Source organism: Lepidochelys kempii, chromosome 5 (assembly GCF_965140265.1).
Source record: "Lepidochelys kempii isolate rLepKem1 chromosome 5, rLepKem1.hap2, whole genome shotgun sequence".
Lineage (NCBI taxonomy): Eukaryota > Metazoa > Chordata > Testudines > Cheloniidae > Lepidochelys > Lepidochelys kempii.
In genome coordinates, this window is record NC_133260.1 from 83668723 (window position 1) to 83740438 (window position 71716).

At 42.7% G+C, this 71716-nt stretch overlaps 3 protein-coding genes across 4 annotated transcripts; 1 reads left to right on the forward strand and 2 right to left on the reverse strand.

Moving 5' to 3' along the window:
* Positions 1 to 12303: 12303 nt before the first annotated feature.
* Positions 12304 to 17688, reverse strand: HINT1 (histidine triad nucleotide binding protein 1). Its single transcript, XM_073344877.1, has 3 exons — positions 17530 to 17688; positions 15475 to 15579; positions 12304 to 12629 (listed from the first exon to the last, which is right to left on the reverse strand). The coding sequence occupies exons 1-3, from the start codon at positions 17638 to 17640 to the stop codon at positions 12465 to 12467; spliced, it is 381 nt and encodes a 126-aa protein (XP_073200978.1). The 5' UTR covers positions 17641 to 17688; the 3' UTR covers positions 12304 to 12464.
* Positions 17689 to 20873: 3185 nt separating this feature from the next.
* On the reverse strand, positions 20874 to 22559 carry LOC140911945 (uncharacterized). The gene is made up of 2 exons (XM_073346107.1): positions 22004 to 22559; positions 20874 to 21415 (listed from the first exon to the last, which is right to left on the reverse strand). The coding sequence occupies exons 1-2, from the start codon at positions 22557 to 22559 to the stop codon at positions 20874 to 20876; spliced, it is 1098 nt and encodes a 365-aa protein (XP_073202208.1).
* Positions 22560 to 34043: 11484 nt separating this feature from the next.
* LYRM7 (LYR motif containing 7) lies at positions 34044 to 59239 on the forward strand. Of its 2 annotated transcripts, XM_073344879.1 has the most exons (6): positions 34044 to 34323; positions 38145 to 38217; positions 41994 to 42064; positions 44690 to 44771; positions 48580 to 48666; positions 58868 to 59239. In XM_073344879.1, the coding sequence occupies exons 1-5, from the start codon at positions 34252 to 34254 to the stop codon at positions 48648 to 48650; spliced, it is 369 nt and encodes a 122-aa protein (XP_073200980.1). In that variant the 5' UTR covers positions 34044 to 34251; the 3' UTR covers positions 48651 to 48666; positions 58868 to 59239. The 2 variants fall into 2 exon arrangements, with proteins under 2 accessions (XP_073200980.1, XP_073200979.1); XM_073344878.1 differs by lacking the exon at positions 58868 to 59239 and having other exon boundaries at positions 34046 to 34323; positions 48580 to 49920.
* Positions 59240 to 71716: the final 12477 nt, after the last annotated feature.

Genomic DNA, 71716 nt, shown 5'->3' on the forward strand with positions numbered 1-71716 from the left:
CCTGGCCACGCTAACTATGCTGAACACTGACATTCTATATTCTGCAAATGAGCATTTCTGCTCCAGGAAAGAAACTATTTAAAAGAAGCAACAACGCTAATTTTTTATTTTATTTTTTTACTTTAATTGTTAAAGCTGACATTCCAATGAAAATGTGAAAACCAACGGACAGCCAACAGTGTATCACAGAATTAAAAATACACGTTAACTACTGTCTTGCTCTGCCCTCATGTGGCAATCCTAGGAAAATGCATTAGGAAAAGTTGCTCAGAAATTAGAACGGCACAAAGAAAATGTTAGAGACAAGGTGGGTCCTATAAAAGATAATACCTCACCACCTTATCTTTCTGATATCCTGGAACTGACACAGCTACAACTACACTGTGTACAGAGAAAATATTGTAAGACAGAGCAAAAAAGAAGCCATTTAACATTAGTACATATTGATCCATAAATATTTGCATTATGGAAGCAGAGGGGTATATTTGTTGGTGATCTGCCTACTAGTTCATGATCATTTAAACATACTAATATGTGTTAATCTATAATACAACTAACAACCTTCATGGTGGGTCATCCTGCCACTGCTTTCCATGGTTTCCCCTTCCTCCTGGATAGAAGCCAGACCCAAAAAGAATAGGGTGCTAATAGCAAGCTTCCTCTTATGGAAACATCCGGCAGAATTTAATAGGGGGTTAATTATGGCAGAAGTGTAATAGAGTTCTATACTTTAAAGTCTTGTAATGGAAAATATCTTTTTGATAGATTTTTGAACCATCCTATATACTTCCCTAACAGGAAGAGAATGTTCTATTTAATTCCAGGGAGCAACTCCAGAAAGTGATACTGACAAGTATATATCCATTGTTCAAACTGGCTGAAGTGCAAAACCTATCATATAGGTTAAATGATGAAAAGTAAATTTTATATATTATATATAGAAAGCAAGTTCAATAAAAACATATTATAATCTACTTAGCTGCCTAAGGTATAGAGCAACAGAACTGTGCTACAAGAGAAGGGATTGCCAATTAGGATATAATGGCTCAAAAATATAATCAAGATTCCTGGACTTTGAGGAGAAAGATAGTGTATTGTATTGTAGGTGATGTACTCCTTCTCCAGGAATTGAAGTATCAAATACACTGAACTGTAGCCTTCTGCTGTCACACAGTAATATTAGCTGCAATTGATTGCCCATCTTCAGAAGTTCAGGGATGTTTAGTCTACATCTCCTAATAAGGAGATGTGAAATTTCACAGATTCCTTTCTGTAATAAAATAGGGCCCAGCCTGCAAATGCTTCATCTGCAGAATGCTCACTGACTACAGTGGCAGTTCTGTGAGTGCTCTCATTGCTGAACTGGGCTCTTACAGGGCATGCATTCAGCATAATCAGGAACTTTTTTTTTTTTAAGAACAATGCAAAAAAACAATGTAATATATAGTTATGGAAAAAAGGATGCAAGGCATGTAGTCTGCAGGGTTTTCTTAACAGTCTAGATCAGGGGTCTCAAACACGCGGCCCGGGGCTATTTCCTGCTGCCCACCAAGCAGCCCGTGCGCCCCCCCCCCCCCCCCCGGCCTACCTCCAGGCCAGGGGTGGGCAAACTACAACCCGTGGGCTGGATCCAGCCCGCGGGATTGCCCCCCGTAGCCCCGTGAGCCCTACGCTGCTCCCTGAAGCGGCTGGCACAAAGTCCCTGCGGCCCGGGGGGAGGGGCAGAGGGCTCCGTGCGTTGCCCTGGCTTCCAGGCACCGCCCCCCGCAGCTCCCATTGGCTGGGAACGGGGAACCGTGGCCAATGGGAGCTTCAGGAGAGGTACCTGGAGGAGCGGCAAAAGCAGCGCATGGAGCCCTGTGCCCTCGCTCACACCCCTGGCTCCCCTGGGCCGCAGGGACATGGTTCCGGCTGCTTCCCAGAGTGGAGCAGGGCCGGGGCTAGGGCCAGGGCTGGGACCAGGGCAGGCAGGCAGGGAGACTGCCTTGGCCCTGGTGCGCGCCGCTGCCACCCCAGAGCCACTCTAGGTAAGCGGTGTCGGGCCGGAGCCCAAACCCCTCCTGCACCCTGCCCCCCAACTCCCTGCCCTAAGCCTCCTGCTGCACCCCTCCTGCACCAACTCCCTGCACTGAGCCCCCTGCCACATCCCACATCCCTCCTGCACCCCAACCCCCTGCCCTGAGCCTCCTGCCTGCACCCCAACCCCTTGCTGCACCCCAACTCCCTGCCCTGAGCCTCCTGCCTGCACCCCAACCCTCTGCCACACACCGCACTCCCTCCTGTACCCCACACCCCAACTCCCTGCCCTGAGCCTCCTGCCACACCCCGCACCTCAACTCCCTGCCCTGAGCCCCCGCCACACCCTGCACCCCCTGGGGGCAAGGAGGGAGCAAAGTTGGGCTGAGGACTTTGGGGAAGGGGTTGGAATGGGGGTGGGAAGGGGTGGGAAGAGGCGGGGTGGGGGCGGGGCCTCATGGAAGGGGTGGAATGGGGGCGGGGCAGTGAAGGGGGGGGTGTCAGTGATGCAGTCCTCGGGCCAATGCACTAGTCCTCATGTGGCCCTCATGGTCATTTGAGTTTGAGACCCCTGGACTAGATGTCACAAAACACAAAAGTAAGAGCAGTTCTTTTTGTATTAACCCAATAATAATTTCATCTATTCATCTTTTACTTTTTAACATGGGTTTTGTCTTTCAGTTTTACTACACATGTCCCACTGTCCCCCCAGATTAGAGCTCCTCCTCGCAAAAAAACGTTACTGTTGTTATATCCATCATGCTGTAGATGTGCACAAGCCTTGTGCACCAGTGCTAGAGACTTTTCCCAATCACCGAGCTTCATGTGCTGCGAAGCGAGGATATGAAGGGCAGAGTTGTTTCACCCCTCCCTCAGTTCCTTTGCACCAGAATCTGAGGGTAGACTCCGATGCGTTGGGAATTAGGAGTGGGTCGTGTAGTGGACATATGCAACACATCTCAAAGAATGACTCTTACAAAGGTAAGGAGTACTTGTGGCACCTTAGAGACTAACTAATTTATTTGAGCATAAGCTTTCGTGAGCTACAGCTCACTTCATCGGATGCGTAAAGTGGAAAATACAGTGAGGAGATTTATATACACACAGACCTTGAAAAAATACACATTGTAAGGAGTGTGATCACTTAAGATGAGCTATTACCAGCAGGGTAGCTCATCTTAAGTGATCACTCTCCTTACAATGTGTATTTTTTCAAGGTCTGTGTGTATATAAATCTCCTCACTGTATTTTCCACTTTACGCATCCGATGAAGAGGGCTGTAGCTCACGAAAGCTTATGCTCAAATAAATTGGTTAGTCTCTAAGGTGCCACAAGTACTCCTTTTCTTTTTGCCAAAGCAGACTAACACGGCTGCTACTCTGAAACCTGTTACAAAGGTAACAGTTTGTCAGGAATCAGGGCCTGCACCAGAGCCAGTCTCTGGGCAACCTAATATGTGCAGCTGGCCTGTAGTTGGCTGCCTGATTGGCTACACTGCCTGATTGATTGGAAGAGAAAGCAGACTGGCTCTTAAGCTCAGCAATAGCAGTAGTCCAGTAGCTGCTCAAAGCATTCATCCATGGCTGCAATAGCTCCTGCACCTGCTTGTTCCGAGTCTGGTTCTAGCCCTGCTTCTGCCTCGCTCCAAGTAACCCAGCTCCGATTCTTGACTTGACTCCTGCTCCAACCACTAGGTATGTCCTCCCAGTCACTGACATGTTTTTTTCATCTTCAAGTGCTTTCACATGTCCATTACAGTATAGGTGGCTCCCAAGCTGTTACCCTAGGTGGTATGGCTAGAAGTCTTATTAGAAGAGGCACTGTTTTGCCTACATTTGCATCCTCTCTTGACTGAGGCAATGGTGAGTAATGTCTGGCAAAAGTATGGCTTGAGGATCACACTGCTGCCCTACAGATATCTATAACTGGGACATCTGCTACGAATGCTGCCGAGGCCAAGTGAGCTCTGGCCAAATGCATTATAAACTTGTTGGGAGGTGATATACCTTTGGTTGCATAACACAATTATAAATTTGATAATTCATTGCAAAAATCTTTGAGTAGTGATTGGATCTCTCATGCATTCTGCATCCATAACAAAAAGTTGGGGCAAAACTCAACAGGGCTTAGGCCGATCCACGTAAAGACTAACACTCAACGAACCTCTAGGTGTGGAGTCTCCACTCATTTCTACATGAGTGCGGTTTTGACAAGAACATTGGCAAATGGTTCAAATGGGAGTCAGAAACCACTTTCCAAAGGAACCTGAGATGTGATCCCGGCTGCATCTTGTCCTTGAAGAAGAACTGTATATAGTGGGTCAGTGACCAATGCACTCTGTTTACATACCCTCCTGGTAGATGTAATGACTACCAAGAAAGCCACCTTCACTGACAGGTGCACAGTGGCTGAAAGGGAAGGTCCATAGGTGCAGACAAACCAAGTTCAGGTCCTAGGAAGGAGTTGGTTCTCTGATGGGCAGAAACAATCTAGACCCTTCAGGAATCTGTTTGTGAGAGGGTGAGTGAAAATAGTCCTACCATCTTTGCGAGGTTGAAAAGACAAGATGGCCACTAGATGTATCCTGATGGAGCTAATTGATAAACCTGATTCCTTGAGGTTCAAGAGACCAAAGAATCACAGAATCATAGAATATCAGGGTTGGAAGGGACCTCAGGAGGTCATCTAGTCCAACCCCCTGCTCAAAGCAGGACCAATCCCCATCTATCCCCATTTAGATAGTCCAGCATCATTTGAATTTTAGTCTGCATCAGTGAGAAGTTATGGAGACAGACCAGACGGAGAAATTTTTCCACTTACTAAGGTAAATAGCCCTAGTGGAAGGTTTCCTGCTGTTAAGGACACATTGTGGACTGCCTCTGAGCATCTTCTGCATTCAACCACAAGAAAAACCACAAGAAAAGGCATGAGATGGAGCAATACCTGGCCATGGTTCTGTGTCAGCATGCCTCTAAATACTGGTTGCAGCAGGGGTTCTACAGTGGATAGTCTGTAGAGGTCTGAATATCATATCTGTCTTGGCCAGCCTGGGCCAAGAATCATCCTGCCATGTTCTTGCTTGAGCTTGACAAATGATCCTGGGAATCACAGGTATTGATGGGTATGCATATAGGAGCTCTTATTCCACGGAAACGATATTGATCCTAGTCTATGACCAACTCTGGAACAAAAGTGGGCATACTTGCTGTCCTGACAAGTTGCAGACAGGTCCACAAACATTTTGAAGGGCCATTCGTCCTAAGTGAATGATCGACTCAGATGATCTGCCAGACCATTTTGAACCCCAAGCAAGCGAGAAGCTTTGAGAGTGACAGAGTTCCAAAAACAGAAGTTCACATTCCACAGCTAGACTGCCTCCTAGCAGAGGCTGTCCAGTCTGGATCCTCCTCGTTCATTCGCATAAAAGACTGCTGTTGGCAGTAAACACCTGAACTGACTTTTCTTGACTGTGAGGGAGGAAGTGCTAATGTGCCCAGAAAATTGCACATAATTGTAACCTGGCCTCATGTGCGACCCATAAACCTTGAGTCCGATGCACTCCCCATCCCATAGCTGCTGCATCCATTACCAAAGTCATGGTAGGGATAGGTGGAGAGAAAGGGACCTCCTGCACAGGTTGTCTTGATACCAGGGCTGAGGGAGTGTGTGACTGGAGTGCTCCAGTGCCGACGGACTCAACCGCTGTAGTGATGACAGATGAGGGTGTGACAGGTTCCCCTGGGATGCCACCTGGAACTGACGTACCACTGAGTCCTCTGACCCAACAGCCTGGGCTCCCTCTATCACTGTGTTGCTGTGACAAGTTACAAAGCCCTCCAAGCTTGCACTCCCACCAGCATTCATGCAGGTAAGGACACACCCAGCTGCAGTTACATGCAGGCTCTCTAACCATCAGCCTAGGACCCCAGAGCAGTACCATCCTGCCCTTGTCAAATCTGGCCAGTATATGGGCTTAACATCTGGTCTGTTTAACATCTGGACCTTGAAGAACACAGACATAGGGATCTCATCCATTCTGCTGGTAATGCTGGGAGAGCACTTCCACAAGGGGCCACTGAACAGCTTCCCTTTGATGCCTGACAGGGTTTCAACACGGGTTTCTAAGCTGCCTCCATGAGGATGTACTGGACATGCTCCTCCCTCAGTTTCTTTGCCCTGGCCTTAAAACCATGGCAACTGGAGCACCTGTCTCTAATGTGACCCTCACCCAGGCACTTGAGACAGCACAAATAAGGGTCACTGTAGAGCATAAGCTTTCTGCAGCTCACACATGACTTAAACCCTGGAGACTTTGGTATAGGCCTTCCCCATATTGGGTGGGGCCTAGATGCTCTGCTAAGCAAAGCTTTAGCCAGAAAGCCAAAATAATCCAAATAAAATAGTAAAACAAATTTAGTAAGATGAGAAATAAAAACAAAACTTTTAAGAGTCCAGGGTGAAAAGAGTACCACTAGGCAAATAATTCATGAAAATCCCTCAGGCTCTGACCAGCAACCACGGAAAGTGAGAAGAAACTAAGGGAGAGGCAGGGCAACTCCACCCTTTATACCCTCGCTTCTCAACATAAGAAGCTCAATGTTGGGCAGGGCCACCCCTATGGGTACTTCTAGGGAAAACTCTCCCACACCAGTGCACAAGGCATGTGTGCACACACCTACAGAGTAAGTGATATATGCAAGAACTCAAAGAAGATTCCATTTTCAGGTGGAAATATTCATTAGCAGCCCAGTTAATAAAACAGACAGGCTTTCTGCAAGGTAGGTCAAACAGAAAGTGGTTGAGTTTTCAAAAGCTTGAAGAAAGTAAATTCACTCCCATTCACTCATAACTGACTTGACTCTTGTTCATCTGCATCTACTGCCAGAATTGAGGTGATGTAATTAAGGCAGTCTAAAAAATGTGTTCCACATATAGAGCCTGACTAATGGCTTTCAAGAGCAGAATGATTCATTTTTCTCTAGCTAACTGTGGCTAATAATGAGTATACTAATTAAATGGGGCACTTCTCCAACTCCTTGAAAACCATTTTTAAGCACAGAAGACTTCAAGAACTCCTGAAATCTGCACAAAAAATCACTGCGTATTCACGCCGATCTGCTTTTGAGCTAGTTTCTACTCTTTTGGTTAAAAGACAAGATATCTTGATCCAGGTCATTCCCTCTGAGGAACTCCAGGAAGGCAGCACACCCCTGGTATCAGTCTCTTCTCTACAATCTGCAGAGAGCTTTCTGTGGGTTTAGAGGTTCACAGTGTCAGGGCCCTTTGGCATGTCCCCCCTCAGCACTATAGAATCTTTAATCTGTAATGCAGATGTTCATGGTCACTCCAGCCTCCTGGGGCCATTGTCCACAGGAGGCGCCTTATACTTTTCAGTTATGTTGCAAGGATGCCAGCACTGTTCTCCAGGTGGCTTGTAACAGCCGAGGGGTGGAGGTGTCCCAGAGGCAGACCCCCTATTACATGGGTTCATCAAGTCTGTTCCGATGTTGGACTCTCAGGCCATCAAGCCTTTGCGGTTGCACAGGAACAGACCAAATGGTGAACGATTGCTATGGCCAACTATCTGGCTAAGTGTTGAAGAAGGAAGGAAGGAAGAAGTGAAAATCTGTCCCCCAATTTACTGATATAAGATCTAAAGTATAAGTGGAACTGCAAATCAGACCACAGTTACCTTCATTTTAATTGCAGCACCATAGAGAAAGAATCAGTGGCTATTTTGTCCATGCTGCATCTCTTTTTAACTGTCCTCGAGATGGTTATTGTGACGAGGGTTCCAGGGGGGCCACACTGAGGTTGCTTAATCAGGGCAAACTGCAAAGAATGGGCAGACGATCCCCAAAACTGGTGGTTATTCTGATACTCAGATTTACCAAGCCAGCAACAAAACAAACACCTTACTGGTTACCCAGAAGCCAAAACACAGTTCCCTTAAAGCAACCCAGCCTCGGGCATCCTCCCAGACAGTCAAGACAAATATGATGATGATTACTGAAAATCTTGTTCATCATCTACCAATCCTAAAGGATGGACACATTATCTTCCAGGTCAATGAATATTTCAGATCTTTCCCAAATAAATGCTTACAGCTAATTCTTATTACCTAAACTAAAATTTATTAAAAAAGAAAAGAGGGTATTGGTTAAATGATCATTATACAGACATGAACAGAGTCCTTAGGTCAGTTTCATAGTAGAGATGGTGAGCTTTAGAATTGCAAAAAGTCCTTTTCAGAATCAGTTCATCAGGTTGTTGTCCAATGCCCAAATATTCAATATCAGGGTGGTCCAGATGACTCAACTTCCCCTGAATAAAGCTTAAGCAGATCTGAGATGAAAGGATCAGGTCCCAAGAATTTTTATAGAGATTTTTGCAGCCTCTTGACAGCACCAGTCCTTGAGTGAACATGGCTTTTGAAGTAACCTTCTATTTCCTAAGCATCCTAGGTAATTAGCTACATAGATTAACATAAATCAACTGCCTCTCTCACACCATTTTACAGGTGATTTACCACAAACTTCAAAGAGAAATTAAGAAAGTGATATTAGTACATTTAAATGTTAAGATCTTATTTTGATCTCTGAATTAACCGAATACAGCACGGAAAGGAACTGTTTGGTTACATTGTTAACCTCTAACAATATTTATGTAAACACACAAAACACAAACATTATCCGATATGTCTCTAAAGTTTCAATCAGAATCAATTATCCTGCAAGTTGCTAAACTCTTTTTAGCCCAGCATCACAGTTATACTCTCATTTATTTATAATTTAATAATGGGGAAAAATCAGGCAATCCCACTGCTAGCATAGTAAGAAAGAAGCAATTCAGTACACTATTCCTGCCTGCATGTTACATGCAAAGGCAAACATAGATGTATGAAGATAGTCCTGAAGATGTTCGGTAACGCTCTTTTTGCATTTTCAGTAATGTGTTTTAATACGTTAGTATTAATAATATCACTTGGCAGTTCACCCCATTTTCATTATGGTGTTGGACCCCTTTAAAAAAAAACTAGATCTACTACAAATTAGGAGCCAGTTCCACAAAAATGAGTACTGTAGCCCCAGTCACTTCAATGGAAACACTGGCACAAGGAGAGCACTGCTGTAAAAGAATAGTGGCATCCACTGGTTAGATAGAAAAGCCATTAATAGGTCTGATATTCCCATTGGACCCATGTTATCCACCTGAAAAGCTGAAAGTTTGAACACCTCATCTTTTATTTCCCTCAATAATACTAAACATTTGTATGAAAACCAATGCAATGAAAGAAAAAGTTGCATTTTATCAACCATGAATGAATTCAAATAAGCAAAGAAATTCTAGGGAATGCTGGTGAGTTGCTAAGTGATCCCAAATACCCAGATGAGGTTTGTTAAAAACATATCACATCAAGAGACAAAAGGAAAGGAACGGATTAAGTCCCTCAACAAAGAGATAAATAAGATGTTTCAGTAAATTATGGAATGTAGCAGTAATTTATGTGGCAGGATTTACTGAATGAAATGCAGTCCAGTAAATCCTTTATCAGAAACTGGGGAAAAGGCAAAAATGGTACAAAAAAAAAACATGATTAAATGTAAGCCATTCATTGTCATCTGAAGCACAGTGAATCATATGAATTTAATAATGATATATTGGAGGGGAAGCCTTTTAATGTACAACAGGACATTTCTAATAATTATTAACCCATTTGTCTATGTTCAGTTTTACAGGATTTTAGGATTTGGTGCATTCAGAAGTGTTGCTGTGTTTTTTTTGTGAAAGACTCCTATTCCTGCTCTTTTCCTCCCTGCCCCCCTTTCTACCCATATCACTAAAAGTCTAGTATGCAGGTCCTCACCACATCCCAGGTTAGCTTCTCCTGTAAATTTCTCCTCTCTGGCCTTCCCACCACACTTATCTTCCACCCTCTAGCTGCTGAGATCACCACCCTCGTCTGTTATGTTGTCCCTGCTATCCACTCTTCTGAGTCCCTCCACTTGTTCTCCCTTTTCCATCAGAAGATTTCTGTCCTCACTCTGTTTCTCCCTGCGCAGCTGTTTTGTTTTTCTTACCCTATTGTTCCCTCTCCCTCTGGTCTGCCTTTATCGGCCACCTGCCCTACAACTTCCACCTATTCTTCCACGTTCCCCATCTCACATGAAACACCTTCATTCACAAAGGTATCTCCTCCACATCTATCCTCAAAACCCACTTCTTCCATGACGGCTATGAAAAGTTGGCCAACCTAAGAACGGATTTTTTGAGATTGTCAATGGGTATTCATGTCAGAAAACGAAGTAACCCCCACTAGATATAAACCTTTCACATATTTTGACTATAACGCTAAGTTGTGGTACAACTCTGCCAGGCACCATGCATTCATGGCGTCAAAATGCAATTTCACACTCAGAAGACTCATATTATCATCTTTCTTAATTGCTTCAATCATCAGAGAAATAGTTACAAATGTTGACATTTAGATAACCATCATTAGGCATCTGAATTACCATTGAGATGATGTAGAAGTTCACACTTCCCACAGCTATTATTGCAAACATGAAAATTCCTGCTTAGAACTGGTTCGTTTTCAGGGTTATCTGTCTCTGAAACCAAAAAAAACACAGATTTTCCTTACATGGTTTAAATGAATTCAGTGCTTGTGTAAGAAGCTAGATTGTCAACACTGGCAGAGTAAGTTCTCTTATCTGGAGAAAGTACTGCATGAACTGTAGAAGTTTTTCTATATCACCCTCCTCAGTGTGCCTCCAGAGAAACTGCTTCTAGAGGTGAAAAGGGAATTCCTTTTTCTAGATTCATTCAGCCTCTGGCAAATTGTTAGAGAGAAGGGACAACTGTCCACTAAGAAGTGCACTGGATCCACCAACCCATTTCACATGAATTGCCCACCAGAAGGTAGCTGCATTGAACTATTTCTGGGGCTCCATACAGCCCTGTGCACACCTGAATCCCACCTTGTGCAACTACTAGCTCTCTCTCATCAGTTTCTCTTTTTACCCCAAACTGAAGGCAGTTTCTCATTATGTCTGGTCTTGATTCAAGTTTTTGAGGTTGCATTGCTGGTATTACCCTTTCCGTCAGTCTTCAGCTATTGGTGTTGTGGATGGGTGAACAGATGAAGAAAAGGTTTAGCACATCTGGGTGAATGAGTTGCAAGCATTCTATGGGGTGACTAGAGGCTATTGTGAGTATGGGAGAGGGAGGGTAGTCACAAATGTGAAATGCATCTGGATACTCCTGGACACTTCTCTTTACATAAGGCACCACAAAACCCATGGTTGTAACAACCTAAGGTAAAACTTTGTTACTAATAGCCAAGGCTGAATTTGAGCTTTCACCTCAAGGTAAGAGATTCTACATTTTTTTGCTAAGGTCCAGATCCACAAAAGTATTTATTTAGGCTCCTAACTTCCATTGATCTCAATGGAAGTTTGGAACCTAAATACTTTTATGGATGTGGCCTTTAATTCTTGAACAATCCAGGCCTGCTGGAGTACAGCTGACCAATGTACACAACCAATTCTGAAAGAATTATAACTCATTTGTACCAGCCTACTTCACCTTGACTTTAGTTATCTTACATATTGTCTCCTTTTGTTTTTTTGTCTTATTTTCTTGTTTGCTGGAAGTTGATTCTTTAAACAATTTATCTTGTGTGCTGTGTTAACCTTTTATCTGAATGTAATTGTTAGCTGTGGATTTAAATAGAGTTTTCATTCAGTCTGCTTCTTCTTTGGTTATCTGGAAAAAACAACAATGACAATTTATTGCTTTGTTTTATTTCCCTATTTTTCTCCCTTTCTACTTTGTTGTTTTTCACCAGAAAAGCTTGCAGGGAGACAGAGCAGGGGCCATTAGTAAAAAACCACCACATACATACACACCCTCACCACCCAGGTTAGACATAGGTGGTGCCACACCTATAATCTTACTAACTTGTCACACCCATAGTATCTTAACCTCATATACATCATTTAGACATTTCTCAGTTTTAGTGCATGTGTGTTTACTGCCCTGCCTGCATGTACTGTTCCTACAGTGTTCAGAAAACTGTGAAGAGGTAGGCTCTTCATGAGATATGAAAAACTGGATGAGCTAAACAAATCTTTCTTCATATTCCCCCCCTTATCATTGAGTTTGCCACATTCAGTGAAGCAAGTTACTGAATGTAGTTTAAGCAATACTACACATTCACATTCAGGAAAGACAATGATGGAAACAGTTTTGTAAGCAAAAACAGCAAGAAAAAAAAACAGATGATGCTATGTGCTATAACTTTATTGTGTGAGCATTGTCGAAAACTTGTATTGCCCTTTACAGAAAAAGGTGATTGAACATGTTAACAGTAGTTGGATTCTTGGGCAATGTATTAAATCGATGCAGGGATCATTTTCACACAGAATGGTGATTCTTGCTGCAACTTAGCCAGGAGGCCAGCCCAACTGACGTCCACCAAGAACATGGAGATGTACATGATAGACAGACTGCCCACCATCTGGCCCTTCATTCACGACCATTCGGTATCCCTTGGTCAAGCCCAATTCAGCAGCACACTTCTTGCCAATAATCATTAGATGTCCAAGAAGCTGAAAGGATTAAAAGGGAAGAGAGAGAGAGAGAGAGAGACAGAAAAATCAACCACAAAAACAATTATGAGTAATTTGAAGAACAATCAGTTTATCAGTTATGTGGAATAACTGTTAAAAAAAATTCTCCAAGAAAATTTTAAAAACTACAGTGAAATGAAATTGCATATAAGATCAAGAATCTGATTTATAAAAGGTCTTTTTTTAAAAAGGGGGGGGCAAGGGGGCGGGGAGGGGATTAGAGGCAAGTTCCAGCGAATGGAAGTCACAGGCGGCCAGCACCTCTAAGGATTAGGCCCCTTTCATTCTTTAGGCAATGAAGAAAAATCCAATTAAAAAAAAAAAAGTTGACTTATCTAGTATATGTTCACAAAGACTTGGGGCCTGATTTTCAAGAGAGCTGAGACCTTCTAGTTCTCATGATTTTAGGCACCTCTTGCCAACCCTAACACATTATTTTCCATACTAGAACAAGAATCATCTAGTGTAGAACAGAAGGATGAACATTAGAATATATTTCAAAACAAAAGCAATATTTCTGTACTAGAAATGTACATTTCTAAAGCTACATAATATTTTTCATTGACTACTAGTTATTTGTACTGCAATAGCAGCCAAGATACAATAGACGCTGTTCAAATTCCTAAAAAGGAGAAAGCCCATGCACCAAAGAGCTGGCATTCTAGCAACTACTAAAGTTTAAAAAAAAGAAAAGTTACTGCCCTAATGAGACTACAATCTATGACCACGGAAAGCTACAAAACGTAGTGCTGAGCCATGGTTCCAGAAAAGGCGAAACAGCCTGTAGCTCTTTATAGTGAGAGTGCGAGTCAAGAACAAAAAACATTCTGATCAAGTGTCGGTTAACTTCCTAATCCTAAATACACAGCACTTTCATGGTTCACCTGAACAATTTCACATTTGGACTTCCATTTCTTTGGATTTCTTTCATTTTGAAGTAAAGTCACTCCTCCCCCAATACACCACTTTAAGCATTAACAATCAAGCTGTTTTATCACAAGCACTAGAACAAATGATCTAGGGAGGCTGTGGAATCACTATCATTGGAGGTTTTTAAGAACAGGTTAGACAAACACCTGTTGGAATGATCCTGATAATGCTTAATTCTGCCTGAGTGCAAGGGACTAGACTAGATGATCTATCAAGGTCCCTTCCAGTCCTACACTTCTATGATTCTACTCTAATGGGCCACCAGGAGACAAATTCTGAGAAGGCATTTCTCTAGCTGAGTGACCAATGATTCAGAATGGAAAGTTACACCTGATGCCAATGCAAAGCTGATAATGTTCCTCTACTGTCTCTCCTTTCTTTGCACATATTTCCCTTCCAAGGTTTTGTTTTTTATTTTTATTTTTTGGCAGACTTGTACCAACTTCCACCAGCTCAACATTGTAATAACTTACTCAACAAAGCGTGTGACAGAACTAATTACAGGGTACATTTGCCAGTGAATGTTTTAAAGGATGGTACCCTGTCATAGTCCTAGGTCAGGTGGTCTCAGAGTAGCTAATGAATTATTAAGAATGCCGCTGCATCTTGTGAATGTGTTTTGGTCATTTTATATTGTAACTTTCAGAGCTTTTGTTTTAAAGCTATGTTGTAATGACATTTAAACTTGGAGTTAAAGCACCATAGGCATGCATTGCACCTTTCAGCCAGAAAATAAAACAAGATTCCTGCCCTAAAGAACTAATAGTTTTCAGATGTTATAATGGTAGATTCAATGTAGACAGAATTTACAGAGGAGAAGGACCTCAGAATATTGGTTGATCACAGGATGACTATAAGCCGCCAATGTGATACGGCCGTGAAAAAAGCTAATGCGGTCTTGGGATGCATCAGGCGAGGTATTTCCAGTAGAGATAAGGAGGTGTTAGTACTGTTATACAAGGCAGTGGTGAGACCTCACCTGGAATACTGTGTGCAGTTCTGGTCTCCCATGTTTAAGAAGGATGAATTCAAACTGGAACAGGTACAGAGAAGGGCTACTAGGATGATCCAAGGAATGGAAAACCTGTCTTCTGAGAGGAGACTCAAAGAGCTTGGCTTGTTTAGCCTAACCAAAAGAAGGCTGAAGGGAGATATGATTGCTCTCTATAAATATATCAGAGGGATAAACACCATGGAGGGAGAAGAATTACTTAAGCTCAGTACCAATGTGGACACAAGAACAAGTGGATATAAACTGGCCATCAGGAAGTTTAGACTTGAAATTAGACAAAGGTTTCTTCCCATCAGAGGAGTGAAGTTCTGGAACAGCCTTCCAAGGAAAGCAGTGCGGGAAAAAGACATCTGGCTTCAAGACTAAGCTTGATAAGTTTATGGAAGGGATGATATGATGGCATAGCCTAATTTTGGCATTTAATTGATCTTCAACTATTAGCAGTAGATATGCCCAATGGCCTGTGATGGGATGTTAGATGGGGTGGAATCGGAGTTACTACAGAGAATTCTTTTCTGGGTGACTGGCTGGTGAGTCTTGCCCCATGCTCAAGGTTTAGCTGATCGCCATATTTGGGGTTGGGAAGGAATTTTCCTCCAGGGCATATTGGCAGAGGCCCTGCGGGTTTTTTGCCTTCCCCTGCAGTGTGGGGCACGGGTCACTTGCTGGAGGATTCTCTGCACCTTGAAGTCTGTAAACCACGATTTGAGGACTTCAGTAGCTCAGACATAGGTTAGAGGTTTGTTATAGGAGTGGGTGGGTGAGATTCTGTGGCCCACGTTGTGCAGGAGGTCGGACTAGATGATCATAATGGTCCCTTCTGACCTTAAAGTCCATGATTCTACGTAGTAATGTAATGTAATACATTTTCACAATACTTACAGATTCATCTGAATCTTCTGCTTCAGATAACTGGACAATTGGCTTCTTAGGAACCACTAGGAAATGCGTTGGAGCTTGAGGTGAAATGTCATGGAACGCAAGGCACTAGAGAAAGAAATTATTAAGAGCTGAAGCACTAACTTTTTAGATGAAAATAAGCCCCATATATAAATCTGAACATCTCATTACTACCCACATCCCTACCAGTATATACTGAAGTTGAGATGGTAACTTCAATAACTTTCCAAAATTAGCCCTGGTTACTTGATATCCCTTAAAAGGTAGTTAGCAATAAGAGGAAAACCTTAACTCAAATTAACACAGAACGCCCACATACAGAGGCCTACAAAGAACAGTTTTTAGTACGAACAAAGAACACTGGTTGGTTTATTTTCAGGAATTACTTAACAACTATTTATACAGCATTCTAAATAACAAAAAGCAACTTTTCAGGCAATAAACTATATGGATTCCAGCAATATATCCTCTACAGTTTACCATGATTAGAGGCAAAGTTTCTTAAAACTTTCACGTAGACAAAGGGAAATAAATACACCTGTATACACATCTTGGCTGCAAAGCAGCAACACAGAAACTGCTTTAGAGACTACTTCAAAACCATTTAGTGTTCTAGAATAAAATTTCCCCTCCACAGCTGTGATATTATCCTGACCTATTAAGATACTGGCTCTTCAACTGTCATTAGCTATATGGGTCACACAAATGGTAGATTTTTCAATAAGAACCCATCTTCTGCATTGCATTTATATGGGACCTGATTTTCACAAGCAAAGAGCAACCACAGCTTGCAATGATTTCAATGTTTAGTCAACCCCAGGTGGATCCAGTCAGATTCAAACTGCTAGATAAAAGAACTGGATTATTATGATGCACTAGTAAATATGCAACTTTTCCTAACTTTAGGAATCAAAATAAGAGGCATGCCATTAAAAATTAGCCAAATCCAACAGTACCAGTGCCAGATTAGGATTTTGATAGCTTTCTCATAGCAGGATGGCTGCCTCTTCTACTCATACAAATTCTGAGTTTGTGGCCAAAATATGGTATGATCCAGATGCCAGATCAGAGTTCATGCAATGCTGCTGCAGACAGACACACCTATGTCTTGATTTTTAAAATGCAAGAGTGGTTAAACATGTTCTCTATTTAAACAGAATTTAGATCTTTGAAGCCCAATACAGGCTGAATCCAGGTGTTGGATCCAAGTGTTGGCAGTACTACCATGCCAGGATGCACTGTTGGGTTGTTTTTTGTTGTTGTTGTTTTTGTGTTTTGCTAAAGAAGGAGCAGCTAAAGTTATTCTTTAATAGCTAAGTAATGCCATCCGCGGGGGGTAAATGGCTGGATCACATAAGATCCAGAGAACAGATGCAAATATTTAGTGCACTACTTGCACCACCCAGAATCCATTAAGGTCCAGAGATTTTTTTTGTTTCAGAAGGCCCGCTACACTTCTCTATTTATGCTTTGGAGAGGGGGCCGTGGTGGCCAAAAATAAGCTATCCAGGGTTTGGCAGCACCGCTGCGCTGCACCAACAGGGAAGCCGTGGAACTTGGAGGGCTGGGATCAAAACCAAGGTTTCCCTTTCCCCACAAAGGTCTATGACAAAAGGCCCGGCTGCTAGTCAGCATAGCAACACCGCCGCAACCAGATCGGGGAGACGCAGCAGTTTTAAGCCCACTGCCCCCAGCTGGGGAGCCGAAGACTTTGCCCTTCGGGACAGCGAGCCCCGGGGTGACAGAGCCAATTGTGCATTTCGCGCCGCTAGCCCGCGTCTTCTCTCTGCCCGCAGCGAGCCCTGCACGGTCAGCCACGGCACCCGCCCCGGGAGCAGCACATGGACCCCCCGCCTCCGGGCGGGGGCCACAACCCCGCACCCCAGCCTGCAACGCCGGGCGCCCCACCTCGCCCCGGGCAGCTGCTGCCGGAGGAGGACACGCCGCGGCAGCCGCCTCCCCGCCCGCCCGCCTCCCCGCCACAGGCAAGCGCGCCGCCCGGGAGCCCGCCGCAGCCGCCGCGCCGCCAGCCCCCACCCGCTCGTCCTCGAAGATGATTTTGGCCGGGATCTCCTTGCGGATGATCTTCCCGAAGATGGTTTCCCCGCCGGGCCGGGCGGCCTGCGCCTTCCGGATCTCGTCGGCCATCGCTGCCGGCTGCCGCCCCCTGCGTGTAGAGTCTGCCGCCCCGCTGCGACGGCCCCGCCGGCCTCAGCCCACGGCATTGGTGCTCTCGCCTGCCCATCACCCTGACCCCGCCCTGCTGGGCACGGAGTTAAAGGGGCAGCAGAGTGCTTCTTGCCGTGCTGCTGGGCTCTGTCATTGCTGTGAAACGTCGTCCGGTGAAATCGGCCCCCAATGTAGGGGCTGGTCCTGTAGACATTTACTCCACTGACCCCAAAACTTCCCTGCATGTCCATAACTGTGAAATATGTCCATCCTCTGTGCACACTTTCCCTTGCTAAGCAGACTCACACCAGTTCTGCCTGTTCTGAGCAGAGTTAGGCCATGTATACGCTACAGAGTTAAGTCGACTTAAGTTTTGTCAATGATCATAAGTTGTTTTAGGGTATGTCTACACTACGAAATTAGGTCGAATTTATAGAAGTCGTTTTTTTAGAAATCGGTTTTATATATTCGAGTGTGTGTGTCCCCACAGAAAATGCTCTAAGTGCATTAAGTGCATTAACTCGGTGGAGCGCTTCCACAGTACCGAGTCAAGCGTCGACTTCCGGAGCGTTGCACTGTGGGTAGCTATCCCACAGTTCCCGCAGTCTCCGCTGCCCATTGGAATTCTGGGTTGATATCCCAATGCCTGATGGGGCTAAAACATTGTCGCGGGTGGTTCTGGGTGGTTCTGGGTCAGGCCCCCGTTCCCTCCCTCCCCCCGTGAAAGCAAGGGCAGACAATCATTTCGCGCCTTTTTTCCTGAGTTACCTGTGCAGACGCCATACCACGGCAAGAATGGAGCCAGGTCAGGTAACCGTCACCCTATGTCTCCTGGGTGCTGGCAGACGCGGTACGGCTTTGCTGCACAGTAGCAGCAACCCATTGCCTTCTGGCAGCAGACGGTGCAATACGATTGGTAGTCGTCCTCGTTGTGTCCGAGGTGCTCCTGGCCACGTCGGCTGGGAGCGCCTGGGCAGACATGGGCGCAGGGACTAAATTTGGAGTGACTTGACCAGGTCATTCTCTTTAGTCCTGCAGTCCTATTGAACCGTCTTATGGTGAGCGGGCAGGCGATATGGACTGCTAGCAGTCGTACTGTACCATCTTCTGCCAGGCAGGCAAGAGATGAGGATTGCTAGCAGTCGTATTGTACCATCTTATGCCAGGCAGGCAAGAGATGAGGATGGCTAGCAGTCGTACTGTACCATCTTCTGCCAAGCAGCCATGAGATGTGGATGGCATGCAGTCCTTCTGCACCGTCTGCTGCCAGCCAAAGATGTAAAAGATAGATGGAGTGGGTCAGAACAAGAAATAGACCAGATTTGTTTTGTACTCATTTGCCTCCTCCCCTGTCTAGATCACACTGTAGTCACTCACAGAGAAGGTGCAGCGAGGTAAATCTAGCCATGTATCAATCAGAGGCCAGGCTAACCTCCTTGTTCCAATAACAACGATAACTTAGGTGCACCATTTCTTATTGGAACCCTCCGTGCAGTCCTGCCTGAAATACTCCTTGATGTACAGGCACACCCTTTGTTGATTTTAGCTCCCTGAAGCCAACCCTGTAAGCCGTGTCGTCAGTCGCCCCTCCCTCCGTCAGAGCAAGGGCAGACAATCGTTCCGCGCCTTTTTTCTGTGCGGACGCCATACCAAGGCAAGCATGGAGGCCGCTGAGCTCATTTTGGCAATTAGGAGCACATCAACCACCACACACATTATCTAGCAGTATATGCAGCACCAGAACATGGCAACGCGATACCGGGCGAGGAGGCGACGTCAGCGCGGTCCCGTGAGTGATCAGGACATGGACACAGATTTCTCTGAAAGCATGGGCCCTGACAATGCATGCATCATGGTGCTAATGGGGCAGGTTCACGCTGTGGAACGCCGATTCTGGGCTCGGGAAACAAGCACAGACTGGTGGGACCGCATAGTGTTGCAGGTCTGGGACAATTCCCAGTGGCTGCGAAACTTTCGCATGCGTAAGGGCACTTTCATGGAACTTTGTGACTTGCTTTCCCCTGCCCTGAAGCGCATGAATACCAGGATGAGAGCAGCCCTCACAGCTGAGAAGCGAGTGGCGATAGCCCTGTGGAAGCTTGCAACGCCAGACAGCTACCGGTCAGTTGGGAATCAATTTGGAGTGGGCAAATCTACTGTGGGGGCTGCTGTTATGCAAGTACCTCACGCAATCAAAGATCTGCTGATATCAAGGGTAGTGACCCTGGGAAATGTGCAGGTCATAGTGGATGGCTTTGCTGCAATGGGATTCCCTAACTGTGGTGGGGCCATAGACGGAACCCATATCCCTATCTTGGCACCGGAGCACCAAGCCGCCGAGTACATAAACCGCAAGGGGTACTTTTCGATAGTGCTGCAAGCTCTGGTGGATCACAAGGGACGTTTCACCAACATCAACGTGGGATGGCCGGGAAAGGTGCATGATGCTCGCATCTTCAGGAACTCTGGTCTGTTTCAAAAGCTGCAGGAAGGGACTTTATTCCCAGACAAGAAAATAACCACTGGGGATGTTGAAATGCCTATATGTATCCTTGGGGACCCAGCCTACCCCTTAATGCCATGGCTCATGAAGCCGTACACAGGCAGCCTGGACAGTAGTCAGGAGCTGTTCAACTACAGGCTGAGCAAGTGCAGAATGGTGGTAGAATGTGCATTTGGACGTTTAAAGGCGCGCTGGCGCAGTTTACTGACTCGCTTAGACCTCAGCGAAACCAATATTCCCACTGTTATTACTGCTTGCTGTGTGCTCCACAATATCTGTGAGAGTAAGGGGGAGACGTTTATGGTGGGGTGGGAGGCTGAGGCAAATCGCCTAGCTGCTGGTTACGCGCAGCCAGACACCAGGGCGGTTAGAAGAGCACAGGAGGGCGCGGTACGCATCAGAGAAGCTTTGAAAACCAGTTTCATGACTGGCCAGGCTACGGTGTGAAAGTTCTGTTTGTTTCTCCTTGATGAAACCCCCCGCCCCTTGGTTCACTCTACTTCCCTGTAAGCTAACCACCCTCCCCTCCTCCCTTTAATCACCGCTTGCAGAGGCAATAAAGTCATTGCTGCTTCACAGTCATGCATTCGTTATTCATTCATCACACAAATAGGGAGATGACTACCAAGGTATCCCAGGAGGGGTGGTGGAGGAGGGAAGGAAAATGCCACACAGCACTTTAAGCACAGCACCTTAAAAGTTTACAACTTTAAAATTTATTGAATGACAGCCTTCTTTTTTTTGGGCAATCTTCTGTGGTGGAGTGGCTGGTTGGCCGGAGGCCCCCACACCGCGTTCTTGGGCGTCTGGGTGTGGAGGCTATGGAACTTGGGGAGGAGGGCGGTTGGTTACAGAGGGGCAGCAGTGGCAGTCTGTGCTCCAGCTGCTTTTGCTGCAGCTCAACCATACACTGGAGCATTCTGGTTTGGTCCTGCAGCAGCCTCAGCATTGAATCCTGCCTCCTCTCATCACGCTGCCGCCACATTTGAGCTTCAGCCCTGTCTTCAGCCCGCCACTTACTCTCTTCAGCCCGCCACTTACTCTCTTCAGCCCTCCACCTCTCCTCCCGGTCATTTTGTGCTTTCCTGCACTCTGACATTATTTGCCTCCACGCATTCGTCTGTGCTCTGTCAGTGTGGGAGGACAGCATGAGCTCGGAGAACATTTCATCGCGAGTGCGTTTTTTTTTCTTTCTAAGCTTCACTAGCCTCTGGGAAGGAGAAGATCCTGTGATCATTGAAACACATGCAGCTGGTGGAGAAAAAAAAAGGGACAGCGGTATTTAAAAAGACACATTTTATAAAACAGTCGCTACACTCTTTCAGGGTAAACCTTGCTGTTAACATTACATACATAGCACATGTGCTTTCGTTACAAGGTCGCATTTTGCCTCCTCCCACCGCGTGACTACCCCCTCAATCTTCCCCCCTCCCTGTGGCTAACAGCAGGGAACATTTCTGTTCAGCCACAGGCAAACAGCCCAGCAGGAACGGGCACCTCTGAGTGTCCCCTGAAGAAAAGCACTCTATTTCAACCAGGTGACCATGAATTATATCTCACTCTCCTGAGGATAACACAGAGAGATAAAGAACGGATTTTGGTTGAATGCCAGCAAACATACACTGCAATGCTTTGTTCTACAGTGATTCCCGAGTACGTGTTACTGGCCTGGAGTGGTAAAGTGTCCTACCATGAAGGACGAAATAAGGCTGCCCTCCCCAGAAACCTTTTGCAAAGGCTTTAGGACTACATCTAGGAGACCCGCAAATGCCAGGGCAAAGTAATCCTTTCACATGCTTGCTTTTAAACCATGTATAGTATTTTAAAAGGTACACTCACCAGAGGTCCCTTCTCCGCCTGCTGGGTCCAGGAGGCAGCCTTGGGTGGGTTCGGGGGGTACTGGCTCCAGGTCTAGGGTGAGAAACAGTTCCTGGCTGTCGGGAAAACCGGTTTCTCCGCTTGCTTGCTGTGAGCTATCTACAACCTCCTCATCATCATCATCTTCTTCGTCCCCAAAACCTGCTTCCGTATTGCCTCCATCTCCATTGAAGGAGTCAAACAACACGGCTGGGGTAGTGGTGGCTGAACCCCCTAAAATGGCATGCAGCTCATCATAGAAGCGGCATGTTTGGGGCTCTGACCCGGAGCGGCCATTTGCCTCTCTGGTTTTCTGGTAGGCTTGCCTCAGCTCCTTAAGTTTCACGCGGCACTGCTTCAGGTCCCTGTTATGGCCTCTGTCCTTCATGCCCTGGGAGATTTTGACAAATGTTTTGGCATTTTGAAACCGGGAATGGAGTTCTGATAGCACGGATTCCTCTCCCCAAACAGTGATCAGATCCCGTACCTCCCGTTTGGTCCATGCTGGAGCTCTTTTGTGATTCTGGGACTCCATCATGGTCACCTCTGCTGATGAGCTGTGCACTCACCTGCAGCTTGCCACGCTGGCCAAACAGGAAATGAGATTCAAAAGTTCGCGGTTCTTTTCCTGTCTACCTGGCCAGTGCATCTGAGTTGAGAGTGCTGTCCAGAGCGGTCAGAATGGAGCACTCTGGGATAGCTCCCGGAGGCCAATACCATCGAATTGTGTCCACAGTACCCCAAATTCGAGCCGGGAACGTCGATTTAAGCGCTAATCCACTTGTCAGGGGTGGAGTAAGGAAATCGATTTTAAGAGCCCTTTAAGTCGAAATAAAGGGCTTCACTGTGTGGACGGGTGCAGGTTTAAATCGATTTAACGTTGCTAAATTCGACCTAAAGTCCTAGTGTAGACCAGGGCTTAGTAACATCAGTGGAGCACATTCACACAATGCTCCTTGTGTCCACTGAGCGCGTCCACAGTCATTGCATCGGCAGAGAGAACGTTGCACCGTGTGTAGCTATCACTGTGCAACTCACCACCCTCTGTCACCCTGGGCCACTGGGACTTCCGAGAATGGATTGCAGTGAATCATGGGGAAGTGCTTGCTGTCCCATGATGCAGTTCTTTCCATCCCATCATTCCCTGGGCTTCATACTTCATTTGCTCCATTTTTCAACAGCCCTTGTAAACTATGCACCTGCCATCTCTGCCTGACAACATGGATCCTGAGCTGCTGATCATTCTGGTGATGAGCGTGATGAACACAATGCAGCTGGTCCTGCAGTATTACATGAGCTGTGAAACAGAGAGTGTATCGGTTATGCCTGCCCTGCTTTCTGCCATAGAAACAAATAATTCAAGATTGCTGCTGACATTCACAGAACAGCTTGCCATGGTGGAGCATCGGTACTGGGTTCGGGAAACAAGCACTGAGTGGTGGGATTGCATCATGATGCATGTATGGGATGACAAGCAGTGGCTGCAGAACTTTCGGATGCACAAATCCACCTTCCTGGAACTGTGTGTGGAGCTTGCCCCAGCATTGCGGCATAAGGACACCAGAATGAGAGCTGCCCTCACTGTGGAAAAGTGAGTCTGGCAACTCCAGACTGCTACTGGTCAGTCGTGAATCAGTGTGCAGTTCGAAAGTCCACTATGGGGTCTGCAGTGATGCAAGTGTGCAGGTCCTGCTACAAAGGACTGTCATTCTCAGTAATGTGCAGGAAATAATTGATGGCTTTGAGGCAATGGGATTCCCTAACTGTGGCAGGATGACAGATGGAACACATACCCCAGTTTTGGCCCCCAACCATCTTGCAATGGAGTACATCAACTCAAAGGGCTACTTGCCCATGGTCTAGCAGTCGCTGGTGGATCACCAGGGCCATTTCACTGGCATCAGTGCAGGGTGGTCAGGGAAGGTGCATAATGCATGCATTTTTCAGAACACTGGACTGTATAGAAAGTTGAACGCTCAGACTTTCTTTCCAGACCAGAAGTTTCCAATGGGGGATGTGAAAATGCCCATAGGGACCTTGGAGACCCCGCAAACCCCTTACTCCCAGGGCTCATGAAGCCTTACACCAGAAACCAAGTCAGCAGCAAAGAGCGCTTCAACAACAGGCTTAGCAGGTACTGAACGATGGTCGAATGTGCCTTTGGCTAATTAAAAGGTCTCTGGCGCTGTCTTTTTGGCCAGTTAGACTTCAATGAGGAAAATATTCCAATGGCCATTGCAGCCTGCTGTACTCTCCATAATATTTGCTAATCGAAAGGGGAAAAGTTTTCCCCAGGGGTGGGCCGCTGATGGTGCTGAAGCTGACCGTCTGGTTGCTGATTTTAAGCAGCCAGATACAAGGGCAATTAGAGGGGCACAGTGGAAGGCTATATGAATCAGGGAGGCTTTGAAGGAGCATTTTGACAATGATTCCCAGTAATGTCTGTATTTGGTGCATTCAGCCAGGCAATATTTAGTTTCTGCCATGAAGTACTTGCTTCTTGAGTGTTAACTGTAAGGAGCAAATAGTCCTACCTACAGCCAATGTGTCTCAGTGTTAAGACTGAGCGATATATGTATGTATTTCACAAATTAAGACTCATTTTATTTCAAAGACTCAAGTTTAATAACAGGATCAAACACAAACTTGGTCAAACGAGGGGCATGACAAAGAAGAACAGTCTTGCGGTTAGGGCTCTCACAGCTGGGTGTAACTCCAACTTTCATTGGGAAACCAGTCCCCAGGAGTGGAGCACACGGGGTACTGTGAGGACCAGGTATACACAAGGAATGCCCTGGGGGAATTTGGGGAGAGCATGGACTGCAGTTCTGTAGTGACTGGAGGCGAAGTCTGACACAGATTGCTGCAAATGCAGGCTAATGAGGGACTTCAATATCTCTGGTCCTCAAGAGCTTTATCATCCACTCCTTCCCCTCTGTCCTTTCCTGGCTATCCAGCCTCAGTCTTTTATTAATTCACACTTCCCTTAATTAATTCCCTTCACACTCTTGTTTCGCTCTGTACTGCATCTGTTGACTGCAGCACCTCGCGAAACAGCCTTACTCCCAGGGCCATCCCTAGCTATTCTGGAGCCCTACGCAGCCCCCACATGGGGTGTGTATGTGTGGGACCCCAGGCCTCTGCAGGGGGGGTGGGGGTGGGGCAGTGGTGGGGCTGGCCCCAGGCCTCGGGGGCAGGCTGGCTTGGGAGGCAGGGGGGAACCACCCTGGCCCTGCTGCAGAGCTCAGGGAAGTGGGGGCGGGTGAGAAGAGGCAGGGCGGAGCAAGGGTGGGGGCCATGGGGAAGAGTTGGAGCAGGGGCTGGAGCAGCATGCAGCAGCGCAGGGCACCAGGAAATTTGATGCCCCAAATTTCCTGGTGCCCTACGCAGCTGTGTACTTTGTGTATGGGTAAGGATGGCCCTGCTTACTTCTCCTTGGTCGCCACCTTATCTGATAGAGGCACTCCGCCACTGTGGAGGAATGCATTCTCAAGGGCACATCTGCAGAAGGCAAAGAAACAATTAATAGAAACAGTGAGTGTGCTCACTGCTGTGAATCACAAAAGTTATACACACCTCTTTCTCACTGTCCCTTGGCTAGTACCAGGTTGTCGTGAGACCTAATTATGGTGAGTTCACAGGGAAGGAGGTGGTGGGCAAGAGGGAAAGGGCAGGAAGGGACAATGAGTAGTTTGTGAGGGGGAGTTAATAACCCGCTAGGGAGCCTATTGTGAATATTGGTACCCTTTTCCACTGGCTAGGGTAATAGAACCCAATATCTCACTACTAAGGGTAATCCAGCATGCAAGGGAGCATCTCCTACATGCGTGTGGCTTCAGACTGGCTCCATATGCTGCTCACCTGTGTGCTGCTCTGGTCCCTCCAGAAATAATTGCCGGATGACGCAGCAAAGTTTCCTACAGCAGGGGGAGAAACAGGCAGCTCTCCCACGGAACCTTCAGCAGAAGATTGCAGAATACCTACTGCAATGTTTCCTAGAGATCACTATGGGGGATTCCGAGACATCCCCATGTACATTAACAAACTTTTCTGCCATGGCCCCACTGTGTAGATGGACAGACTCTGTTGTTAATTTCTGTCCCTTATCTCTCCTCTACCATATAACAAAGTACATGAAAGCTCAGTTTCCTCTCACCGGGCAGTATCAAAGCAAAATGAGCACTTACCGGAGCTCCCCTCTCCGGAATCCTGTGTGCCAGAGCTGGGACTAGCTAGACTCCTCCAGAGTGGAAAAAAGAGATCCTGACTCACCTCAACACCAGACAACCTTGCTGTGTGCTCCACATCATCCTCCAACTCCACCTCTTCATTCACCACTTCCTTATCAGGGTTGAGTCCACTGGCTCCTGCCTCCAGTCCCCCCGAAGTATCCATGGGGCTCTTGGCAGTGGAAGTGGGGTCGCTGGCATCTGCCGAGGATGGCATGCAGCTCCTCCTTTGGTGCCACATCAGAGCAACGGTTGGCCTCCCTTGTCTTCTGGCATGCCTGCCTCAGCTCTTTGATTTTATCACAACACTGTTGCATGTCCCTTTTGTGCCCCTTCTCCTGCATGCCATTAGCAATCAGCCCATAAGTATAAAAATTCCTATGGCTGGTGCAAAGCTGTGATTGCACAGCCTCCTCTCCCCAGACTCAGCAGATTAAACAGCTCTGGTGCGCTCCATGCAGGAGCGCGTCTACTGTGGAAAGCCGGCATAGTCAGCTGGGAAGTTGCTGTGTGAACTGTGCATGTCGAGCAAACAGGAAGAGGAATTTCAAAAATTCACGGGTTGCAGAGTAACAGACGTGTTAGTTTGTATCTGCAAAAAGAACAGGAGTACTTGTGGCACCTTGGAGACTAACAAATTTATTTGAGCATAAGCTTTCATGGGCTACAACCCTCTTCATCAGATGCATAGAACAGAACATATAGTAAGAAGATATAGATATATATACACATACAGGGAAGATGAAAAGGTGGAGTAAGAGGCTAGATGAGCTATTATCAGCAGGAGAAAAAAAAACTTTTGTAGTGATAATCAGGATGGCCCATTTAGACCGTTGACGAGAAGGTTGAGGATACTTAACATGGGGAAATAGATTCAATATGTGTAATGACCCAGCCACTCCCAGTCTCTATTCAAACCCAAGTTAATGGTATCCAGTTTGCATATTAATTCAAGCTCAGCAGTTTCTCGTTGGAGTCTATTTTTGAGGGCCTTTATATGGGGGAGGGGGGCATACTACCTTCAGGGCAGTAGAGTTCAAACCACTGACCAGAGCAGTCATGATGGCAGTCACCTCCTGGAGGCCAATTAGGGCGATATAACCAAGTAAGGTGTCTACACTTACGCTGCATCGCCCTAACTATGTTGCAAAAAGCTCTACGCCGCTTGTCAAGATGGTTTTATTATGTTGGCATAGCAGGGGAATTACATTGTCAGGAGGAGCATTTCAGTATGTATACCTCCACGGTTTTGTCGACGAAAGCTGACTTTTGTGGACAAAACTGTGGAATATAGACAATGCCTTAGATGACAAAATGGCACTGGCAGCTGGTCTACATTAGCATTCCCATCACTGCTAGCACTGACTGGAGATTTTGAGAAAAATCTTAGCATTTTAGTCCTGCACATTGGTCGATCTTCCAACCACAAATCTAAACAAATGCACCACACTTCACTGAGATCAACAAACATAATCCATGCAGTGTTTCCAGGTGAAGTTGCTTTTGAGAGATGAAATGTTAAAAAATATTAGAAAACGTTCCAAAAGCTAAAACAAAAACAAAAAAACACAGTCCACTTAACCTTTTTAACCTTCATAGTTTCCAAAGCCCTGGTTTGATTTTTCTCACACTTTCCATAACATTCCTTGAATATAGGATCATTATATGCTCTTGTAAGGGAAATATGTGATTTAACCATAACTATGGAGAGAATTGTGGGAAAAATTCTGTTCTCAGACCAGTGTAAATTTTGAGTTACTTCAGTTATTTTAAGATGGTATAAAAGAGCAGAACTTGTCATACTCCTTCCATAATGGCTGTCTAGTAATAATATGTCCTGGGGCACTACAAAGAAAGGTCTGACCAAACAAATCAAAGAACCATGGGATGACATTCTGTCCTTTACCTCATCCCAGCGTATGTAGGTATTTTGGAACATATATGTCCTAGGGGTACTGCTTTGCTTAGTTGTAAAGGGGTAAGATAAGGACAGAATTTCTGCCTCAGCTTTTAATTTCCTTGCTTTTCTATGTTTGTCAGACAGTGAATGTTATTTTAACAACGATGTTGTTAAACTTCCTTTTTTTATTTCACAGGATTAAAATGTCTTTAAGGAAAGAATATAAAAATAGACATAATTGACTAGATACAAAATGATAGATCAATATATTACATAAATACTTATTTAAGGCCCTGATCCTACAAAACTTACTCATGTATTTAACAGTAAGCTCTGTAAGTAGGCCCATTGATTTCATTGGAGTCCTTAGCCTCTGTTATTTGCTAGATATTAATAGCTCAAAGAAAGATGATAAACCAACATAATTTAAAAACATTATTCTAAATGTGCAGCAGCATTTTTTCAAATGTAATAAACAGACCTGGTTAAATAATTTTATCAAACTACTTATTTAATTTTGCAATAGTTTAAAAATAGTCAAAAATATTTCTCTAATTCACCCAGTTTTTATGAATAGTTGAATAATTCACTAATGTGGCTCTTGAACCTGCAACTGTGTTTGATGAAAAAGAGTCTTGCACCTCTTAAAAAGAAAAGGAGTACTTGTGGCACCTTAGAGACTAACCAATTTATTTGAGCATAAGCTTTCGTGAGCTTATGCTCAGATAAATTGGTTAGTCTCTAAGGTGCCACAAGTACTCCTTTTGTTTTTGCGAATACAGACTAACACGGCTGTTACTCTTGCACCTCTTAGTGGATCGTATTCCAGGATCAGGACTATGTTCACTGAATAATTTATTCAACATATTTCAGGAAGTTTTCCAAAAAAAATTTCATGATTATTAAAAATTATTCCTTCAGCGTTAGTAATAAATTTTTAAAATAATGTATCTGCTCCTATTTAACAAATGTTATCGCAAAGTAAATTTCCCTCAAAGGGAATAATCTCCTGAAAAGAGAAGATGATAATGGAAATGCTGACAGACTGTTACATATATATTGTATGCAATTATCATTAAACAAAGGAATATAGTTATCTAAATTTAAAAAGTCTAATTTAAAGCTGCAAAGATGATTAAGGAATTACAGTTCCTATTCCATCCTCAATTAATCCTATCAAAAGATTCAGCCTTTGGCTAATTTTTTAACTCAGCTATAAACCACTAAAAATATTAGGTATATAAAGAAAATAACAACTGATTCTTAACTAACACATTACAAATACATTACAAATACAACACTTAATGACTTACACACTATAAAGTCTTAGAAAGAGAACTGTCTATTTTTGTTAGAGAAATGAATTTTCTAAATTAAAAATTGCATCCATGAATGAAAATCGGAGTGACCGAGACACCTTTAGGTTCATTGTATGCTTTCCTATAATCAGACTCATATGGAGTCAATCACTGGATTCAGGTGTTTTGATGTGAGAAGGAGAAAAGTAATAACATTTTCCCTTTCTCAGAAAAAGGTGATGATAGGGTCACTTGATGGCTTAATAGAAAATTAATGAAATGACAGAGCTTTCTACCTCTCAGTCACTGGTCTGTTTCTAGTGCAATTGCCAGCGTCCTATAACTGCTATCATTTGTTTGATGATCCATAGGATTGTTTGATGATCTGTGAGCTGTCAGTCTCACTTCTCTTCCTACTGGAGAGGTGTCCACATAATAAAAACCAGCCCCACGACAATTGGTATTAACTGATTTTATAAGCCCCAATCTGGCAACTGGCTCTGCATAGGCAAACCCCTGTGCTTGCAAGGAGTACTTTGACTTCAGTGGGGCTCTGAGTGGACACAGAAGGTAACTCTATAGAGACAGTTGTAGGAATAGGAATGGGGCCATAGTTGGTAGTCTCAAGCAAAGAAATAAAGAACCATTTGGTGTGATGACAAGGCATACTGGATCAGATCTGTGATCCATCTAGTCCAATCTTCTGTCTCTACAGTGGCCACTACGAGATGCTTCAGAGGACAGTCCAAAAAATCCCACAGTAGGGAGATAGATGCTTGAGATTCTGCCCCTATGAAAGCCTTGTGTAATAGTTGGACATGGCTAAAACCCTGAAGCATGACATTTTATATCCCTTCCAAAACATCTTTTTAGCATTAATTATTATAACTCTGGAAACTCATGCTATCCATATAAATGTCCACTCTCTCTTTCAGTCTTATTGAAGTCCTAGCAGAAATGTCATCCTATGCCAGAGTTCCACAGTCACATTACATATTGTGTGAAGGATGGTCAGGTTGTCAGGCTACTAGCCTGCTACTTGAGTGAACTATTCCCTGCTATGTTAACCTTCCTCCATGACCTTCAGCAAGTCACTTAGACCCAGATCCTCAAAGGCATTTAGGCACCTAACTCCCATTGAACTCAATGGAAATCAGACACCTAAATACCTTTGAGGATCTGGGCCTTAATCTCTCAGTTCCTTATCAGTAAAATAGGAATAATTGTGCTTCCCTACCACAGAGGGGTGCTGTGAGGATAAATACATTAAAGATTGTGAGGTACTCAGCTACTACAGTAATGGGGGCTATATAAGTATGTAAACTAGAATTTATCAGTTTTGAATTTGTTACTTTTCAGCTTCAGCGTCCTTATTCTTGTAAAAAGAAAAGGAGTACTTGTGGCACCTTAGAGACTAACCAATTTATTTGAGCATAAGCTCACGAAAGCTTATGCTCAAATAAATTGGTTAGTCTCTAAGGTGCCACAAGTACTCCTTTTCTTTTTGCAAATACAGACTAACACGACTGCTACTCTGAAACCTTATTCTTGTAGTGTGAGATGAAGAAAAGATGCTTCCAGTCTACCTTCTCCATAATATTATTTTGTATGCTTTTATTATGTCTCTTCTTACTCATCTCCTTTCTCAGGTAAATAATAGTACTCTATTCAATCTCCCTCCGTATGAATTTTTCCATTTCTCGTACCAGTGCCATCGTCCACCTCTGAACCTCCTCTAATTCTGCAATGTCCTTTTTTAGATGGTGACCAAAACTGAACACTCTATTCCAAGTGAGGGTGAACCACTGATGTATATAATGGCATTATAATATTTCCTATACTCTATTATTTTCTCTCCCATTCTTAATATTTTGTTTGCTTTGTTTTCTACAACTGCACATTGAGCACAGCTCTACAGAGCCGTCTGATACTCAGGTTCTTTTCCTGAGTTGACACAGTTAATTTAGAATCCAGTAAATTGTCTGAGTAGTTTAATTTTTTCCCTTCAATGCTGATTACTTTACATTTAGGATTTACCAGCATCATGTTGCCTATTCACTTGGCTTGGTTAGGTGCCTCTAGAGCTTCTCAGAGTCTTTTCTGGCCTTGACTAACCTAAATAATTTTGTCTCATCTGCAAATTTTGCCACCTCATTGCTCAGCTCCTTTTGCAGGTTCTTAATGCATTAAATTTTCCTGTTAACAAAAAGTGCTAGAGTTCTTAGAACCAAGAATCACTTCCACTGGCATATGCTGCAAATGTTGGTAAACAGACTAAAAGGAATCTTTGATATCTATGGAGAAGTCAAAACAGTCCTGACTCCTGATATGAGTGGGTGTAATTCCTCTTGAAGTCAGCTGAGGAGCTGTGAATATTTTTCCAAGGCAGAATTTAACTCTGTGTCTGTAATTTTCAATGATCAAAAATACAGCAGGTGCTTCAACTCTGAGGTTCTTCCTCAGTACCCATCTGAATGTTCTCTCATGCTGAAACGAAAAGATGTATGCTCCAGATTTTTTTGTTGTTTTTTATAAACAAAAGGAACTGATACACTCCTCCCAAATCAGTTCTGACAAATAAGTCTTAATTGTCTAGATGACCACAATTTCTTAGGAAATGGAAATTAAGTATAAGCAGAGTTAAACACTGGGTAGGGAGTAAAAAGCAGCTGTGCAACATAAATCTGTTAATTGGCTGGAAACTGATGACTTTCCAGTTACGAGTTTGAAAACTGAATGTTTTCTTCACCAAAAAAATAGCAAATTATACCATTTTCCATGTCATTTACAATCTGGTGGTTTTAGGATCCCTAGGGTTCTACTGACTCTGAAGACTTTTAACAACGTAATTTAAAATCTCATTAAAAATATTTTTCCCCCTCAGAAGCCCTGTTATGGGATACAAAACCTAAAGAGCCCAGCACAGAGCCCAGTTCTCAGCTACTCAGTGTCGGTTTTACAATGGCTCCAGTGGCTCCATGGAGCCAGGCCCATGCTCAGAAGGGGCCCTGGCCTGCTCGCTTGCACTGCGCCCCAAGACCCCTCTGGCTCCTCCCACCCACCACTTGCTCCTCTCGGGCTGCCCGCCAACTGGTCAAGGGCCCCATCCCCTGCTCCTCTCAGTCCCTGGCCAGACCCCAGTGTACCTCTGGCTCTGGACAGTCTCTGCTTCCCACCACCTGTGGGGCCCCACCTGTCTCCCCGGAGCTGAGCCTCCTGGGACTGGTATGTGTGTAGGTGGGGGAAACAGTGTGGAGGGCTTGGCTGGGCCCCTCCAGGCAAGTGCGTCTTGAGGGACCCCGTCCGGGACTAGCTCTGGCCTGGCTGATCGCACCACTCCCGAGGGACCAGAGCAATTCTTGGCCCTGGGACTGGCCCTGGGACCAGCCCTGGCTGCGCTGCCGGCTCAGCGCGGCAGACACAGTCGCCTCCCAGCAGGGCTGCTGAGTGCGGCCGGGAGGCAGGGCTTGGGGGAGTGGGTCTGTGGGAAATCTGGGGATGGTGCTGAGCTGTGAAGGGGTGGGGAAGATGTGTGTGTGTGTTGGGAGTGTGGGTTCTGTGGGAGATGCTGGGCAGTAGTGGTAGGGCTGTGGGCAGGGGTGGTGGTATGCAGGGTGCTGTGCATTTGTGGGTGGGTCTTGGGGGGCACAGAGGGTATAGTGGGTCTGTGAGACCTCTGGCCATAGGGAGTCATGGGGTGTTGGGCGGGGGGGCTGTGTGGTGTGGCATAGGCCCACTCCCGAGGAGAAGGGGCTTGCTGGCAGCACACGGCCGGGTAACCCACTGTGCATCTGGCAACTGCCGGTTTGTAAATAGTGCCCTTGCATTGGGTAGAGTGGGGCTTCCCCTGCCATGCCATACCCCATTGCCTCTGGCTGACCCCTCGCTCCGGAGACTGACCTCCCCCCGCCATGTGCCATTGCCCTCATGGGGGCCCACAGATATATTTGGAGCCAGCCCCACAAAAGGTTAATCGGGCCCTGCAGATGCTTGGTGCAACTCACTACTTCTAGTTCAAGGTCTGACTCAACTCCCATTGACATGCATACAAGTGTTTCAGCTGGTGTACAGGCAAGTTGGCATGGGCCCCCGTGCATTAAAGGTGCAGTTTAATTTATGCACAAGCAGCCTGCAGTAGCACATAGAGCCACATTGCAATGTGTGGTGCTTTTCTTAAAGCCCAAACTCCGGGAGGCACGTTGTTATGGGAGAGATGTCGCTTTCTAACCCTCGTGCTTCCAGAGGGCGGCCTCAAGCCGGCCACACCCAACAACAGCCACCAGGTTTAAATCTCATGTTTTTTAGCCAATCTCGTGGCTGCTGGGCCCCGCCTGCTGCCGTTGGGAGGCTTGGGGCGGGCAGTACGGAGCTGGGCAGACAGGGCACCCCTGACAGCGCTGCGGGGTCCTAGACTCTGCCTTGTGCCTGTTGCCTGGACGGGGAGCCCAGCAGCAGCACCGCCTGCGTAGGGCCACAGAGTAGAACACGGGGAATTTATTAGCCAATCACGTTTCTTTCTCCTTATGCCAGCCTAGCTACGCCCTCTGGCCCCTCACCAGCTCACGGCTCCGGGGCACAGCTCTGTCCGGAACCAGTGTTCAGGGGACACGGCTCTAGCGGGCACAAACGCCCGCTGCACCCGGAAGTAGCCTCGCCGCCGCCGCCACCAGTGGAGCGCAAGGAAACGTTCGGCGCAGGTACGTCCAGTAACGTTCTCTCCGCCACGCCGCTCCCTAGCAGCGGCAGAGGAGGCGGTGCTGAGACGCTACAGGGGCTGGAATGTGACCTGCCGATTTGCTCCTCATGAGCGAGTCGGGAGGGTGTGGGCGTGGTTCCGCTAGGCCTGCGACTGCGGCGATGGGGAGTCGGGCGGAGGTGAGTGAGCGCGCATGCGCGATGCCCCGCTTGCTGAGCATGAACAACATGACAGTGACAGGCTGCGTAGGGCAGGGTCCGGCGGCTCCGGGCCGTGGTATGTCCCTCCCCACAAGGCCCATGACAAGGGCAAGGCCCATGATCTCCCCTCGCCCGCCGTACCTGCGGCCTCCAGCGCACTGCGATGATAGGGGAGCTTGGCCCGGTGCTGTAACAGGCTTAGGCCCAGCTTGGGGCAGATGGCGGAGTCCTGAGCTTGATTTCTCAAGCCTGCCCTCAGAAATCACCGATTCCCCATGCTGGAGTAGTTGTGGGGGCTGCACCGGTGCTGCTTATCCTGTGCCTGTAAGCCTGAGGCCTTGTCTACACTACAGCTTCAGTCAACATAACTTATGTCACTCTGAGGTGTAAATCCCTCCCCTTCCCAGTCACGTAATTTACATCGACTTACTGCAGTGTCGACACTGCACTATGTCAGCGGGAGATGCTTTCCCCGCAAGGTAGCTTCTGCCTCTCCTTGAGGTGGACTAATTACGTCGACGAGAGAGCTCTCACCTATTTTTTCTTGTTCTGTGTGTGTGTGTGTGTATATATATATATATATATATATATATATATATATATCTTCCTACTGTATTTTCCAGTGCATGCATCCGATGAAGTGGGTTTTAGCCCACGAAAGCTTATGCTCAAATAAATTTGTTAGTCTCTAAGGTGCCACAAGTACTCCTTTTCTTTTTGTTAATATTGTACTGTACATAAGAACAGCCATACTGGGTCAGACTAAAGGTCCATCTATCCCAGTATCCTGTCTTCCGACAGTGGCCAATGCGAGGTACCCCAGAGGGAATGAACAGAACAGGTAATTATCAGGTGATCCATCCCATGTCACCCATTCCCAGCTTCTGACAAACAGAGTCTAGGGACACCATCCCTGCCCATCCTCACTAATATCTAGGGGTGTAGGGTTTTTTGAGGGTTGGTTTTTTTGATTGTTTGGTTTTTTGGAACCCTATTATAGTCTTGGCCTTCACAATGTCCTCTGGCAAAGAGTTCCACAGGTGACTGTGCGTTGTGTGAAAAAAATACTTCCATTTGTTTGTTTTAAACCTGCTGCTGTTTAATTTCATGTGATGACCCTTAGTTCTTGTGTTATGAGAAGGTGTAAATAATACTTCTTTATTTGCTTTCTCCACACCAGTCATGATTTTATAGACCTCTGTCATATCCCCCGTTAGTCGACACTTTTCCAAGCTGAAAAGTCCCAGGCTTATTAATCTCTCCTCATATGGCCGCCGTTCCGTACTCTTAATAATTTTTGTTGCCCTTTTCTGAACCTTTTCCAATATCCAATATATCTTTTCTGAGATGGGATGACCAGATCTATGCTCAGTATTCAAGATGTGAACATACCATGGATTTATATAAAGGCAATATGATATTTTCTGTCTTATTATCTATCCCTTTATGAATGATTCCCAACATTCTGTTCCCTTTTTTGACTTCGGCTGCACATTGTGTGGATGTTTTCAGAGAATTATCCACAATGATTTCTAAGATATTTCTTGAGTGGTAACAACTAATTTAGACCCCATCACTTTATATGTATAGTTGGAATTAGGTTTTCCAATGTGCATTACTTTGCGTTTATCAACTGTAGATCAGTATGCTAAAGATACTAGGGTGCAGGCATTAATGCTTGCATTTAGATATAATACTTGCAAATCTGCATCTCCGAAGAAGTTGTTCATCTTAGGAATTTGAGGACAAGAAAAGCTTTCACCGTTTCTGTTGGTTAGAAGTAACCAATAACTTCTGTAAAACATTTCCCAATCACATAAGTTCTCCTTAACATTTAAAGAATAAGGATTTTAGAGAGTTTATAAAAGAAATCAGTTTAAATAAGAATATTTTTAGAATTCTTTGTGTGGGTGTAAAATTAAGGGGCTTCCCACCCCACCCCCGAGAGGTGGGATGAAGAGACCCACTTGTATTACTTAGTTTACAGCTCTGATAATACATTCTAAGCACCACCTCCCTTTGGAGTATCCTGACTAAAGCCTTCACTTTTTGACACAAACAGGTCTCTTTCTAAAACATAAATATCATACAATGTTTGTTTTCTTGAGATAAAAATCATGTCTATACCAAACTGGTATCTTTTACAGGGTGGAAGTCCCCTGTTCTTTGACAATCCCCTTGTTGGTTGTTCACCCTTTTGACCAAATGACTCATAGATTTATAACCTACCATTTGTAGTACACTTACATTTTGAGGTTAAACACTTCTAATAAATATTCTATACAAAGCACAACTCAGTAACTAACACATTTATACTATAATTTGAAAGATGTCTATATAAGAAAATATGGAATGTTAAAACTAACTAGATGCTCTAAAGATGCATTCCAGAGTCTGTGTAAATATATTTGAAGGTAATAAATATGGCTTTATGGCTAAGGAGGTATCCTCCTCTGACACTTCTGGTGCTTGTCCTTGGTTGACAGAGAGCAGAGATTTCCTAGGAATTTCCTTAATTAGCATGAACATTTCAACCAAAACCATAAGCATATGAATTACTCTATTCTATAAACATATGATGTTTATAAGTATCTACTAAAATTCAGTAAAAGCATAGGCATGCTTATAATAACCTTTAATAATAATAATTTTAATAACTTTTTGTATCTGTATTTGCATCATATAATTCAGTCTTTTTGAGTGAATTCTCCTGACCAAAGACATGTCAATACCTACTGATCTTGTATGGGTTTTGCTGTACATTTTTTTTTTTTATGTTTACACTAAGTGGTTCTATTGAAAATGTAATGTTTGGACATAAGCTTTCCAAGCTGGTGTTTGAGGTCATCTTATTCATTCAGTTTTGTGACACTCTCCTGTAACTGAGTTGATTCTGTCAGTATTTCAGAACTATTGAACTATAGTCTGTCAGAACTGTAGTCTCTGCTGGTCCAGGTTTTTGGTAGTGTAGTATCTAATATTGAATAGTAAAACAAATCTCTGATGTTACCCATGATTGCCACTTAATTGGGTGGCTTTTACTGTACAGTTGTAAGCCCATATCCTGTAAACTTTTACTTTACAGGCATGCGTGCCTTTGTGCTGGTCTGTTTGCAGGAGTAGGGCCATAGAGGTCAAAATGGCCACTTGAAATAGTACCAGAACTTCTTTTGTGTCTTCAGTTACAGATGAACGTCAGAGTTACGTACCCTCAGGAATGGAGGTTGTTCGTGATGCTGAACAAAATGTTATGGTTGTTTTCAAAAATTTACAACAGAACATTGACTTAACACAGCTTTGAAACTTTTCTATGCAGGAGGAAAATGCTGCTTTTAAACATCTTAATTTAAATGAAACAAGCACAGAAACAGTTTCCTTACCTTGTCAAATCTTTTTTTTTAAACTTTCCCTTTATTTTTTTTAGTTGTTTATATTTAACACAGTACTGTACTGTATTTGCCTGTGTGTGTGTGTGTGTCTGCTGATGCCTGATTGCTTACTTCCGGTTTCAAATGAGGTGTATGGTTGACCGCTCAGTTTGTAGCTCTGAGGTTCTGCTGTATTTTAGATATCCAGAATTGTCATCTCTTCTGTGTTCTATATCTCTGTTTTATCTTAAAAAAAAGTCTGATCAAGAATTGAGATTACATTTCTGACAGAATGAGTCGTCTCCAGCTGCTGTGGAGGAAACAATAGAATGCAAACAAAATACCTTTTTAATTGCAAAAATATTAATTTTATTTAAAAAATCCTATTAACAAACAAAACACATTTATTGTTGACTTGTATTTTGTTAATAGGTTTTGAAGCTTTTCAGAGCATTGCACAGAACACGGCAACAGGTTTTTAAAAATGATGCCAGAGCCTTAGAAGGTAAGAATTTTTGTCTTCCTAATGGATCCTCTGCATCTCTACAAAAGCTCTAAGGACCTTCCTCCCTTCTGCATGCCCCTGTCATGAAGGTCTCTTAGAGCAGTGGTTCTCAAAGCCGGTCCGCCGCTTGTTCAGGGAAAGCCCCTGGCGGGCCAGACAGGTTTGTTTACCTGCCGCATCCGCAGGTTCGGCCAATCGCGGCTTCCACTGGCTGCGGTTCACCACTCCAGGCCAATGGGGGCTGCGGGAAGGGCGTCCAGCACATCCCTTGGCCCGCACCACTTCCCGCAGCCCCCATTGGCCTGGAGCGGCGAACCGCGGCCCGTGGGAGCCGCGATCGGCCGAACCTGCGGCTGCGGCAGGTAAACAAACCGGTCCGGCCCGCCAGGGGCTTTCTCTGAAAAAGTGGCGGACCGGCTTTGAGAACCACTGTCTTAATGCAACTATCATCCCTCTGTCTGAGGGGACTTGAACTAGATGGAACCTGCTGTTGTTTAATCAGCTTACGGGGTTCAGTCAAACAGGGCAAAGCATTCTTTCTTCTTTTGTGAGTGAAGTTTGCATGTATGCTCTGCTGGTCCAGGGAGCAAACGGATGGAACAATGAGGAGTCCTTGTGGCACCTTAGAGACTAACAAATTTATTTGGGCATAAGCTTTTGTGGGCTATAAAGCCACTTCATCAGATGCATGGAGTGAAAAATACAGTAGACAGGTATAAATATACAGCACATGAAAAAATGAGAGTTGCCTTACCAAGTTGGGGGTTAGTGCTAACGAGGCCAATTCAGTCAGGGTGGATGTGGCCCATTCCCAAAAGTTGACAAGAAGGTGTGAATATCAACAGAGGGAAAATTACTTTTGTAGTGACCCAGTCACTCCCAGTCTTTAGTCAGGCCTAATTTGAAAAAACTTCAAAAACAGGCTTCAGCGAGAAACTGAAGAACTAGAATTAATTTGCAGCCTTGACACCATCAAATTAAGCTTGAATAAAGACTGGGAGTGGCCGGGTCACTACAAAAAGTAATTTTCCCTCTGATACTCATACCTTCCCCACAGATGGAAGAGGTCATCAACTTGAGTCACAAGTGTGATAGAACAGATCACTACTACTGTGTTGTTCGGTTACCTAAGCAAAAACAAAGAAAAAAACCTCATCCATTTAAATACTTCAGTTTGTCAGTGTTTTTGAGTTACTAGAATAAGAGGATGCATCATGATCACTTTTTTGATTAGAGCTGTGCAGAGAAACGTAATTTTGTTTCACGGAGGATTTTAATATTTTGAAATTTGGTTTTGTTCCAGTTGGGAACACAGACCAAAATATTTCCAAATTCTTCACAAGAGGGAGTGGGGCAGACTGCCCCAGAGCAGTAGACCCTGGAAGCCTCCAACTTGGGGGCACTCTACTTGGCAGGCTGCTACAGAACCAGAAGCCCTGAGGTTCCCAACTCCCAGGCATGCCTCACAAAACTTTATTGAGCGCTCTCTGTTCTAATACTAAGAAGAAATGGTCCTGGTCCTGACTGTACCTGGTTACAGGTATTTTTAACAAGTTTGTAATATAGTGGAGGATGATTTGTTTTTGAAGCAGATCAGTTCTCACTGCAAAGGTGTTGTTGAAAAGCCTTGGGGGAAAATTAGTATTCTTTTTCTGTTTTCTATTTCTATTTTTTGGAGAGATTTGAAGGAAAAAGGGGTGACTTAGAAAGGCATCTCTTCTGTACTAAGTGTAAGCACTGGCATAGAAGAAGGTGCCAGGTGGAAAGAGAGAGAAGACTACAAAAGCAATGGTTGGGGTGGAAAGAGCCAGGGAGCAGAAGGGAATGACAGAGGGGAAGAGCCAGTGGTGTAATTATACAGGGCTTTGAAAGTGAGTTTTAGAAGCTATACCTTAAGGGCTGATCTACACAGCTTTTTGTACTGCTATAACTATATGAGTTAAAAAAGTGATATAGCTCCCTAGCATGGACACAGACAGATATTAATTTCCTTATATGAGCGTAGTTTAAGCTTGCTTGGTCTTGTGCAGTGTTCTAAAAAGCTTAAGCTATACCAGTCACACTCAGGGTCATGCTTTACCTTTACTACTTAGAAGATTTTTTAGTAACCCAGAATAGTTATATTAGCACAGTAACTGTGTGTAGACCAGCCCTATGTGGAAGAAAAGTAACAGAGATTGAAGGTACATGGGAGATTAGCATGGTTAGAACAGTGTAAGAAAGGAACAAACTTTTTAACAGCAGCCTTTTGGAGAGAGTGGAAGGTGGCAAGATGAGCTGTATGGAGCCAAGCAAGGAGGAGATTTTTTTTATAGTTCCCTTAATACGTTTTTTTTAAATGTGTTAAGGAAAAAGGTCAGCACTATAATCAGCCTCCTTCCCTTGCATATGTTGTTTCAGAGAATTGTTCAAATATGAAGCATCCTCCGTCTAAAATTAGTGGGCTAAGAATGTCATCCTGTCATTGAGCAAATTGTGTGGTTGTGGATCCTGTAGTGCTTCAAAATGCTTTTCAGTTATATTGAGCTAAAGAAATATCAGTCCCAGTAGCTCAGTAGTTCATCTCTTCAGAAAGTAATTTTTTTCATTTGTTCACTGGAGTGTATATTAATAAGCAGAGAAACAATGTCAATTTGTAATAGTCTCATTTCATCTCATGATTTTCATAGATTATTTCCCAGCACAGAGATGAGAGGGACACATCACTTACTGTTAGGGAGTTGACAGTCTATTTTAAACAAAATACCCTGGGCTCTGATTTCAATCTCTTATAAGCCCTGTGAAAGGCAAATAAATTTGTTTAGTGCATAGCAGTCCACTGGGCAACCAAATGCAACTTTTCATACTCTGCAAATAAATTTAGTTAACTGTTAAAGAACTTCATAAAGCTTGGAAGGCCAATTTCGTCCCTTTTTTGTACATTTATTTGTACATTTTTTGTACATTTGTTTTTTCCCTTAAAACAAATGGTTGAATATTTTTCTGTTAATGGCAGCAATCTGTCACTCACATGAGCAGGTCTGGAATAGAGGAACAAGGCAGGGAGGGAAATAATGATTAAAGTGTATTTGCCTCAAATTGTTGTGATTTTCCCCTTCACCCATTTCAGAGAAATAAGGGGGAATCTCTCCCTTATCCATGCTGCCCCTTACTCACATCTTCTTCCCAAAGATTAAATTACATCTCTGGCTAGAATCAAGCTAATAAATAATTTTGTAAACTGTAATATTATGAAAAAATGTTAAGTAGAACAGAACCATGGTTTTAAAATTGTAGTCTTGTTAAATCTCAGCCTTATCAGAGCATGTCCTAGGCTACCAAACACCCAACTTGTTCATCTTTGTGTATGGTTGCTCTTAAAATGAGTAACACAACTCCATCATACAGTGAACATGCATATTTGAACTGAGCAGATACAAATACTAGTGATATATAGTAGTATTTTGAGCTTCTTTTTTTAATAACATATCTTATTACAACACATTTCTGGTGTGATTGGTGTGGGAATAAAACATGCTATCACTCAAGTTCCACAGAGATCTTGAAGTACAAGGCTGTGGTCTGAGTGAAACATGAAGTGGATAGGTAGTAAAAGGACCATAGCTGTAGAGCAGCATCAACAAACAAGGGGCAAATTTGTCTACTGAAGATGGGTTTTAGCTGCTAAGGAATGTGGGTTTTGAGCCAATGACAAAGAACTGATAATAAAGTGAGGAAATTTAAAAAAAAACAAAAAAAAACAACCGAAACAACTTTATTTTACTTGCCCCCTTTAGCTGCAAGACAAAAGATAAATGAAGAATTCAGAAACCATCAAGATGAGACCTCTTCTGAGAGAATAGCAGAGGTATTTTCATTGTGATGCTGTTCTCCATTTTATACTATTAAGTCTAATAATACTTTACATTCACATAGCAGCATCTTTTATCAGAGGATCTCAGAATACTTTGCAAACATTAATTGAGCAGCGCAACCAGAGCTTTGTGAATTTCAAAATGTTAATTTCATGAAACTTTGTGTACAAACTTATTTTCTATTTTGTGTCCTGCTTTCACCCTCAGTTTATGTAAAAATTACAGGTGTCACTTTTCACATTAAAAACTGCAAGAGAAACAGTTTTCCATGTTTACAATTCAAAGCCATTTTTGTTCTGCCTGTTTTCAAGTTCATAACAAAATTAGAATTGTTTTTCCAAATTGTCCATTTAGTGCAAATATTTTGCTTGTTTCTCCTTATGCAGTCAAGCTAAGTATTAGACTGATTATCAGAGTAGATGATCATAATGGGCCCTCTGGCCTTAAAATCTATGAATGACTCGCTTATACTCACTTTACAGATGGGTGAAATGGGGCACAAAGGTTAAGTGACTTGCCCAGTGTCACACAGTGAGGCTACATCTATGCTATGAGCTAGAGGTATGATTCTCAGCTCGTGTACATGTACTTATGCTAGTTCACATCAAAGTAGAATGAGTATGTGTATGCAAGATGGGAATCACACCCCCTAGCTCATTAGTGTAGATGTAGTCTGTTATTGGCAAAGCTGGCAATAGAGCCTAGTAGTTCTGACTCATATCATATCACAAACTCCTTTCCTCCCAAATAATGAAGTGCTTGTGATTGAGTTGTTAATACAGATGCATTAATTATCTCACCTTTCTTTATCTCTCTGGTAAATTAAGGGACTACAGTGTAGAAAATCCTTTTAGCTCACTATATAATTCAGACTCTTCCAGCTGTTTGCAAAGTCTTTTTAATTAGCAGTAAGATTATGAATTTTCTTGGGCCTGCAATTATTAACACTGAAACAATGTGAACTGGAGGTTTTATTTTACCATACATGCTGAAGAAGTGAATTAATTGTTGTCACTCTTCTAATTCAGCATATTTTCCAATTCATTGAATTCTCTCTTTAGAAATCCTCTTGTAGACATATGTATGCTACTCCTCCTGAGTCCACGAGGGGAGGACTTAGAAGAAACCACATCTATATGTCAGCATATATTGTAGAAAAAAACAAACTAAGACAATCAGTTCAGTACTTTGCATCCTAGCACCCACATATCACTGACGTTAACGCTTCTGAACATTCGTTCAAGACTCTCTGTAACGTGTCTGATTGTTGCTCAGCAACAGCAGCAATATTTCTGTGCGTGTGTCCTAGGCATCAAGTTCTGTCTTCTATTTTTTAATTTAATGATATGACACTGTTTTAACTGATGTACAGATAAGATGCCAGGTGAAATTTCCAAAGCTACATTAGTACGGAGTGGTGATCTACAAAGTGCACATGTTTAATATTGACTCTTCTTTTGATGCTAGTTAATTGGCCTATTCATTGAGTGAAACATCAGTGGATAAAATTCTTGGTCTCCAGCAAGGCCATGATGGTATCCATGGTGGGGGAAAAAAACACAACCTGTCACGTTTAATAATTTATTGTGCATTTATATGCTGAAGTGCCATTAATGCAGAAGAATTGGACCAAAGAGTGCTTTACAGACACAATCAAAACTGTTCGGCTCCAAGCACTTCTGTACTTCTGAAAATCAGGCCTCCTATTCAGGTATCCATGTATAGACTTCGGTGCCTAATTTCAGGCATCCATTTTTCAAAATCTTGACTATATTTATTTGTTGTTTCATCCACTGCCAGAGTAGATTATAGCACGTTTTCCAGCCCATGACATTAAACAGCTTTTTAGGACAAGAAGTGAAGAATAACTACCTGAGAAATTTTGCAATGTAAGAAACTCTGTTCCCCCTAGGCTTCTCACTTGTGCAGCTGTATACATTGCAGGAAGGTGCTGCATACAGATAAGTACTAGCCAATTAACAAGTACTGTCTTTGGCAAGGGGCATGCACATGGAGACCTCTGTCATGCTTCCTCTCCGATAGGAAAAGGATTACAGTGTTGTAACCACACACTCCTAATACTGCTGATCTCTAGGGAGAGGGGGACTGCCCCTTCCCCAGCCACTCCTGCTGCTTTTGGTCTCCTTCCTGTGGCACCACTGACTCCTCTTCTCAGATTGGGGAGGAAAAGAAGGGAGAGAAGTCCAAAACTTACCAGAACTGTAAAGAACCTGACTGCTTGATGACAGTTCTTGCAAGCTGTTCCTCCTGGAGTTCAGGATAATTGGACACAAATTAAAATATAATTTCTCTGGTAATCCACCTACCTAAATATCCTCCTACAGTTTCAATTAAATACAGTATTTTCTATTGCTGTGTGTGTTATCAAACAGTAGACTTTTTCCATCCCAGGCAACCATACACCAGAGTGAGTGATGTATCGATTCATAAGCACTTTGGGATCCTCCAGGATAAAAAGCACTATGTAAATACAAGATGTCCTATTATTCGGACGATAAATCAAATGTCGTCAGTATTTTTATATACTTACCAAACATGGCAAATGTCTACAAGAGTAATTTTGCACTGTTTTAATTGCTCTGTTTTTTCTTTACTAGCTTATGAAAATAGGTTCAGATGTTGAAGTTCTACTCAGAACATCTGTTATACAGGGACTTCACACAGGTTCTGACACTCTGAGTAAGTAGAGCTGCCCAGCATCTCCTTTTTTTTTTCTTTTTTAATGGTATTTAGAACTGTGCTGAACGTCAGTGACAAAACCTGAAACTGAGGGTGTGTTTTTCCTTTTGTTTTCGTGTTGTATATTATTTATCCCAAACTTGGGCCAGGATCATTTAGATTTGAAAGGCTAGGCTGAATTATGGTGTCTGGTGGAAGATTTGTGATGCTTGCTTGATTGGTTTTGACCCAGCGCCAGTCAAAACTTTGCAGTATTGGGTTAATTCAAATCTGAAATTGTCAAACTCAAAAAGTGAACCAGTATAAACCCCGAAAAAGTCTTGTACAGGCCCTCAAGTTTCCCATAGTCCTACATGTGATTGATGTACCCTCTAAGCATACATGTTCATGTGCCAGAAGTGCCAGAGAGCTCAGTCTGTGACACGCTTCAGGAGAGCCTTCACCCTCTTCCTTCTTTCATCTCCTGTTGCGGAGAAGCCTGTGCCAGCTCTGAGCTTGCTGGGACTCCTTCTGTCATTATCACCATAAAAATTGCCCATTTCCCCCCTCTTTCTGCATCTGCTGGAGAAATGGGCATTGTTGTAGGCACCTGCTCTTGCTTTGTGTTGCCACCACTGTGGGGAAAATAGATACAGTCTCAAGCAGCTCCTCTCCATCTCCTACATTTGGGGAAATTAAATTCTATCCCAGATGGGCCATCCCTCTGCTAAGGTGAGAGAATGAAGAAAAGGAAATAATGTATGAGGACTGAGTGTGGGTCAATGAAGAGTGAACAAGGATGAGAGGGAGAAGGAATGGGATTGGTAGAGGCTGGCCTTTAGCTCTAGGAGTCATTTATCTCCCATGTAGGAAAACTAAATTAGAGTCAACATCATGAAGTTCTGTATCCTGAAACTTTAATTGATATGAGTGCCTTTTATGTATTTAACTTTCTTTGTCTATTTTCAATAAAACTTAAACCCATGCATTGTGGATCAGTTTCACATATCCATGTATGTCAGAAGTGTGTTCTAGATCTGACTCAGGTTACAGGGAAAGTCTAAGTGCTCCCTGTATCATTTTTATGTCTCTTCTTTTGTGTAATAAACATTGACAAACTCATTTAAGCAAGGTGTCGTCCTTTCTGTCAACTTCCTTAATGCGTAATGGTACATAAAACATTAAGGATGTCTCTTTGGAATTTCTAACTTGTTAGTGTTTCCTCTCTGTCAGTCTTGAATGAGTTCAAGCTTTCCCTCTTCAGCATGTAGCATGATGGGGCCTCTAAGCACCACCTTAATGAAAATTTTTACTTTTTCTTCATATTTGTCTAACTGGCCAGCTGAAGTCAGCCTGAGTATTTAAAAAAAAAAAAAGTGTGAAAATTATGCATTAAGTGTGTGATTTGGACTGTATGTCAGATTGAGAAGGCTTTGGATCCCTGTACCCAAATATGAAGTTGTGGTCTATGGTTTGAAATCCCCTTTTTGCAAGAACAATAAAGAAATTGGGCATGTCTATCTCTTTATTCTTCTGCTGTTTATTTTTAGGTTCTCCTAAGTAAAAGAACGGAATTGTTATAAAGGAGATGGATCAAAGGGGTCATTCTAGAGGTTCAGAATGTAATGAATAGTAATAAAGGTAAATAGGGTACTCCTGTTTACACGTTCACATTATAAAGGAAAAAGGAGACATTCCAGGATGTTAGAAAGACAGTAATTTAAAACTGATAAAAGGAAAGGCATCTCTGTTTTACACAATACATCATTAAGTTGTGGAACTTATTGACACAAAATACCTTTGAGGCCAAGAGCTTGGAGTTCAAAAAAGAAAGTAGATGTTCAGCTGCATAATGAAAGAATTAATGGTTACATTAGATGGGATAAAAGCAAAGCATTTTTTAGAAAGCATACACAAACCCTTATGCTTCATGGTAATAGGCCAATTACTAAGTGCCAGAGGCTAAGAAGAGTCTTTCTCTGTGAACAGGGTATTCCATAACTATCCAGTAGTTGGTTTGTTGCACCTTTCTCGGAAGCGTCTGGTACTGATCACTATCATCCAGCATGCTGAACTAGATGGACCTACAGTTCTGTGGCATTGACTACATTCCTGATCTCATCGGTTGTTCTTGGAATACCATTAAAGAGTTTATGAAACTGTGATCAGAATATTATGCTGTCGTGCAGAGAGGGATATTAAGATGCACTTCATTGGGAAGGATTACATTTTCATAGAAACTAATGTCCTATATTGTTCTCTAAAAATATCCTAGGTGTACTCTTTTTTTATTTCTGCCAGCACTGGACAGTCATGTGTGAAAAAAGTTTTAAAAATGCTAACAAAAAGAGATTTGCAGCTAAGAGCTTGTGTTAGTCACATTATTCAGAATCTCACCAAACAGATTTTTTGAGACATTGCTGTGCAGCCTGTCAAGTCAAATTATCCACTGTTGTACAAGAGAGTTGGCGCTAGTCAACTTATTTTTATTTTGCAGAGCAAACTGATACAAGCAGAGCTTTTCTCACCCTAATTTACCCAATATGCAATGCATCCTGATGGTTTTGACTTTGGGTTTGCTATAGTGATGGGTGAGATGTGTGCCAAACTTTATTTTTCAGTGAGAGGTTAGGAGTCTTTTTTTATTTGTCCAAGTATCAGAGGGGTAGCTGGGTTAGTCTGTATCCACAAAAACAATGAGGAGTCCGGTGACACCTTAAAGACTAACAGATTTATTTGGGCATAAGCTTTCATGGGTAAAAAACCCCACTTCTTCAGATGCATCAAATAAATCTGTTAGTCTTTAAGGTGCCACCGGACTCATCGTTGTTTTTATTTGTCCGTTCTTCCTCCTCTCTTCTGTTTGATACTTGTATTTCTCTCTCATGCACACAGTCTTGTCCCTAAAACATAGAGGAAAAAAATACATGTGAACACTGGGGCACAAATGTTTCTTTCATAGGTAAAACACAAACAAAATATTATTCAATCCATTTAAAAATGTGTTAAATACTGTTTTAGTACCATGGCCAGAAAATGAAAAAGAAATGCAGCTTCAAGGGAAGCAATTTCCTTGCTTTTTCTATAATATATGGAAAAACAGCATACTTTGGATGAGATGTGACTGATTACACACATGGAATGGAATTTGGAGTGTTTTAGAAGTTTACTGTACCTTTGTTTAGTACTTGCCTGACTAGTCAAAGTACAGGATTGTGTTTGCGACCATGGTGCCTCAGCTTGTAAGTGGTGCCAGTTGTACAAATCTGACAGCCCTCAGGTGCAAACTCCCAAGTGGATATCCAAGGAGCCAGATGGTCAAAACTTTATTAGAGCCAAGGGCAGTTAGCACAGTGCACAGCCAAGAAAAATCCAACACACTGTTCTTTTCTCCTGCAATAAATGTCACCTGATGCTTGATTTTTCTGCTGTTCTTAAAAGAACAGGTACAGCATTGATAAATGTTACAGATTGTAAAGGAGGTGTCTGTATATTTTAAAGTATGTTTTAAATACATTAGAATCAGGATTGCCAGAAACGTTGTAATTTGCTATCCTGTTTTGCTAATATGTCTTCACAAGAGAAATGGCTAAATGTAGCAATGATAGACAGTTAAAATATTTTCAAGGATGTTTTTAACAGCAAATTAGGTGGAGGAGGTGGAAGAGATTTCTGATGAACAGAAGGTAAAATGTTAGTACATTTTTGTTGGCTTAGGAAATTACAATAGTGCTTATTCATTGCTTGTAAAAATATTAAAGGCCATGTATATTTTTGTAGATCGTTATGATAAAATATTATTCTTACTGATTTTGTTTGTTTGTTACAGTGCTTATACCCAGGAAAGATCTGCTACTAGACAATGTTCCTTACTGTGATACACCAACACGAAAGCTTTGAAACTTCAAGGACTAAAGTACATCTTTTCTTTTTTCTTTTTTCTCAAAACAAAATTAATTTCCTGGCACAAAATCCCTGAAAACAAGTAGCTGAAATCTCTTGTTCAGACTAAACTTAGAAAATATTGAATCCTTTTGGCAGGAAACAAAGATTAACTCAGTCCACTGATTTGTACTCTGAACTGGGAAGGTGAATTTGAGAAAATCAAGATTGATGTTCTGTGTTTCAGAAGGACCCTTCTCTTCATTTGGAAGGATTACATTTCCAAAGAAACTAAAGTCCCATATTGTTTTCTAAAAATATTCTAGGTGTACTCTTTTTATCTCTGCCAGCAGTGGGTATTGTCAAGTCTGAAAAAAAGACTCCAGAGAAAATGTTTAATTGTGTTTCGGAGGTTTTGCAAAGTTAAATAATAATAATAATAATTACAAATAGAAGTAGAGTGTTTAGTCCTGAAAATATTTATTTATAAATTCAAATATATTGACAAACTAATACAAAATAATGGTGAAAAAACATACTATACTGTCTAGTTATCTTTTTAAGTATAAATTGCACCACAGATCTGTTTTCTGAAATTGTCATTAGCTGTACGATAGTGCACTGGTAGCATATGAGAGGGTTCTTAAAGGCATATCTAAATAAATTATCAGCCTTCACAGATAGCATGAGTCTGTGTTTATATTTTTAATGTGCAAGGGTGACACAAGACTGTATTGGGTTTGGCTATTTGGATCACACTGGAGCAAGGAAACTTAGTCAGCCTAACAAATTGTGCTATGTTAAGTAGACCATAATGCTAAAGAACTTGCATGTTATGACCATAGATTGATTTACTGAGGCATTTATCAAAAATAGAGGCTGGTTACATTCAAAGTGGTGATCAGTAATAACATGGCTGTGTGTGCATCTTATTGCCGGAACCAATCATTTTAGTTTAAAAAAATATTTATTTGGAATAACCTGATATAAGTACTGTCAGTGAGGGAGATGCAACCAACCAGTATTTGATAGATACATTTTGATAGAGAGAAATGAGTGGGGGGGGAGGGGGAAATCTAGTTAGATTATTCAAATGAATGTAGTAGCAAAACTAACTACATAAAATGTAAAATGTTCACTCTGACTCACAAAATTGCCTTATCCTGTCATTCTTCAAATTAGAAAGTAGTTATACATTAACAATCTATTTTATTATACTTTTTTGTAAATTAAAATTCAATCTGAAATTCTTTAATAAGCAAGGTTTCAGAGTAGCAGCCGTGTTAGTCTGTATCCGCAAAAAGAACAGAAGTACTTGTGGCACCTTAGAGACTAACAAATTTATTACAGCATAAGCTTTTGTGGGCTACAACCCACTTCATCGGATGCATAGAATGGAACATATAGTAAGAAAAGATACAGATATAGATAGATATACATACAGGAAAGATGGAAGTTGCCATACAAACTGTAATTAATTAGCCTCTTACAGTTTGTATGGCAACTTCCACCTTATCTGTATGTATATATATGTGTGTGTGTGTGTGTATATATATATATATATATATACATATATATAACTTCTTACTATATGTTTCATTCTATGCATCTGATGAAGTGAGCTGTAGCCAACGAAAGCTTACGCTCTAATAAATTTGTTAGTCTCTAAAGTGCCACAAGTACTCCTGTTCTTTTTAATAAGCAAGTGTCAAGCAACCTGATTTCCTGACATTTATCTTATTTAAAGTAATTTTTATTCAACCTACGTCACCTTATTTCATTTTTTAAAAAAGAGCCATCTAGTTCTTGCTGTTTCACTAGCTACTGTGGGCCAGTTGACTTCACTTTGACTTGGAGCAGGCCCTACTGAAAGTATATATCGAAGTTTGTATATATAAAAAACATACTGATATCAACAGTAGATGGCAGTCTTCCATTTATATTAAGGAAGCTGTACACAGTACAAGTAAAAATAGTTTTTGTGAGACGATATCACTCTAAACTTGTGCTTATTCTGCCATTATGCACATGTCTGTTTGTTTAGTCCTTGATAGGCAATATATGGAATAGTATTGAATAGAAATCAACCCATACTTAAACTGATCAGTATGCTGTCAATGTGTCATTATTATTGAAGTGTGCACTCCCTTTGAAAGGAAACATACACCTTAATGGGTCCTCTAATGCAGTGAGTCCCTACACTGTTGAGTAAAGATGGTTCCAGATTGTGTCCCTCAGATCCACACCTAAAAAGGTCCCTCTGCATGGATCTCCTGCTTGCAGTGCACAAAAGTGGCAATTTCCCTTGACGCTGCAGATAACTGTCTGTGTAGTATCTATGGCTGCTGAAAGGACAGAAGGGAGATACATTGTTTTCCCGCCATGCTTGTGAAGAATATCTGGAAAACCCTAAATATGTATGAAATTTTCTGTGGTCCTCTTCTGTGCAGTGCACTCTCACCCCAGGAGTGAAAAGGCCTGGGGCAGCTGCTGGTAAAGGAAGATCTGGTATGTGGTTCCAGTGGAGCTGGAAGGCAAGTCAACACTAATGAGGAGGTACAGGACCACCTCATGGGTGGCCCAAACCCTCTGTTTGTTCTTTGGTTTGGGTGGATGAATAACTTTCCCTCAGCCTTGTGAAACAGTTGGGGAAAATTCAGTGGGACAGATTAGCTGATTTTAGGGGACTAACACAGGGAGAACCTAACCAATAATCAAATATCATGGAACTGCAGATTCAGCATCTTGCATCATATTCCAGACATGGCTATCATCCTGCATGGAATTCCATGGGCACTCTTTGTACCTCAGTTTCCTTGTATATTGTAATATATATAAAAACTCTAGAGCTGTTTTTCCCTGAATAATATATATAGCTGAAACCCTCAGAGTTTTGCCCTTGGTTTAATGGACATAGGATTGTAAGAAGAATTGCATCAGTGCAGTCTGCTTATGGTTCTACGGCATTAACATTATATGCTCCTTGCTGTCATCATATATTCCTGGGCATTGGACCCACACTGGAGTTTCAAATGCGAGGAGGAAAGAAATCAGTCTTGACATAGAGTGCTGTTAATGCAGAACATTGCCAAACCCAACTGGTTGCTCTTGAGTCTTAAATGAAAATTGAAACCCAGAACTGGTTTTGAATTAGTAGGTGACTCTCAAAAGGTCTGTGAGCAGAGCCAGCCCTAGACCAAATGATGCCCCAGGCGAGGAGCATTGTCGGTACCCTCCGCACCATTTGTTAAACTTTTTAATACCTTATTTTTTATTGCATTTGTAGGCCATTTCACAACTTTGGTGAATGATTTCCATATGTGATTTATCCCTGTCACACTAGTATCTGTAAATCTCTATTTATTCATGCCTATGTAAGCAAATTAAAAAAAAAATAGTTTCCTCTTAACTTATAGAACGTAAGAACAGCCACACTGGGTCAGACCAAAGGTCCATCTAACCCAGTATCCTGTCTTCCAACAGTGGCCAGTGCCAATTCCAAGAGGGAATGAACAGAACAGGGAATCATCAAGCGATTCATCCCCTGCCCATTCCCAGCTTCTGGCAAACAGAGGCTAGGGACACCATCCATGCCCATCCAGGCTAATAGCCACTGATGGATTTATCCTCCATGAATTTACCTAGTTTTTGTTTTTTTGTTTTTTTGAACCCTGTGATAGTCTTTTTAATTTTAAGACTACTTTTTAACTTTAAGAAAACTTTTTAATTTTATGAATAACTGAAATGTACTAACATCAAGAAATGGAACTGTGCACCAACATTGGGTGGACCAATATTAAATAGTGTTACAGTAGGTGACAGCCTTAGAATATTAACCCTAGGTCTTTAGTTCTAAAGGTCGCTTTTCTCACCTTTGCCCTTACGAACTGAAGCCCAGCGTCAGAAAGAGCCAAAGACTGGCCAATGGCATTTTCAAGTGATAAAATAACAAGTGATGTCAGACTCTCGTCAGCCATCGTCGATCAAAGACATGGTTAATGAGCCTGAACTTGAAAAAGCTGCACTTACCACTTTTGACTATGACTGGCGGCGTGAGCAGAATCCTCAAAGCAATCCACACATTAGGAGAAGCATCCGTCAGCTCTGCATCATGAGTAAATTGGAGAACTTGGAATGGTGAGTGCTTCCCGTGTGGAAAAATGTGACTGATGTCCAATTCAACATAAAAACCCTGTATCACTGATGTCCAAACATTCCCCAGGTGGCAACGTTCACTGAAGGTCTGTACAATTGTTCACAAGTGTTTTCCTGTCCACTGGCAGCTTACTAAGGTCATACAAACTCCCCAGGTCTTTTTGTGGTGCTTTGTTTGTCTGAATCGTTCTTCAATGGACACTCGAGCAGTGTTAATGAGCAAGCAGAAAAATTCTCTTTTGAATTTTTCTTCCAAGCTTTCCATCACCTCATCTTTGCCCTTATAACCAAACTGTCTCGTCTTCCGCTGAATACGAGTTTCCTTGAAGACCGACTCAACTCCTAAGTTTTCTGCCATTTCTTAGGCAGCAGCGATGACATCTTCAAATCCGACAGCAAAGTCTATGTTCCGCAGTCTTACAAAACCATCAAACATTACATGTTAAGCATGGCAAAAGAAGTGATAGTATTAAGATAGGGTTTTGATAGATATGTCTGATGTCTTATTAAATATGTCCTTTATTAGTAGCTACTTACACTCTTCAAGTCTTAAAACACAAGTACTTTTTCACAGTTACACAAAGTAAGGTTCACAGTATTGCAGCTGGGCTCTCACTTAACTTCACTTTGTTCTTATATCTCACTGACTGACTGGCAATACCCTGCCCTTATATAACTGCAAGCTGACAACATTCTAGGAGGTTCAAGGAAAATCCAGTTCTCAGAAAGTCTGGAAGGTTCCACGAGATTCTACAAAGATCCGAAACATTCTAAGAGGTTAGTGAAAAATGAATCCACATACGGAATACTTGAAACTAGGGCTGTTGATTAATCTGCTCTGAAACTGTGAGATGCGCTGAACCTCCTCCAAGGTGCTGAGTGCCATGGGGCAGTGATCTCCAGCCGGTGTAAATTTTCATAGCTCCATTGACTTCAGTCTCATTATAGGCTTGAGCCTTATCATCTGTTATGCCCTCAAAGCATTGGACTAGGCTCAGTGCTACAAACCTTCACTGCAATTGTGTGTATTGTAGTGGAACTGTAAATAAGGCAATTCAGCTTCTAGTACTGGCAGTTCCTTACACTTCCTTTACAAAAGGGGAAAAAATACTGACAATTGAAAACTAAAAATAAAGGCTGACCAACTATTACAGGAAGAGCTGAGTCCTAGTACTTCCCTGTCTGAGATAAAACTTTCCAAAATATTTGCAATAGAAAATACAATTTATCCTAAAACTTCCAATTCAGTTTGCTGTGAAATACCTTGATCATTACTGTTAAATAACTGGTCACAAATATAATTAAAGTCAAAGTACCATGCAATGATAAGGTTGGTATTTTACAGACATGAAGGTCAGGAAATTCACAGTCCTGGTTACTCTAGCAGTCAAACTTTGCCCTGTTTTAGGTGTGTGGTATGTGGTGTCAGCTTTAATGCTAAATTCTGTGTGTACAATGTGCTGGGGAGACCGTAATTGTGTAACTCCTGAATTTTTCAGATTTCATATGTCAGACTATTCACACACACACACACACACACACACACAAAGTTTTCCTGGGTTTTTGTTTTGTTTTTTTTTTTTAGGGAAAAAAGGGGGAAGAAATAATTTTGTCTAAATGGGTTGCTTCTTCCATCTGCAAATTTTCCATTTAGTCAGCATTGTTCATGTTCCAGTGTGTGGCTGAGAAAGAAGTAAAACAGTATCCGCTTTTCAACACTGCTTTTCTCATAAAGTATATACCTCTGCTTTGTCTCTCCCTTCACTGAGGGTCCAGTCCTGGACTCAGGCCACAGCTCAAGTAAACAGCCTGTGCAGTGGAGAGCTATGTAGACCTTAGGGAGAGAGAGAATCCTCCCTCATAGGCTGCAGTGGGTGGCAGGGCTGCTCTGTGGCACTGCTACTGCAGACTTAATAGTCCCATAACTGCTGCCCCTTCCTCACCTCTTCTGAGGGGAGGGGTCAGTGGAGGTGGGTGGAAATTGATCTGCCTGCCCCAGGACGCCCTTTAGAGAAACTTGGGGTGTGGCCTCCCTTCCGGGGCTTCAGTACGTTGCCTTCATGCTTTCCATGCAGCAGAATTGCACTGGTGGAGAAGAGCGGGCTCTGACCTGGGTAGTACTTCTTTACAGATTGTGGCTGAAGAAGGGACAATCATCCAAAGATCAGTGCACAATTTCCTTCCTATTCTCAGCATATATTTAAGATCAGTTTTGTTCTCTTGTTCAAAACAGCTCTCTTGTGAGTGTGTAGATCTTTATCCATCTGGTCACACATTTTCTATTCTGATAGACTGTTGCACTGTGCTTCAAAATTATCACTGACAAAGACAGATACAGCCTGAAATCAATTCTTGGTGAAGGGTCTTAAGCCAAAAGCTATATGGCAGATAGTTGAACCAGGGTCTATGAAGTACAGTGCATTCAGGGAGAAGAAGGGAAGAACTTGCTCTGTCTACATGCCTATCTATGTCACTACACAATATAGCCTTTAGACAGTAACTTCCATTTGACATGGTGACTTCAAAGGCTGTGTGTACATTAGGTCCTCCAGCAGTTTGACCAAAATGTCACACTAAAACAGTAGGGAAGATATCTCTTGTATGAGAGCATAGTCAGAGATGAAAAAGAGAGAATATTTACCCAGCTGGAAGTGGTCCCTGAAGGAGTTTCCCTGTATGGGCAAGAATGTGCCTGATTTTTGGTCACTGCTATTTGATTATGCAAGTGGGTTCCTCCTTAAGAAATATTCCCTGAATGTAGACCGTGATCTTGGAAATTCGAACAGACAAGTGGTTTCTGACCGAAATCAGTGGAGTATAAGCCTGTGGGAGGCTCCTGTCAGACAAATAATGAATATGAACCAGTCATGTCAGTGCTCTGAAAAACAGAAATGGCTTTTGACCAAAGAAAACAGAGACGTGAAACAAAAACAAAATGCAAAACAAATGAGAACATGAATGAGGATGAGGACATCAAAATTCACAGAAGGAAGATTACAGAAAGCAAGCTGGAGAGAGATGGAGAGGAAAAAAAATTACTGTGTTCCAAATGGTTCTTCAAACACTATTTTAACTATTAATCATATAAAAGTTACTTAAACTAATGGCTACAATCTGTAATGTAACTAAAAGTTTAAGGTGTACTGAGTATCTGTGGAGCAAGGGGATACAAAAGATAAAAGTGAAGAGAGAGAACGGGTAGTTATGGCTATGGCCTGCCTTTGGCCGCAATTCTGTTGCACTGAATATATTCAGCATTACGAAGAGAAAGGATGGTCAGGGTATTAGCTTAGAATTTTGGAGAACTGGGTTCAATTCCCTGTTCTGCCCCAGGAACTCTCTGTGACCTTGGGCTAGTCACTTTGGGCTAAATCCATAAAAGGGATTTAAACTTATCATTGCAACACCTAACTTTTTGGCACCTTGCTATCCATTGGAGTCCACAGCCTTTGGCCAGGAGCTTAGGCTCCCTATATGATGCATAGGAAGAGTTAGGTGCCTAAGAAGGGGATTCACAAAAGCCAGCATGCTGAGCCAGGAGTTGCCTAAGCTAGCTACCAAGGAGGGAATTAGGTGTCTCATGGAAGGCACCTCCCTCCACTTGAGATTCTCTGCCAAGATCCCTCTCCTGAAGTTAAGTACCTAAGGCAGGTCAGCCCTTTCTCATGTAGAATGGGAGAGGAAGATATGGTAGTTGAATCCAGGTTTCCTATCTCCCATGAGTGCCCTAACCACTGGGATATGGACTGTTTTGGGGCAGACTTTCTCAGTCTCTTCTGTTGAAAATGTTCCACTGTGTATAAAATAATTAAATAGTCCAAATAGGGTCAGATTGGCTCTATAGCCCAGGGGTTAGACACCCTCCGAGGAAGTGAGAGAATCAGGTTTCAATCCCTGCAGAACTGTAAAGTGCAGAATATGCAGAGTCCATTTGCTGGATGAGTGATTGCTAAATAACTCAGGCTACCTGAGTGTCTGCCTACCCACCTGTTGGCTGACAACAACTGGAAATACAAAATTGGTTCCAGCACACAGGTCTCGTGAAAGAAAAGGAAGTCAAATACATAAACAGTATTTTCACATAAGATGACAGTCACACAGGGCCCCCTGGCTCACAAGGCTCTAATCTCATTCAGCTGGTAGGCAGACCTTCTGTATGCAAGGTTATTATGACTAAGGACAGTTTTTTCCACAGGAACAAGTGCATCTTTCTTCTCTGTTGTGTTTGTGTTGTGTTTGTCACTTCCTTCTAACTGGTGGCACAACATTTTCTCCCAGCACCTCCCTCCAGGAGTATGATTCTGCTTCTCCAATACAGGCTGCAACAATTTTCCTTCCTTTTTTCTATTCTGCTGCCTTCAATATGTAGGTGATATTCCTCTGAAGTTCTGTTGCATCCAACCTGGCTAGTGCAGTTGATCTTTTCCCAGGGTTTGGCTGCGGTTGGAGATTGGATCAGAGCTAGCATGCTGAGACTGAGGTAACGTTGGTTTCTCAAGGGAAAACAACCAGAGGACGTAGCAACAGTTACAGTAGCTCTCTCAGAGGGAATTTGCTTGCCTTTTGTTTCTCAGTTTAGAGATCGCAAAGAATCTTCAGATGATCTGCCCTTATTATTGGAGTGAAATACTGCAGTTGTAGTCCACAAAAGAGAAGTCCAAAAGAGAAACAAATGGTATTAAAGCATCAGCTCCTCAAAGCATGTGCCTTTCCCAAGCACAATTAGCCTGAAGGTCTGCACATCATCTAAAATTGAATATGAAGATAAGGTTCCCATCTTCCTAGGAGGAACAGATTTTTCAGATATGCTCTCAGCAATAAACAGGAAATGTACCACAAAATTAGGAGGAGGGCAGAGAATCATTCCAAAAAGAGTGTGAAAAGTTTTATTCTCTCTTTTGCTGTAGTACTAGTCTCATGGACTCAAAGAAATTAGAAGTGTAAAAGGTTTTATCTAATCCTCCTTCCTGCCGGTAAAGGACTATTCATTGCAGTCCATTTTCTGATGCTTTATGAGGTCTAGCTTTAAATATCGCAAGTGGCCACCTCCATTTTTCAGGGGAATGGGGGAATATTCCACAGTCTAAAAGAACTCTCTGAGCAGGCTCCCATTCACTTCAGTTGGATGTGAATCAGGCCCCAGGTGTTTTTCTTGACATTCAGCCTATATATATTCCTGGTTTAAAATTCATCTTATCGGTCCCAGTTAGATCTTCTTGAACCATCCTAATATTCCCTTTCATCCTTTGGGTTTACACCCTCTGAATGTTGGTAGACATATTGAGCTATTTCATGGAGCAGTGCTAGTCTACTGCAGCTGTGTTTGCTTAGGGTGGCAATTGGATATTTGAATGGCTTAGCCACTTGGTTAAGCTTAGTTTATTCTCCACTTCACATTTCAACCAGTATCATTTAAAAAAAAATTTTTTGTTATTTATTTTAAGATTTCAATTGGTTGCTTGCACCTTTGTTTTTTAGCTATTAGGGAAGTCCCATCATAAACTAGTTCTCTAAGCAATTGGTAAAATAACAAAGAGGTTTTCCTGATGATTTATTACTGATAAAATTTTCACCACAGAGTCAAAATGCTCCCACAAAGTTTGAATTTTTATGAATCACCAGAAATCTCTTTTATTTTTCTGAAATGGGCCAAATGTTACTAGTGATTTGATGGGATTTTTCCTGTTTTATTCCAGTGGCAATTTATTTTTCTGCAATCCTTTCTTCCTTGACATATAATAAAGGAGGTTGTGTGGTTAGAACAAAGTATTGAGACACACTCTGATTTACTGTATATTCGCAGCTCTCATTTATTGTATATTTGAACCATTGATTCACTGTATGACCTTGGACAGATGTCTCAATCAAGCCAAGTAGAAAAATGGATTTAAAAAATTAAACTCTCTGAAAACCAGATGCTGCATCTGAACTGAGCTTTATTGAATACTTATAACACCAATGCCCTGTGCATTTAGTATTCCCTTGTCTTTTTTTTTTACGCCCTTGTTTCATATGTTTATTACCAAACTAATGTTATTACATATATATGTGTAATTTTTCTCTACTTGAAATATTTGCAGCTTCAGAATGGTAAAGAAATAATTACAAATGATAATGAAGGGAGCACCACTGCACACCCTTGGGTGGACTCTGAAGCTACAATGCTATTCTAGGGGAGGTGGAAGAGTGGCAAACTGCTGTGGTCCGTGCTGTGTGATTCAGCTTCTGATGTACATTCTGCATATGTGATCCCTCTGAAAAAAAATAGGTACAATATCCTTTTGAACCCAGGTTTATTACTCTTGTAATCAGTAAATCCCTGATCCTACAAAGACTTACATATGTGCTTGACTTTACACACTATGAAGTGGACTGAGTTCAATGGAATAACTCACAAGGAGTAAAGTTAAACATGCAGGAGTCTTTGCAGGACTGGACCCAAGAAAGTTGAACTTATTTAAGAACAAGAAGGAAGCACAGACACACTCAACATACTTGACTTTGTTTCTAGAAAGTGAACCAGGTCAGATGAAGAGCAAAGCAAATCAGAGTCGAAAGGGGCGGAAGCACCTTGTAGAAGTGAGGATCCTGCAGCAGCCTCACCACACAGCCATGCAGTCAGAGCTCTGTAGGTCTGGGTGGTGTAGGACTGGGGATCAGTTGCTCCCTGTAGCCTACTTCCTGGGGAATCCAAGGTTTTTTCACTCCATGCCAAATTTATTCGGATTAGGAGTGTGAGTTTGGGGATGGGGGGGAGGCGTTGCAGAATGACTCCTAACTACCCGTGAAAAAGTACTGGGAGCAGATTCTCCACATAAATGTTTTTTGAATATAGGATGAGAATTTGTGTTCTCGGTGCAGGAGTTAAAGTAAGGAGATGTGGGTGGAGCACAGCAGCAACCTCCGCTCTTCCTACGCGAGGGGGCAGTGCTTCCTGTAGCTCTCCCCTCTGAACATGCACTGGCAACTCTGCAGTGCAAATCTTGTGGAGTTTCTTAAGTGCCCTTTCCTCCTCCCAGGGGTTTTACTTGGGCTTAGGATAGTGGTGTTAGTCCCCCATTACACTGTCCTATTTCAGTTTCTCCTGCCTTTTAATTATTGTAAAGTATTCAACTATGGAAATATTTTTATTGGAAAGTATTCATAACAATATACATCCTACACTGAGCACGTATATCTACAATGTAACTCAAAGTTGTGGTAGCTCAGTCCCCCACACCCAGCTGGAACTGGGTTTCTTCCAGAGGGTCTTTCAGGTTCTGGGCCTGAGTGCCTGTTTCTTATTGGCCCACAGCAAACTTTAAGTTGGATCTAGGAAACATAGAAAGTAATGCAGAAAAGTGTCCTTTATTGTGGTGCTTTGTTTTTCTTTCTGTTTTCCTTCTGTCCTGGTGCAGAAAAATGTTCTTTATTGTGGTGCTTTGTTTTACTTTCTGTTTTCCTTCTGCCTTCGTCCTCTTCAAATTTTTGTCAGTTGCTTTTTAAACTCTGAAATAAAAGGAAAAGGGGGTGAAATATCCAGAGGAAGAAATTGATTGTGGCCTCTGAAACATAATACATAATGTTACAACACAAGAGCAATAGGTGATATTGCTTTGAGCTATGTCGAGGGCATGACATCCTTTTAAAATAAATATTGTATTCAGATTGGAGCTGCTCTTTCTGCTGATTGATTATGTGAAATTCAGCCAGCAATTGCCTGCCCTGTTTGGCACACAAATGCCAATTTAGGCATATATCTCAGGCAGTTCTTTTTGAAAATGTAGCCCTAACTCGGTCCTTCATTAACATATCTGAAAAAGGAGAAGAAAAGGTTGAGGTTGTATGGCACTTTTTCCACGGACCTGGAGGAAGAGTACGTTGCAGTGTGCTATAGGCAAAACAGCCTTAGCTGTGCACAGAGCGCATTATTTTTATTTGCAACATGCAAATCATAATTTTATTTTCTGTGATCACTAAAATCGGAAAGACTGAAACTGCTCTCTGCCCTGTCATCACCCTGAATTTCACAATGAGGAAGAAGTGGAGAGCTGCATAGAACTATATGTTTGTAACTCCGCAGACATAGTCCTCTCCCATACACCTCTTCCCCCTCTGGCAGCACAGTCAGAAGACATTATTTTAAGGAGGGAAATCTCACCTGCTATAGTAACTCATTATGACTCTTCATGAAAGTTCTAGCTGTGAAATATACGAGGAAAAAAATTTGAAAAGTCTTCATTTATTTAACTTGCAATTTATTCCAGCCAAACTATTATAATATGCATGCATCTACAGCTGTGCCCCACATAATCTTTTATGTTGGTTTATTTTTGTCTGTGTGTAATCCATGAGTAAATTTCCCTTCCTGTTTTGTGTCCTGATCCATCTAACACATAAGCTCATGTGTAACTTAAATCAATTTGACTATACACTTTAGTAAAATGCTTGCAGGATTGGGGGCTTGTTTTGTAACTAGAGCATGTTTTGCCAGTGAAATGAAACACTTACAGGCAAATGCTGCATGCCTTATGCACAGTAGTCCCATTGAATTCACACGTGTGAGTGAGGCAAGCAGCATGTGGCCCTGAGTTACATATCCATAGTCATTTGAGTTTGCCAAACAATACTTGCACTGTAATACTCAGGGTAAGTAGTAGGTTAGAATACTGAAATCAATAGCTGGGATTTGTAAGGGCTCATTTAATTTGTGGAGCCATTTTAAGTGATCACCCTTGAGGAAATTTTATGTTTTCCTCACAATAATTGATTTTTTTTAAAGATAGCAGCTTCATAATTCATTTCTTGTGTTTTATCTCTACCAACTTACAGTGTGGTTCTTACAGAAGCATATCTGATACAGTTAGCTCAGAAATTAATGGCTATATTGACTGGCAGCAGTATTAACTCCTACCCAATGCAATTAGTAAGCTCAGCAGTGAACAGCATCAAGAAAGCTTTGAGTTTCCTTCAGACCATCTAACCTGTGTTGGTACGTGGTATTATGGAGGCGAATCAACAAAAATATAAAGTAAATTCAAAATAAAGGTGCGTGCACTGGCTACTACTGCTAAGCCTATACTTTTTTCTATGTACATCAGTGTATGTTCCAAAAGCAAAGTCATGCGCCCCTGTGAATTTTGTGGCTTTTGTTGGCTTGTCATAATCTTTACAGTATATAACATGTATTGTACTTTTGCATATATAGTTAATTTAGCAGATGCAAAATTAACATAAGAGAAGATTAGTATTTATGAAGATTTGTTTGCACAAGAAGTTTGGAGTAATAAAACATACATCCATCCATCCACAATGTCCTTAGATAACAATGTGATACCATAGGTGTCTTAGATATACTATGGTATTTAATCACTAAACATTTGTTACATATTAAAATGTATCTTTCCTGAAAGGAAAAACAATTCTCCATCTGCTCTTTAATGTATTTGATGTCTTTTAATATGGAGTACAATTACGTATTTTGTCCTGCTTGATTGAATAAGTGAATTTTGCAGCTGGCTCTGAAGATGGTAAGGATAGATCTCTTGACCACTTCTCAGAGGAAGTTTCAGAACTTGGGATCTGCTCTTCCTCGGTGAACTCCTGGAGGAAATCAATCACTGACTGCAATGCATCAGGATTTCACCATGGGATTCTGTTCACCAGCTATGTCACTTGAACATAGCAGCTGAAGAGGAGCACAGATAGAAGGATGGACCTTAAAGTAGCCCGTGCCTGTCCTGCTAAAGATTTTGTAGATCAGTTCCAGATCATCTAAATGGAATTAGCAGTGAACAAGGAACCAGTGTAGGTTTCAGATCACCCAAGTACATTTTAAAGGCAAAACAAGAGTTTTATCCATGTTTCTCAGTACAGTGGTTGCCATTAAAAAAGTCAATCATCACAGAGTACTAGCTGATTATGCAGCGCTGTTTTTCTCTATGGTTGCAAAAGGAAATAATGAGGGACAATCCCAAGGGAGTAAGGTGATGTAAGACACTGACTTGAATTGGTGCATTGTACTTTTACTTCCTGTATGCTGTATGTAGCAGGTTCCACAGAGCTGCTATAACCACCCCTCTCCCCACAGCAAGGCAGGAGGTGGAAGGGATGAATACTTGATTCCATCCACAGCACACCTGTTTGCATAGCTACATTGGTATAGTGGGGAGCATACACTGACAGGTAAATACATTTTGTTTCAGTTTACTCCTGTCTCAGATCATCAAGAAAACTGGAAGAAAGGTTGTGATATCAAGTCAATTTCCGTCCCAAGCTATTCCAGGGACAGTAGAACAATATACTGTATCTTATTCTGGTCATAATATCATGACCTAGACTTATGTTAATTGTGTAGTATGTGTTGGCAAATGTTGCTTTTAAATGGTGATCGCTGAATAAATAGATATTACGGGGGGTTGGTTTTTTAAGCCAACACCCAGTGTGTATGTGGTCACTTCAGTGAAGGTGTTTGAGTTCTATGCTATTTCATTTTAATACCAGCAGCAGTGCCATATATAGATTGTGTGTTGTGGGTGGGGGTTCTTTTTGTTTTTGTTCCTTTTCAAACACCCCCCCCCCCATTTCTGGGTTTTGCACTGCTGCCAAATAGTCAAAGGAGTCAGTGCTCTACTTCAAATGCCAGTGTTTTTCAGAAGCAAAAACAATTGATATGTGTCTATTTCAAGTATAGGTGCATGTCACAGTTGAAAAAACAGTCACATGGATAAATGATTGAAGGATTTTGTACAATTCCAGTACTATGGATTGAATCTGTTGGTGCAAAGAAACTCTGTGCTTAGAAGGCTTAATTGCAGTCTTTTGAATTTCATTATCCAGTGATATGGCATTGTTCTGTACAAATACAGAACTGATTAACTTAGAGCAGTTCAGTACAAAACTTGCAAAGCCAAGATCTGCTGCACACATTCATCACTTAAAATTATGATTTAGGTGTGTGAGGTGCCAAACTGTATAAACAAGCTGTGATCCCTGTCCTGAAAGGCTAGCAAATTCATTTCAAACATGACTCAACAAAGTGGAGAATTGAGGTGGTACAACAACATTTTTATATGGTTACTCAGCTAATGTAGAATGTAATGGAGTTTAGGGGCTGGGGGGGGTTGTAGTGCGTGTGTGTGTCTGGGTGTGTGTTTTTATTAATAAACATATAAATAGCTATTTCAGGTGTCACGGCAGAAAGAGTAGGAAGTGGTCTTGCAAAGCAGCTCAGGAAGAGCATTCCGTGCATTGAAGGTGATGTGGAAGAAAGTGTGGGGACGGCTGTAGGAGAAACAGACTGACAGGATCACTAGAGTGTGGAGGGAGAGGTCAGCCAACATAAAAGACTAGGTTGTATGCATTGGCAGAGTAAACGCACCGCTCTGAAGCAAGCTTGGACTTAATGCAGTGAAGTAGGAGGAGTGAATATATGGGCCGATACAATCAGATAGATGGATTAGTATGGATTAAATTTGGGCAATGGGTATCAGGGAAGCCAGTGAGGAGGAGGTTTCAGTAACCAAGATGGCACATAAGGAAGGTCTGGATGAGCAGTTTATGTGGTTAGAAAAAAAAGTTGAGCCTTAAATTGTTATATAGGAAGATGTAATAGACAAATACCAATCAAATGAGATTTGTGGTGTTATTGTTTCTTCATGCTCTGCTTTTAGCTGTGGACAAACATTCAGAATGAAAACTCACTGGCCACATTAGTTCATATATATTGCACTGTTTGTGACATAGGCCTGTTTTGAATAGAAAACAGGAAATTAATCTCTGATTGTGATCTGCTTGTTATCACTCTTGCCCTACTTTGAAGTTCTTATATCCAAAACATTTAGTTTTTGCTGGAAGCATAAAATTGTTTTCATAGTCATAATACTACCCCCTCTTGGTGGGGGGAAAAGATTCTTGTGAACACCCCTTTTTAAAATGTACCAGGCCCAAACAGGAGCTATGCTATGCTATGCTATCCCTTTGGGCTCCATTGTGAGCCTTCCTCCATGCCCCGGGCTGGGGTGTAAGGAAACCCAGTATGTCCCTGCCCAGGCTGCCTGTATCTCCAATCCCTGCAGGGGGGATAGATCAACTGTCACAAGGCTGCCAGTTTTCTTTCCATTCAAGTGAGTGACAGGATTGAAGAGAGTTGGGTGGAACTTTGCTCTTAGTGCTTAATTTGTGCCAGGGCTTACCAGGGCTGAGCCCTGGCACCTCTAGGCTTGGCAGTTCAGAGCCCTGGCACCTCTAGGCTTGGCAGTTCATAGCCCCAGCACCTCTGGGCTTGCCATGTCAGTTACGAAAGTAAAAAATTGCTTGAGCTCCAGCACCTAATTACTTGAGTCTTGGCACCTCTTTCATTTACAAATTAAGAACTGTTTGCTCTCCCTTAATATGCTTCCCTATACATCCAAAATAGCACAGAGAGGGAAGTAATCTCTGCCAGGACAAGGGCTGGCACAGGTTCCTTTGTCCAAAGCAAAAGTGGGGAGGGCAGGAACCAGATTGTGGCTCTGAGAGTACCAATCTGGTTCCTACCCTGCTCCTGAGGTAACACAGCTACACATTGCCCCTTACTCATGCTGTCCGTAGGGTTACAGCCAAGCCCTTTATGTTTTGTTAGACCTAGGAACGTGTTCAACCTTAAAAAACTCATCACCAACAACACTGCAACCACGCACGCCATGGGACACAGATACCATGATGAAAAGCATACTAGAAATTCAGGAGTTGTACTGTATAACAACAACTTACATTGGACATAGCTAGATAAGGTGGCTATAGGGTTGCCAAACGTCCAGGACTGTCTTGGAGTCTCCAGGAATCTGTCCAACCAAAATTGGCAACCCTAGGTGGGTGAAGTAATATCTTCTATTGGACCAACTTCTGTGGGCGAAAGAGACAAGCTTTTGAACTAACAGAGCTCTTCTTCAGGTCTTGGAAAGGTACTAAGAGTGTCACCGCTAACTAGGATATGTCTATACGTACAGCACCGCAACGCGTGTAGTGAAGACGCTCTATGCCGATGGAAGAGAGATCTCAAGTAGCATAAAAAACCCACCTCCATGGGTGGCATAAGCTATGTCAGCAGGAGAATCTCTCCTGCCGATATAGCACTGTACACATGAACACTTATGTCAGTGTAACTTACGTTGCTCACGGGGTGGAATAGTCACGCCCCTGAGCGACATAAATTTTGCTGACATAGGCTGTCATGAGTAAATACAAGATTATTTAGCATCAGTAGTTAGCACACGTTGTTAGGGACCATTCAAAGTGAAATGGCCCATTTACAAAAAGGGGGGTTAGCGGGCTACAGATTTGTAATAAAGACACTGGATTTATGGCTTATTAAGACCATGGTTTTTATTCTCTAGCAAAGTTACAAATTTAAGCTCCCAGGCTTGTCTTTGGAAAGCGTTGTGCCAGTTTCCTTTTAGGATGAGGACTGACCAGTCGTATTGGAACGATCGCTTTGTGAACAGTGTTCACACACAGGTGATATAGTGAACAACACTGCACTGAACATAGCTGTAATTCGCCAGAATAGAGTCCACAATCAAAGTCAGGCTGTGCCAGTTGGCATCCAGAATGATGTAAGTATGAGTGGTAATGCCTACTCATGCCTGGCCACAAGAAAACATGTCAAAGGGAAGGAAAACTGAGCTTTTCTTCATGGAGTTTCCTCAAAGCGTCCCCTTGGAAGGAGGGGTTTCCTTCCATGTGGAAAAATCAGGGGCTTAGCCCTGAAATCCCCACAGGAGATCTGCCAGATGGGGCTCCATATGACAATGCATATGGCCTCTGGCAGTGTTACGTTTTTTTCTATGGGGCTGGTAAGGACCTACGGTCTGGCCTCCTGTACCTACCACTCCCTTCTTTACCCCTGGGGGGAGCCTGAGTCCCTTTGGGTAGGGGTCTGGTGCTATGGAACTGATTGACCCCTCTGCATAATGATAATGGGGGGAGGGATAAGATATGATTTCCTCCTCACCTCTCCCATTATCATCCAATAAAAAAGCCTTGTTGTTATTCTCTATATTTTTCACTTTATTCCAAGAATGTTACTGTGTGTTTGTTTTTATACTCTCATAGGGCCAGTGGCCTCCTCTGTTTTTTGGAGGCACTCATATAAATAAAAAACCTCACAAGTTTGTATTTTCTTGGTTATGGAACTATGTTCATCTCATTAGCTAGGGCTTCCACAGTCAGTCATTCTACACTGTATATTACAGTGAAACAGTTACATTTCTAGGCTTAACATTTGGAGTGGCAAAGGGGGGTAGTGAAGAATGTGCATGCAGGGACATCACACTGCTTTAATCTTTCTGTAACCCACAGCAGAAATTTTAATAGAAATCACTCACTGAAGCTGGTGCGATTTTATGCATTGCAAGGACTGCAATACCCCAGCGTATTACCATATACGCATGCGGCATGTGTGTGCTTTAAAAGACATACTTTATTTTACACAGAAAATATTGTAGCAATATCATCCTTCACACACACACACACACAAAGAAAGAAAATACTCTAACAATGCACCAGAGTAGGGTGGCACAGGGTAGCAATAATTATGTGAACAATTTCAGTGTTGTGAGCTTATTAAAGAAAAATGCTTTCAGTCCCAAGGATGCATTGTTTGATGTTGTGTTTGTCTAAAACTTAAAAATAAAAAGCCACTATGACATGTTTGCATTTAAATTGTTCTATTATAAGATACACTGAAACTTGCAGTGATACTATGAATAATATGCCTAAATTATGTGGTATATTTAGCATATATTTTATCTTTAAGTCTCTTTTGACTTTTCTGGCAGAGCCTAGAAATTCTGATCATAAGGGCTAGACCATGGAGTTATCATAAGCCCTGATTAAGAGGCATTGCCTAACTGCACTACCCCAGAAGCAGATCAGCGACTCAACTGCAGTCCAGACTCTCACATTTCAGTCTCTTGCAACGTGCAGATAAGAGCCAATTCAAAGTTCTTCACACTCACTTATGGTGGGGGCGGGAGGGAGCAGAAATGTCTCCTCCTCCTGTATAATCACAGGGCTAGTAATAAGTGCGGGGAATAAGGGAGCACCCATAGGCGTAGTTTGACTTCTATATTGGCGGGGGGGCAGGGCCCCACGGAAGCAGCCACTGCTCTCCAGCCGCCTAGCTCTGGCTGATGGCCTGGGCGTTCATGTTGTCTGTGGTGCAGGCGGACTATTCTTTTAAAATACCTGCTCCCACGTTGTTTCTTTACTTTTTATCCTGCTCCTGCTATTATGGCAGCTGGTCCTGCAGGACCCGTGGGATCCCAGTCCCACTGCAGGGCTGTACCTCTCATTAGGAATCACAGATGCATATGTAACACTGACAGTCCCCAGTAGTCAGGATCGAACCTGGGATCTTTGTAGCTAAATGCATGAGCCTCTACTGCATGAGCTAAAAGCAGATTCATTAATCTCTAAGTGGTCTCGGTGCCACTAGAGGGGACAGAACACCACACCCAGGACGTGTGTGGGTTACACTTAGAAAAGATTTTTTTTAAACCTGAATTGTAAACTACTGAAAAAAAATCAGTGTATACAGTTTGGAAGGGCAACACCCTTAACATGCCTCCCAATTTACATCCCTGGGGACACCACACATCCCCAATTGCGAGGTGAGTACCATGAGTCATGATTTAGCCCACAGAGACAGTAACAAGTCAAATATGTCAATAAGTTCTTACAAGCCCAAGATCAATAGAAATTCCACAGGCATCTAGTGCAGGCATAGAAGAGAGTGGTGCTGGCTGGGCAAAGGGTGTGAACAGGGCACAGGCTGATTCATCAGCTTCCACTGGCCAGGCTCCCACAGAGCCTCAACTCAGTGTAGAACTGCTTCCTCCTCCTCCTCTGGTGGAACAACAGAGCAGCTGGCAAAAACACCTGTCCTCATTCAGCACGAATCCCTACTTTGGGATTCAGAGGGCTTGGCTGCTGCAGGGAGATGTAATTTACACTTATTTCCGCTCCATCTTGAGTGAATCTAGTCTGGTTCTTATTCATTTAACTGAGTCTCCTCTTATTCTTGTACTTAGCCAGAACCTCAGGCATTAGCAGCATGGCCATCCAGAAAACACTTATGTCAATGGTAATCTTTGGAATTGAGATAATCTGCTCACTGGTGCACCCTAGACATTTGCAGCTACAGTGGTAGCTAACTCTCAAGGCCTCAAGTAAAATAAGCAGAAATTTAAATAAAAAAACCCTTTTTCTTCTATAAGGACTTCCTAGTCCCTAGATCGGTATGAGCATGGATCCACTGACCATCCTAGTCCATCCTAATATTCCCCACAGTCAGTGCCAGCCTATTTGAAACTGGCATGGAGCCTACCTCTGTGGCGCAGAATTCCCCCTGCTTGACCACTCTGATTGCATGTCCCCACAGAGGGCTGCTATGGGGGCATCTGTGGTGCAGGTCATACACAATGAGGTGAGTTTCATCCAACAAAGATGGTCCTGTTTTTGCCTCTGTTACAGTATAAACTAGTCTCCTCAAAACAAAGTTTGTAAAAAAGTTAATTCTGAATATTTTTAGCTGTTCTATATGCTTGAAACTCTTGGAAAGAAAGGATTTTCATGAGCATATAAAACCTGTAGTCTGAGGATCTGTCAAAAGTAAAATGAGTCATAATCAATATTAACAGGAAGGCAGGCTTGATGCAAGGAAGTGTGTGGGCAAAACAGTGAAATAAACTTGTCAAGACCTAAATCTGAAAAGAGACACTTCCAAAATTAGGTATATTAATAAAATGCAATTTGAATAAATAAAGTTAAAATGTGTCTGGTTATGGCTGATTGATATTTTCCTTATTAGTGTGACCAGAACCAATGCTCCATCTCAGGCATGCTGGAACAGTTTGTACAGTGGAGGTGCTGAGAGCCATTGAACCAATCTGTAAACCCTTTATATGATAGAAACCACTTCATGCCAGAGGGAGCAGCAGCACCCCTAGTTCCAGCACCTATGCCCCTCTCCTTCCTTTGCATGCCACCCTCTCCCCACAACCAAGAACCAGAAAAAAATCCTAGCTTGTTGCTGAAATGTTTCCAAATTCAGAGCAACCTTGGCTAGAAAACTAGATGACGTACATGCAAGAGACAAAGGTGACATGCACGGTGGTTTCCTGAGATCTTAGCTATGGCAGAGCTCCATCATGCAAGTTGCCTGCCTCTTGCAAAACAATCTCTGTTGCAATATTGGAGCTTCCCTACCCCTAACAGATACACAGAGATCTCTGTAAGGAACGACTGACTAAGAAGATCAATATGAAAAAAGTGAACACACAGCAAAAACAGTGCTTACCAGTCCTTATCCAGATTTCTGAGGGTGGAGAGGAATGGGTTCAGCTATGCTAAAAATAGAGTTAAAAGTAACACTGGAATGATAGTTATTTTAAATAAGCTGCCAATTCAATTCATTTTAAACTTTTCAAAATGTCTGTCATTTCCCAATTGCACTAGCCCTGAACACAACCCTTACAGCATTGCAACATCCCCTAATTTTTCCCTGTTTTGCATCCCTTTTCCTGTATACACACACATACACACATGAGTAGTCCCACTGGGTTTAATGGGAATAATGTTCCCATAGCATAAATGTGTGTATGTATAAGTATTTGGAAATTTCAAAACTTTTTTTGGGAAAAAAAAACAACGATCAGCTCTATAGGAGCTAAGAAAAACAAAGTTAAAGTTTTGGCAATTCTTTTTTTTAACCAAAACTAGAATTTTTGATAAACAATTGTCAAAAAATTGAAACTAGAAAAATTTCAACCAGCTTTACTGATCACTACAAAAGACTCCACTGAGCTCAATTGCAAAATAAGCTGATCAACCACAGAAATAGATGCACCTTTAATTCCTCATTAGTGTAGTAAGGCTGGTCCTGTTTCTACAGAAATAGATACAGAGGCTGGAAGGCCATGAGGAGAGAGATGCAGGTGGAAAGTCTGGAAAGACAGAAGGATGTATGGAAAACCCAGGGAGTGACAAGTGCCTGCATTCACTTCTCAGCTTTATTCCCTCCCCCACAAACACACACCAACTTCCATAACTCTATTGTGCTTTCCCCTACCCCCGGAAAGCTTCCACAGTGACCATCGTTAGGCCTGCATTAAACTCACTTTCAAGCTCTACCTACAGGAACAGGACTAAGTGGTGACACAAACTAAAATGACATTGAGCAGAAAAATCCAGATTAAATCCCCGGTAAAGTTTGTGCTGAGCATCTATTTCAGGGTTTTCAGGGTAACCCATCCCTGTGGTATCTGACATTTAGTGACTAAATTACCTGCAGCTGACCAATGCCTTGTGCCTGGCCGCCTGTGAACACAACCATAAAACGAAGCAGCAGCAGCAGTCCTTTCTATTACCCCTGGTTCTTACATCACACCTTTCCTCCATGAATCTCAAATCTCTTCCTTTCCTGAGTAATGTTTTATGAAGACCCATGATCCTCATTTTACAGATAGGGAAACAGACACAGAAGTTTAGTGACTTGCCCAAAATCATACACCAAGTCAATGGGAGAGCTGGGAATAAACCCCAGGAGTTCTAACTTGTCAAATCCTTGCTCTATCAGGTAACACTGTCTCCCTGTAAGGACTTTTATTATTCTTATTTGTCCTTTGTTACAACGGCAAATTTTCTTTAATAATTCCACTGACGAGAATAAAGCAAAATAATTAGGAAAATACAGCAGTGTATATATTACTAAGGGAAACAAAACCTTTGGAAAGTTTTAGTATGTACAGGATTAGCTCTGACTTCTCCAAGCCAACTTTGCTAAGTCAGCAATTGGCATGAACCACCAACCACTGCGTTCCCAGATATGGGTTTAGTTACCCCTGGGCTGTCTTTCATGCATTCATGCTTTTAAACCATGTAAACTATAACTTCCTGAAAATAAAAAT

Excerpts from the sequence above, each read along its gene's own strand:
- HINT1 (XM_073344877.1), bottom strand. The coding sequence starts at position 17,640 with ATGGCCGACGAGATCCGGAAGGCGCAGGCCGCCCGGCCCGGCGGGGAA. Across the intron at positions 15,580-17,529 it reads TCATCTTCGAGGACGAGCGG|TGCCTTGCGTTCCATGACAT; the intron begins GTGGGGGCTGGC and ends TTCTTTCTCTAG. Across the intron at positions 12,630-15,474 it reads CAGAAGATTCAGATGAATCT|CTTCTTGGACATCTAATGAT; the intron begins GTAAGTATTGTG and ends TAATCCTTTCAG.
- LOC140911945 (XM_073346107.1), bottom strand. The coding sequence starts at position 22,559 with ATGATGGAGTCCCAGAATCACAAAAGAGCTCCAGCATGGACCAAACGG. Across the intron at positions 21,416-22,003 it reads AGGCGGAGAAGGGACCTCTG|CTGCATGTGTTTCAATGATC; the intron begins GTGAGTGTACCT and ends TTTCTCCACCAG.
- LYRM7 (XM_073344879.1), top strand. The coding sequence starts at position 34,252 with ATGAGCGAGTCGGGAGGGTGTGGGCGTGGTTCCGCTAGGCCTGCGACT. Across the intron at positions 42,065-44,689 it reads CTTCTGAGAGAATAGCAGAG|CTTATGAAAATAGGTTCAGA; the intron begins GTATTTTCATTG and ends TTTCTTTACTAG. Across the intron at positions 44,772-48,579 it reads CACAGGTTCTGACACTCTGA|TGCTTATACCCAGGAAAGAT; the intron begins GTAAGTAGAGCT and ends TGTTTGTTACAG.